The sequence below is a fragment of the Erpetoichthys calabaricus genome, chromosome 1 (assembly GCF_900747795.2).
Source record: "Erpetoichthys calabaricus chromosome 1, fErpCal1.3, whole genome shotgun sequence".
Taxonomy (NCBI): Eukaryota; Metazoa; Chordata; class Cladistia; order Polypteriformes; family Polypteridae; genus Erpetoichthys; species Erpetoichthys calabaricus.
Window position 1 is genome coordinate 276,645,686 of NC_041394.2, and position 60,948 is coordinate 276,706,633.

Sequence of the window (60,948 nt, forward strand, 5' to 3'; positions counted from 1 at the left end):
GACATGTAATCCCTGTGATCTGGTTTGGAGCATACAGCGGTTTGTACAATCCCAAGCAGCACATGCGTGAGGCATCTTTATCCATTACTGTACTTCAGTCCACAGCAGTGCCACTCGCAATATGGCGGCGACGTTGACGTACGATGCTGCTGGTCATGAGGCGTCTTCTATGTCTATGGAAGTAATACACAAGTGGTGGGGCTCTGGCGGCAGACCAATACAACACTTCAGTTCATGCCGACGTCAGAACCAATCAAAACTTTTTTTAGTCACGCGTGTTAACTGCGCGCATCATATAAATAGCCACCCCGAAAGTTTATTTTCCACTCATTAGAGGAGTGCGTTTAACTGTGTTAGTAACTTTGAACTTAGAAGAGAAAAGAAAAAAAAAAAAGAAAATATTCGGATTGCAAAAGTAAAACATTTGAATTAAAAAAAAAAAACATTCCCCGAAGGGAAACGGGCATTGGTTCAGTGAAACTTGTTTTTATTTGAAAGGGGCATTCCTGCAAACCGCTCGAAATTCTAACATTGCAGCGCGTGTATACTTCATATGCCGACATAAAGGCACTAAAACCAATCTATGAAATGTGGGCAAAAGAGATCTGCCAACATTACATACCTGTATGTGAATGTTAAGCTAATACAGCGGCACATGGTCACAATAAAGCTTTAAACGCAGCTTTAACTGAACTGTTTACGTCAGGAGGAAGACAAATTAGGTTTTGTGAGAGTCGGATTTATTTTTGCAATATGTGAAGCCACTCAGTGGTGTAAAGGCCAGTACGATTGCCTCCCGGATCCACTGCCTAGTGTTTAAATGTTCTCTCTGAGTCCGTACGAGTGTTGAACTGGCTACTCCAACTTTCCTTCCACATCACAATTGTGCGTGTTAAATTGATTAGTCAGTCAGTCATTATCCAACCCGCCATATCCTAACACAGGGTCATGGAGGTCTACTGGAGCCAATCCCAGCCAGCACAGGGCGCAAGGCAGGAACAAATCCCGGGCAGGGCGCCAGCCCACCGCTAAATTGATTACTAAATTTTAAATATACTGCGTGTGTACAGGAGCCTGCCTGGTGTATATTTAAGGGTAGTTCCAGACTTGGACCCAACGGACATCATCCTTGAATTATGCGCTGATCAGCCACAACTTTAAAACCACCTGCCGAATATTGTGCAGGTCCCCCATGTGCAGCCAAAACTGCTCTGTCCCACTGTGGCATGGGCTGCTCATGTCCTGTGATATCTAGCAACAGAATCGATCCTTTAAGTCCTGTAAGTTGTGAGGTTATGCCTCCATGGATCCAACTTGTTTTTCCAGCACATCCTGCAGATGCTTAATCGGCTTGAGACCTGGGGAATTTGGAGGCCAAGTCAACACCTTGAACTCTTTGTCATGTTGTTCAAACTATACCCGAACAATTTTTACAGTGCAGCTCGCCACAATATCTTGCTGAAAAAGGCCACTGCCATTAGGGAATACCATTGTCATGAAGGGGTGTACATGGTCTGCAGCAATGTTTAGGTAGGTGGTACGTGTCAATGTAAGATTCACAAGAATGCCAGGACCCATGGCTTCCCAGCACAACATTGCCCAGAGCCTCACACTGAATCTGCTTGCTTGTCTTCTTCCTTCTTCCCATAGTGCATCCTGCTGCCCTCTCTTCCACAGGTAAATGAGGTTAATGCACCTGGCCATCCAAGTCATCTAAAAGAAAATGTGGATTGTCAGATCAAGCTACCTTCCTCCATTGCTCCATGGTCCAGTTCTGAAGCTCATATGCTCATTGTAGGTGCTTATGGCGGTGGACACGGCTCAGTGTGAGCATTTGGACCAGTTCGCGCCAATGCAACTCCATACACAGCAAGCTAGAATGCACTGTATGTCTGACACCTTTCTTTCATGGGCAGCATGAAGGTTTTCATCAGTTTGTGCTATGGTAGCTCTTCTGTGGGATTGGATCAGACAGGCTAGCCTTTGCTCCTCATGTGTATCAATGAGCCTTGGATGCCCATGACCTTGTCACTAGTTGTCCTTCCTTGGTCCACTTTTGGAATAATGGCTTGGTCATTCAAGAACTTTCCATTTTTTAGCCTTCAAAAACTCCTGCATTGCCATAGCAGCATGTTAAGGATCATCATCTTGTTTCAAGGAGCAGTCCAAGGAGTTTTAAGTGATTTAGTGGAACTTGAGCAGATGTTTTTATACACCTCAGAATTCATTGTGCCACTGCTGTCAGCAGTTACATCATCAGTGAAGGTGCAGTAAGTGTGCCTGTACCTGTGGTAGCCATACATGCCTAAGCCATAACACCCCCAACCACCATGTGTAACGGATGAGGTGGTATGTTTGGATCTTGAACAGCTCCTTTTCATCTCTACACTTTGCTCTTGCCATCATTCTGGTACAGATTTGTCTTTGATCGTCTGTCTACCAGACCTTTTCGCAGAATTCTGGAGGCTCTTTTAAATACTATTTTGCAAACTGAAATCTGGTCATCCTGTTTTTATGTCTAACTAGTGGTTGGCATCCTGCAGTGTGGCTTCTGTATTTCTGTTCATGAAGTCTCCTGCAGATGGTCATCTCTGACACATCCACATCTATATCTGAAGACTGTTTCTGATCTGCTGGACAGGCATTTGGGGCTTTTTCTTTGCCACAGTGAGGATCCTTCTGTCATCAACAGTGGACATCTTCCTTGGCCTACCAGTAGTCTCTTTGTGATTACTGATCTCAGCAGTGCATTCCTTCTTCTTAATGATTTTCCAGACCATTGATTTAGGAAATCCTAAGGTTTTGCTGATGTCTCTGATGGTTTTATTCTCATTCTCAGCCTCCTAATGGCTTCTTGATTTTGATTGGCACTTTAATCACGTCTGAATAGTTTGATTTGTAATTTTTATCTGTGGAGCTGAGGGGTAAATCAAGGAAAAATGGGTCTTTGTCCCAAACATTATGGAGGGCACTGTGCATCCCACCCCTTGACAGGTGCCCCTGTAACGAGATAAACAACGTGATTCACTTCACCTGTCAGTGGTTGTAATATTGTGGCTAACTGCTGCATTAGGTGTGCTTAAGAGTGTTATGTGTGACTTGAGTATTATATTTTACCACAATTCCCTTTAAGAAAAGTACAGTTTTCTGAACCCGATAAGCACACGTAAACACTTTTAAAACCGGAGTTAGTTGGATATATAATATGCAGTATTTCAAAATCTGGTCATTTTATAGATTAAAACAAAATGCACACCGAAAAATAGATGTAGTCACGGGAAGAAGTACACCCTATAAAATGTGTTTTTTTTTTTTTACTTATGTGGACACAGCAAGTGCACAGCATTTGTCCTGCCATCCATCCGGAGCAGAATGGCAGTCCTTACAACATGGCGCTGCCATCACTTCACTTTACACTGGGCATGGTGATACCTGGCTGATGTGCAGTGTTACGTTTACACCACACACAATGCTTTGTGATCAAGCCAGCAAGTTTCACTTCAGTCTCGTCAGATCACAAGACATTCAACCACATCTTTGACAACATCTTACAAGTAACGTTTTACTGAAATCTTTATGGGCAAGGATTTTTTTTTCTCGTAGCCAAGGTTTCTTCTTTGCCACTTTTTCACAAAGGTCTTTTTAATGCAATGCCATGGAGATTGTTGAGCCGTGAACATCCTCTTCGGTTGCAGTCACTGACTTGTGTAGCTCAGTTGGTGTCACAGCAGCTCCCTGAAAGTGTGAGCAGTGTGGCTGTAGTTTCATATTTTTACACTTCAGAATTATGGATAATCACAAGGTACTGTATATTCACTGCCTGTCCTCAGATCTGTGCTTCTCTATAATTATATCCCTGACTTATTCTGAATGCTCTTTTGTCTTCATTTTGCTTTGCTTTGTGACAAATCTCTACTATACCATTGGACGGGGGATTTATCCTCAAAAAGTAACTGAAGACAGGCGATCCACCAGGTAGAGACACCATCAGCAACTTGGGTGGTGAGCTGGTAAGGTAATACAAGGAACCTGAGCAGAGGTAGCCTTACATTTACAAAGGGTACGAATACTTTTAAATCTCACAATCCTGATGGTTACTTTTGAGCAAATTGTAGAAAGGTATTCAATTTGTTTCTTTTCATTTGACAAACTGTGCACCGATTTCTAGATCAAGTCAAGTCAAGTTGGGGAGCATGCACTGGTACAGTGCATTGCCGTACCCACTACACATCGAAACAGCTCGGGATCCCGGTTGGCAACCCCCCAGAAGACACGCAGTCCAGTCCTACCCTCCGGAAATGACCCTCTATCTGCCGCAGCCAGGTGTTATGTGGGCGACCCCTTGGCCTGGTCCAGCCACTTGGGTCCCCAACAATGAGGATCTTATGAGCCGGATCACCCTCGGGGAAACGCGCCACTTGGCCGTAGTGCCGTAAGTGACGCTCCCTCACAATGCAGGTAATGTGCCTCATTCGGGACTCCATGAGCAACCGCTCATTCAACACAAAGTCAAACCAACGGTACCCAAGGATTCTCTGAAGAGACAAAGGAGTACAGTCTTCGTCTCAGGTCACTGGATAGCGTCCATGTCTCACAACAATATAGTAAGACAGGAAGCACCAGGACTCTAAAGACTTGGACCTTTGTCCTTTTGCATAGATATCGGGAGCACCACACACCCCTTTCCAGCGACCTCATGACCCCACCATGCTCTCCCAATCCGTCTACTGACTTCACAGGAAGAGTCACCAGAGACATGGATATCACTGCCAAGGTAAGTAAACCTCTCAACAATGTCAACACTCTCTCCACAAACAGACACACTGCTGATGGATGTGCCCAAGAGGTCATTAAAGGCCTGGATCTTGGTTTTTATCCAGGACACTCACAAGCCCAGACACTCAGACTCCTCACTCAGTCTCTCGAGTGCCCCGATCAGAGCCTCCATTGACTCCGCGAAGATCACAGCATCGTCAGTAAAGTCAAGATCCGTGAATCTTTCTTCAATAACAGATGCCCCACAACCGCTGGACCCCACAACCTTGCCCAACACCCAGTTCATACAAGCATTGAACAGAGTAGGAGCAAGTACATACCTCTGACAAACCCCAGAATCAATTGGAAAAAACACAGAGGGCCAGCCGTGATATCCGGCAACCTCGAGGGGATCCTGCAAACCCTCAGGATGTCCCACAGGGCAGCTTGATCAACTCAGTCGAACGCTTTATGAAAATTGACAAAGGCTGCAAAGAAACTCTGACAATATTCGTGTTTGTGCTCCATGAGAACCCTCAGTGCCAGGATGTGGTCGATGGTAGACTTCTTAGGCGTAAAACCAGACTGTTCCGGTCGCTGGTAGGTGAGCAAGTGATCACGGATCCTATTGAGGACGACCCTAGCAAGGACCTTATCCGGCACCGAGGGCAGTGTTATCCCCCTGTAGTTGCTGCAATCCAGGCGATCACCCTTCCTTTTCCAGATAGGGACAAGTCTCATTTTCCAGTCAGTTGGGATGATGCCAGTCTCTCAAATGGAAGCAAAGATTGCTTGCAATGCCAGAAGGAAAGCCTTACCACCAGCCTGGAGAAGTTCACCCCAGATACCACAGATCCCTGCAGCCTTTCCTCCCCTCAGCTGGTTCACCACCTGTGCAATCTCAGTGAGACTGGGTGGTTAACAGCTAACTGGAGGATCAGCCTCAAGGACCGTGGACCCAGAGATATCCAACGTCCTAGCCGGAGGATCAGCTTTGAACAACTGCTCAAAGTAGCCAGCCCAGCGGGCCACAACTGCAGTGTCATCCGTAAGGACCGTTCCATCAGCTGCCCTGACTGCGGCTCTCCGAGCAACAGATTCAGATGTGCGTAATGCTTTGATTCCTCTGTAAGCAGGACGTGGGTTGCTAGACCACAGACGGTGTGTCACTTGCTCTCAGATTCCTCTAACAAACGCCTCTTTATCTGCCCTCAGAGCCCTCGCAGCCGTCCTTCTCAGTTCCCGGTACAGACCAGAGCTGCCCTTGAGCCGTGCGCTGTGACTCCTTTCGATGATATCCTGCGTTTCATCTCGCAGGGCACCCCTCCTTCTGGGAACACCGGTAACACCAATACAACCCTCAGGAACCTTCAGGGTCTTGTCACGGAAGGTCTCCCACATCACATTAGGATCGGCAGTCGTACCCAAATCTGAATGTTTCTCACACAAACTGCATGCAAACTCAATAGAAATATTTCTAGATCAGCTGGAAAAATTCTTCCTTTAACATAGTGTAACAATAAAATGTGAAAATAGCTTTGGCCTGTATACCTTTTCAAAGCGATCTATCTGTTGGGGCACCAAGTGTGTTGTCCTGTTTCATAAGCAACAAAAAAATAAACAAACGAACACTCCTTAGGCATTGCTGCCTTTGCCTCTGGACTACAAAATACAGAATTTAAAGTTCAGCTTCTAGCCGTGGGTTAGGGTCAGTCTGCCCAGGTGCTCCATCCATCAGGTCGCTCTTGCCAAAACGATTCCCCCTTCAAGGAAGCCGGAGTTCTTATGGACAGGGAAGCAGAAAGGGCGCAGTTAGGTGTCCTCACTGGGCGGTTTCTCGGTGTTGTGAGGAGGGAAGAAGATGACAATGTTAGAGATAGCGCACCTTCTCATGGCAGCAGGTTAATACATACCTTGACAGAGCCCGTAAAGAAATCCTCTGACGTGCATATGTGACACTATATATTGTCACTCGCATGCCCTTTGGAGACATCCTAACCTATCACACTAGGGGAGTGATGCGGTTTTCACTTCCCCCTCACTCCGGAGAAGGGAAGACTGAGAGCTATTGAACTACTGACGTCACTTCCATTGCCCGCCTCCTGGACCCCATCCTGTCCTGCTGGGATATTTTAAAACCTCAGGTAGTGCCGTTTTGAACGAATTCTGTCCTGAACTCTTGTCTGAAAAGACGTCATTTCAGTGTGAAATATACAAGGTCACCAGGTATGAGGGGCCAAACAGGCCATAAATCATATATTTCTGTGTGTAATCTATTGGTTTACGTATCAACACTATTGGTTTATGAATATTTACTATCGGTTTGCGTGCATACTTAATTGGTTTGCGTGCGTATAATACTGGTTTCATTCATATGAACTATATTGGTTCATGTCCGTATATTATCGGTTTGTGCGTGAACTATATCCGTTTGTATATGCATAGCACTGGTTTGCATATGAACTATATTGATTCGCGTGTGTATATCAGTGGTTCCAGTACGTTTGTTATTGGTTTTCGGTTGTATGTTATCGGTTTGCGTATGAACTATATTGGCTTGCGTTCTGTGCCGGTCTAACGATGGATTTGTGTATGCACTATATTGGTTTCATGCACGTCTTATACTGGTTTCATGTGGGTAACATATCGGTTTTGCGCTTGAACTCTATTGGTTGTATGTGTGTTCCATGTCGGTTTCTCGTACGAAACATACTGGTTTGCGAACGAACACGATTGCAATTCTGTGTATGAACTATATCGGTTCTGCGTGCGAACTATATTGGTTGTTCACGTGATCTTCAGTGAAAATGGGCGGGGCAAGAAACAGGAACTCAGGGGCCGGTAGTGTCATGGAGCGTGTAGAGAAGCTGACAGGAGACAGATCTGGGTTTACTTTAAACAGTGCAGTATTTTTTTTCCACACAATAGGTTTGGGAAAGGACTTGGTGGTAATTATTACTATTTAATAGAATCTGCCATTGAGTGTGTAATGAACACAAAGCTGAAGTTAAGTACGTATTTGGTCGTCTTTTTATTCGCTTCCAGCTACATGCTCGCTTGCAACCCGCGACTGTACTTTTTCACACAGCTTTTGCAAGCTAGTTACTTATTCTAAAGGCAAAATATTCTACATTTACGACTGACGCCTTTATCCAGTATAACATTTAGTTACTACTTGTTACATTTCTTATGCCCAGCGATCCCGCACCGTGCCGCCTATTCAGATGAAGTGACATGCTCATGGTCACACAGTGTCACTATCAGGACTTTAACCGAGAAATGTAGGATTTAGAGGGCAAAGCCCTTACCACAATGCCCCAATGCTTGCACATCTGCAATGTGTATATTATTTGACATAATATAATCTTGTCCAGGACAGATTCCTTTGTTAAAGTTGAGTGTAACATTTTCAACCCGTTCAAGAGCTAAATCTGGGATATTTATTCTTTCAAATAATGTATCAGTTTGCAGATTAATGTACACGCTGTATAATATTTTACCATGCACTTAACATTGAAGAAGAAGCTGGTTTGTGAATAAGTAGCTGACTACAAGCATATGTGTAGCTAGGAGTGAATAAAAAGCCACCTGAATGTGTACCTAACTTAAGTCCCGTGATCATTTCAGATGTTAAACGTTAATCATCAGCAAGCCCTTTCACAAACATTAAGTGGCATACAAAAGTATTCAATCCCCTTGAAAGTCATAATTTTCTGCACGACAAAAGATTTATACACATTTATTCATTCAGTATTTTTCTTATGCTGTGACAAAACATTTCCAAAGACAAAATAAACCATTTTCTGTAGACGTTTAACTGAAGAAGAAAAACTCCAAAGTTAATGTTTGCATAGGTATTTAAACCTCTGTGCTTTGGAAGCTCCATCATTACACCAATGACAAATTAATTACAAAGGTGACAGTCGTTTAACAGTCATAATTAAACATGATGAGGTGCTACTTGTGAGTCCTTTCTGTCTCTCTGGATATAAACAGCCCCCTTTGTAAGGGCCGTAATCTTTGGTGGACAGTCACTGCAAAAATGAAAACAAAGAAGCATTCTACTGATGTGAGAAACAAAGTTATTGAAATGCACAAGACTGGGAATGACTATAAAAATATCAAAAGAGTTTGAATGTCCCATTGCGCACTGTTGCATTCATCACCAGAAAGTGGAAGGTTCATCAAAGTACACAGACTCTGACTAGAACAGGCTGTCCCTCAAAACTCAACATCAGAGTGAGACATCAACTGGTTAGAGAGGCGACTAGAAATCCAACTGTCACTCTCAGATGTCTGCAATAATCTTTAGCTGGAGTAAAGGTGCAGGGGTCCACAATTTCAAGAGTTCTCCATAAAACAGGCTTCTATGGGGGGGGGGTAGCATGAAAGAAGCCATTCCTTAAGAAGGTCCACATAAAACAATGTATGGCGTTTGCCACAAAGCATGAGAAAGACCCAGTTAAAATGTGGGAGAAGGTTTTATGGTCATATGAGACCAAAATAGAAGTTTTTGGACAGACGTAAGAGGTATGTGAAGTGTAACACTAACATTGCCCAGGCCTCAAGAAACAACATTCCTACAGTGGAATATGGTGGTGGCAGTCTCATGCTATGGGGATGTTTTTCATGTGCTGGGTCTGAGAATCTTGTCAGAGTTGAAGGGACAATGGATGGACACATATACTGCACAATTTTGCAAGAGAACTTGTTCCAGTCTGCTATGAAAGCTCAGGAGAAGCTTCATCTTTCAACATGATAATGACCTTAAGCATTAGGACAATGTGACACTTTAATAGCTCAAAAACAGAAAGGTGAATGTTTTGGAGAGGCCAAGTAAAACGCCCTAAGCTTAACCCTGTTGAGAATCTGTGGCACTGTTTGAAAACTGCTGTTCAGAGGTGCCATCTCACCGACATAGAGGGTCTCTAGAAATCCTGCCAAGAATAAAGGGGCAGAATCACTCCTGAGCAGTGTGCAGAACTGGGGCCTACTTACAAAAGAACGAAGGCTGTTACGGCAGCAAAAGGGTTCTTGACAAAGTATGAATGTGTTGGGCTTGAATACTTAATGCAAACATCAACTTTGGAGTTTTTCTTCTTCAGTTAAATATCTACAGAAAATGGTTTATTTAGAAATGTATTGTTACAGCACAAGAGTTCACATTAAAAAGAATGAATAAATAAACGTGGAAAAATCTTTTGTCATACAGAAAATTAGGATGACTTTTAAAGTGATTGAATACTTTTGCATGTCACTGTTTGTTTCTGAAAGGGCTTGGTGGTTATTATTTTTAACAGTATTTTCCCATAATTCTGAAATATTCACGGGGCTGACGTGAGGTGCACATTCTGCTGGCTTTTTATTCAATCCTAGCTACATCCAGTATATGCTTGCAGTCAGCTACTTATTCATACAGCTTTTGCACACCAGCTTCTTATTCTAACAGCATGGCAAAATATTCTACAGCATGTACATTAATCAGAATCATTACAAACTGATCAATTATTTGAAAAAATAAATATTCCACATTTTGGTTCTGCACAGGTCAAAAATGTTAAACACAACTTTAATTTAACAAAGGAATCTGTCTTGTCACAAAACTGTGAAAATTAAGGTGGCTGAACTTGCTTTAACACTTTACAGTGCCCATTAAATAGCACAGTAAATCCTATTTATCAGATATTGGAGTGGAAATACGCAGGTACTCGTACCTGGCAGGGCAAAAATCGGCTGCATCTTAAAAAACGCATATGCCTTGTCACAAAACTGTGAAAGGTAAGGTGGCCCAATATGATGTAACTCACATATACTGGTCCTAAATATGGAACATTTAGCTTTTCAAAGAATGGACACGATCATATCATGTCAAATAATATACACGTTGCAGATGTGCAAGCAGTGGGACGTTGTGGTTAGGGCTTTGTCCTCTAAACCCTACATTTGTCTGTTCAAGTCCTGATAGTGACACTGTGTGACCATGAGCATGTCACTTCACCTGTGTAGGCGGCACGGTGCGGGATCGCTGGGCATCAGAAATGTAACCAGTAGTAACTAAATGTTATACTGGATAAAGGCGTCAGTCGTAAATGTAGAATATTTTGCCTTTAGAATAAGTAACTAGTTTGCAAAAGCTGTGTAAAAAAGTACAGTCGCGGGTTGCAAGCGAGCATGTAGCTGGAAGTGAATAAAAAGACGACCAAATACGTACTTAACTTCAGCTTTGTGTTCATTACACACTCAATGGCAGATTCTATTAAATAGTAATAATTACCACCAAGTCCTTTCCCAAACCTATCATGTGGAAAAAAATACGGCGCTGTTTAAAGTAAACCCAGATCCGTCTCCTGTCAGCTTCTCTACACGCTCCATGACACTACCGGCCCCTGAGTTCCTGTTTCTTGCCCCGCCCATTTCCACTGAAGATCACGTGAACAACCAATATAGTTCGCACGCAGAACCGATATAGTTCATACACAACATTCCAATAGTGTGCGTTCGCAAACCAGTATGTTTCATACGCAAAACCGATATAGTGCACACATAAATCCAGCATGTTACTTTCACAAAGCCGGCATAGTACGCACACATAAAACCGGTAGAAGACTGACAAGGACTCAATGTAGTGCATACACAAAACCAATAGCGTTCATATGCGAAACCGATATATTACCCACGTGAAACCAGTATAGTGCATATGAAAAACCAGTGCTATACGTAAGCAAACCAGTAGTATACGAACACAAACCAATATAGTTGATACGCAAACTGATTGCATACGCACGCAAACCAATGCAATTCCCTCACAAACCGATAGCAAACGCACGTTAACCAGTAATAAAGTTCAATTCAATATAGTTCATATGCAAACCAGTGCTATGCATATACAAACGGATATAGTTCACGCACAAACCGATAATATCCGGACACGAACCAATATGGTTCATATGAATGAAACCAGTATTGTTCGCACGCAAACCAATTAAGTATGCACGCAAACCGATAGTAATCATCCATAAACCAATAATGTTCATGCGTAAACCAATACTTTACGTACAAAAATATATGATTTTTGGCCTGTTTGGCCCCTCATAACCAGGTGGTGTTCTCAGTTCTTTCTCATTGTTTGTGTTTTTGTTACACTATTATATTCAAGGTGGTTTCGAGATTTCAACTTTCCTAGATCAGTCCATTTCCAGAAAGGGTCATTCCACAGGCTAACTGATAATTTCATCTGGATGGAAGATGTTTGAAAAACAAGTCCATCATAATCACTGATGGGCCTCAAAGAAGACACATTCTAGGAAGTGCCAACATGTAATAACAAATATGTCAGTCTGAATTTTTCAGTTTTTTGTTATACTGCCAGGTTGTGACAAATGTACTTTGAGATATTTCAGGTAAGAGAGACAAAGGTCATGAAGTAAGGTAAGGTAGCTCTACGCAGTGACCACAGTGCGGAGTGGGGTGACGGGGAGCTTGTTGATTAGCACTTGTAAGTAAGAACTTCACTGTACTCTGCGCCGGTGAACAAGTGCCACCACCAACACCAAGAAATGAAGAAAAATAGAAAAGACTTGGAACAATTACTACAGTTAAATAAAGTAACAGGCAAGACCAATTTGAAACAGATTTTGATGAAAACAGGGGTTAGAAATAGCTGCAGAATTTAAATATAACTAAATAAAATACAGCGAACAGCAAGATGTATGTTAAGCCTTATGGTCTATCCAGTTCACAGACCTCCTCCTAATTAATAAATTGAATTAACATCAGTTCTTTTGGGGGCTTTACTGTGTTTAATCTTAGTTTGGACTTGCCTGGTAGAACTCTAGAGTTTTAAGTAGGTGTGTTTCTGGGTCAGATCTCTCAAATAGGTGATCCTGGGTTTTATCCTTAAGAAAGAGAGAACGCATGGCTTATGCCATTAACAGTTCCAGTAAAGACACACTTGGGAGTCCCCAGGCTGCCCCAGGAAGTCCATACCAAAGTCCTGTCATGTCATGGTTGATTCTTATGTGAAGATGTTTAAGCCCAGAAGATTTGTTCAAAACTGATGTTTACAGAATATTTTGTGATCCAAAATCCTCGGCTGACCAAATGACGGAGACATTGGGCTGTCAAACCCAGTGGTGCTGCTTTGGTTCTCCTTTGCCCAGCGTGTGGCTCTGAGTGTGTCACGTAACATACAGTAAATGGCAAAATTTTTGTTCTGTTCTAGTATAACATCATCTCCATTTTTGTTATTTAGCCAGGTTTATATTATTGCTATAATATCACCATTATTAAAGCAAAGTACTTTTAATGTGCTACATATTTTAATTTTGCACTTAAACTTTGGGTTAGAATTTCCATTACTATGCAGATTTGTTTTTACTTTATTTATCCTGATGTATAGTTTTAAACCTGGCCTGTCCACCCATTCTTTAATTTAAACAATCTTTGTCTAACCTACTTATAAACCTTCCCAAAACACTAGTGCTTCTCTAGTTCAAATGTAACCTGTCACGGCATCTGTTCCAAAAGGTGTCCCAATGCCCCATAAACTTATACCCTTCTATCCTACACCAAGATATGAACCTCGAGTTAAGCCTTCTAATCTCAGTCTTACCTGGACTGGCATCTAGGCATAGGCACAACTTCAGAGAAAACTACCTTTTCAGTTCTGCTCCTCAGCCTGGCACCTAACTCTATAAATTTGGATCGCAGGACTAACAGCCTGCCCTTATGTCCAACATGGACAATGACAACTGGATCTATCCCTGCTCTGGATAAGTGGTTATCCACCTTTTCAGGCAACACTACAAATCTGCACTAGAATACCCCATATAATTGAGCTTCCCACTATCAAAACCTCTCACTTTCTGGGGACTGGTTTTGAGCTGGCCCATTGCGGTTCCTCACAACTGCCCACAACTTCAGATTTTTCACAGACACCATCAAGCTACACAAGGACCTGAAAGTGGTTTGACAATTGTAGGGTTGATGACCCCAAACAGTGTGCACCCTTTACCATGCACATGGCAAGTGTGACCCAACTCAGGACCTGCATGATCTGGAGTCTCATCCCACGCTACCTTAGGGCTATTGTCTAAAGGACAACTGGGCCGGGTCTGCCAATTCTCTACAACAATGTAGGCCAGCCAACTCCTCCTTCAGTTAAATGACCCTGAGGTCAAGGTGCTGCTTTCAGCTTTCATCTGCTGTAGATGACCCCTTCTAGGAGGAGTGACTCCTCAAAGCCATCATCCAACAGGAGTTGCCTGGCCTCATTTTAAAAAAATTGGCTTTGGATTACTCAACTAGTCAACCCATTTTTATTAAATTTAAACAATTTAACTTAATTATTAAATTGATTAAGTTAATCGATTAAAGAACTACTGCTGCTATTTAACATCTTCTGAGCCCTTAACCCTGCTGTGTTTTTCTTTGAAGTTATTAACTGTACTTTCTTCCCTGTCTGTTTTCTGAACTTTGAGCTGCACTTTTCACTTTCTTACATCTAAGCTCTCCACTTATACCATTTGTATTCCGTCATATTAATGAACCGTTGTTCTGTCGCCAACTTAATTACGTTAGCTTTCGTAACTGCTAAGAACTGTTCTATGAAATTCAACTTTTTCCTTAAGAAAACATACTTGCTGATTACTTTCTTATTCACTTGTCTATTTCTACTGCCACTTTTATGAAATTGACATTCCATCGCTAGATGTCTGTTTATGCACCGTGGAGCCTCCTCTTAACAGCTCTTAAGTTGCCTTGCCTTCCTTTACTTAAAACAAATGCTTTCTGCCCAAGTAATGAACGCTCAAGTCCTCACTTGCTACTAGCGATAATCTGTTGCAGTTTGAGTGCTATAAGGTGCTCTGTCCTATTATTTTTATAAGCCTAAATGCCTTGCCATTAAGGTATTGTTACTTTAAAAGGTAACACTACAATGCTGGTTTATTTACTTACAGACTTGCCAGCTCCTGCAACTACTGTCTACCCCGCCACACCTAGTAACTTTTCTAAACAATCAGCTACCTTTGCTCCTGTGCAGACAAAATTAAAATAAAGATAAAAATAAAAAACTTCTAAAGGGGAGAAAAAAAATTCCCACACAGCTCCTTAGCGAAAACAATGTTTTTAGGTGCAAATAACTCTCACGCAACAGTAAATCAAGACACTCCTGTGAAATAATAATGCAAGATTTATTGGTACTTAGAGGAGACTTCTATCTTCTTGATGGAAATAAAAAATATGAAACATCCACACATATACAAGGGAAGTAAAAAGACATTCCAGTTGCACCCTGAGCTGTGACTAAAAACAATGCAATGAGCCAGTCCCCCACATCGCTGCTTCAGGGCTTAGTCAATGTGTGTCCCAAGACTAGAACTCCGTAAGCACCGTAGGTAAAGCGGTTGAGCGATTACTTCATTATATGTTTTAAATTACAAGTCAATTAAAATGATGCCCAACAAGGGATGCCAAATTAATGTAGGTTGAGTAAGGGATATCTTTTACTTTCCAGCAAGGACACTAGAAATATGAATGTGAGTCTCAAATCAGTGAAAGTCAATGTCACTTAACACTTTCTCTGTAATATTTCAACGTGTCTATGGACTATATTTAAGCAAATAACCCAAACACACTTGTTCCAATAAACAAAACAATTTATTTATAAGGATAACAAAACATGGATACATACAAGCTTATACTGTATACAGATATATATGAACGACAATAACAAACACCACAAAACATTTTCAAATTTGACTTGAACTTTTTCTGTCCAACAGAAAAAGGCACATAACTTACGAATTTCTATTTTACAATTCATGTGGGTAAGATGGAGAAGTTCTTTAGCTAGTTATTAAGCTTCTATTGCCTGCAACTGGTGTTCACTTACTCTCAGCTTACCTCTGTGCTGATGGCATATCTCCCCCCACACACTGGGTTTCTGTGTACGTGTGTGAGTTGCTGTTCTGCACTATCCTACTGGATTTAGAAAAAAAAACTAACAGAACTTACCTATCACAAGATTATTACTTTTAGTTACAGGTGCACCAGTACAATATATTCACTTGGCTTTGTCCCAACTATCAAGATCAATAGTTCTAGGAATCACAGTAAATGTACTTAAAGTTCTGGTATAAACAATGCTTTGTTCCTTTCCTGGATGGTTTTCTCCAGACATCTTCAGCACATTCTTTTTCTTTGTTTTAGAAGCCCATCAATTTCTTTACCTTGTGTCAGGAATACTGCAGTTTCTCATTGAACACACCATGTCGGTTCTCTTGTTACTAGCAAAATCACGTGTTCTGGGCTCTAGTGATCAGTCAGTTACTGTTCTCAGCAAGATGAATGCGTGCGTCGCTCTCTCTGCTTGTGCACTTGCTTTTTCCTCAGCAAGGTTTGGAGTAATAGCACCTTTGTTAAACTCCTTATGCCCTAAGGGGTTTGTGACTTTATTGTGCCTAAATTATATATCCAAAAATGAACTGCTATTATTATGCTTATGTAATAAAAGAGCATCAAATGATTAAAGAGTAGTGAGTAAAAAACTTTAAATGTTTAAAATAAAGTCTATAAATAAAAACCTTTGTTTCACAACAATAACAACTAAGTCACACAAAAAAATAGACATTTTAAGAATTTCTCTCTAAAAACTGGATTTTAAAGTACATAGCCATGACATTTTATGACACACAATCCTGGAATCAAGTTTGTTGTGTGCCCCAACCTGTCAGCCATCATTGTACCACGTTTAGATGCATTGCATTTCAGTTCTGCTTTTTGGAAACATTTAGTCTGTTGCACCTAAGCAATGTCTCAAAAAAAGAACTGTTAGTTATATTCTTATTTTTTGAGGAAAAATGTACATATAGACACACACAAACACACTTTATACATCACTCAGAAGCAACAAGTAAACAATAGTATGTACTCATCCAAACCTTTACTTTCAAAATTATTTTTCATGCCAGTCCTTGAAACAATCTGTTTACCACTATACAAAGAGAAACATTACGTTGTGTTCACAACAGATTGGGGTTTTAGTGCTGCAATTCACACATCTTCTCCTGCCTTATGTTGCAGTTGCCCCACAAAGGTTTAGTGTGTTTTTATTGAGTGTTTTTTTTTTGTTTCTTTGTTCTTGCACTTCATATCTGGAATAGACCTGCTACATACATGCTGTACATTTTTATACCAATTTCTTCTTGTGCTTGGGGCAATGCCTTTCCCAGGAAATTCACACTCATTCACAGTGTCCAATCAACCTAAACAGCACATCAGTATTACAACTGTCATTTAATATTAAAACTGTCATACTGAGAAACGGCTGAGTGCAACAGTGACATTCGATCAAGGCAGGCCTTCAGGAGGACAGGAGATCCCCACGTAAAACTGTGAGCAGAGATGAGGCATGATACAAATACATTTAACTGAATGTCATTGACTGCGGAAACTTTCATGGGGGGCATCTATTCAGTTGGGTTATGGGGAGTTCTGCACGTGAAGCTTGAAGCAGGTTGAACATTACAGTACTTCCAAGCTGAAACAGGCAAGCAGCCTCCAGGTATGGTAATTGAACTCATGATGCTTCAATTGTAAAACTGAATGTCGCAATGCCGCAAAGCTATACTAAGCCGTACTCACAAATCAAGCACAACATTGAGTCCTTCAGCAAAGGATTCTTAATGAAATCAAAACTGTTATTCATGGTGTTCATATTTCATATTACCAACATTTTTTTCTAGGACTTCATCAACCATATTTTTAGAAGACATTTCTGTAGTACAAGCTTCAAGTCTTACTGCACATCAACCAAACAATCCACATGAACTCTCACAGAAGCTTGTGAGTAAAGATGTTGCACATACTACATATTTCCTGCCTTTTTCACACAACTGTAACAGATTCAGATCGGCTGTGACATGCTGCTCACCTCAGCTTACATGTGTGCATATCTCATATCTTACTAATGAAAGAGAGCAGACAACACTGAAACTTGTATTTGACAGTATTACTTTTAAATGATTTGTGGATTTATTGCAACATGTACAAGCAAATCTGAAGTATGCTGTTGTCCTGCTGGCAGGATATCAGGCGCAAAAGTGGCCACCTCCAATACAGACAAGTCTTTTACCCTTCCAGTCCAGTTGCTCTTTGGAGTAAAAGGGATTTCTCCAGCCTCTGTTATGGCCACAGCTTCTTGGCTATTAAGTCTAGTTACAGACAGCCAAGGTTATGGCCTGGTTGAGATAACAGAGAAGAGACAATTTGGGATTTGCAAGGGCTTTTAAAGGAAGAGAGGTCTTGTCTCTAGTTTCTTGGGTGCACATGAGCTCATCCTTTTGGTTGGCAAGTGGTGCAAAGTCCTGTTCATCAGTGTTATTCATTATTGAGTTAGAATCCTTTGTTTGATCTGAACGTTTAACCGATACCATGAGAAGATGGCACTGAGATGTCACTGGGTGACTGATCATTTTATCAGAAAGGGCACGGAGGCTACATTCCAAATAGAAACCTAGGGAAGAGAAGGTCATATTAAGATTGTCTGGCAGCAGCTTGCTAAGACACGGACTTGTATTCCAGCCCAGCAAAACGAACAATGCCTCCCAGCACAGCTCAAAATTTTTGTTTACAATCAGTTCGACATAGTTGGTAGACACTTTCCTAGCTGTCAGGGACTATTGAAAGTCCACTGCACCATTATAATCTACTTAGAACTAGTTCAGTTCCTCCTTTCCCATCAACTTCAATGCATTTTGCGAAGTTTAGAGAAGTTCACAAACATTTGAGAAGTGAACTCCACAGCGTTTGCTCATCACTATTATATTTTTTAATCCAGATCATTTATAAACATTAAACAGTGCAGCGGCAACAGCACTGACACCTGAGGGACACCTCTTTTAACAATACCTAATTCTGATATGATTCCTCGCACCATAACCCTTTTGTGTTTTATCCAGTTGTGTAGGCATCTAGACAATGTGACTTGAACTCCTGCTTTTATTAGCCTGATGAGTAGCCTCTCATTTGGAAAGCAAAAGCAAAATAAAAATGATTATAAATCCCTCTAATCATATACTTCGGTTGCTTCCTCAAAAAATGATCACACAAATGAAATGCCACTGAGCTACATCCGCTAATCCATTTCAGTATTTCCAGTACTTACAACCAGTTTATGCAATTTAACTGTCAAGAGGAAAAACTACTGCTTCTAAATGGACAGCATTTACATAGCTCATTATTTTACACAAGCCCGACCCTAAACTCTTCCCCCCCCCCCCCCATTCGCTTTGCTCACCAAAAACCCTGGCCTGCGCTACACGGCAGCCACTTCGAGTCTCTGCCACTCGCGTTGTGAAGAGGGCCATTGAACGCACCCCAAGGAGACGTGCCACTCTTCCAAAACCTCATATTAAATGGTGATACAATGGGAAACAAATAGTTTTTTTTTTACCTCCTCTTTGCTCGATAAACTGTTGGCTTGCTACCGCTACTGCTGTACCACGTGATCTGCATCTCATGCGGCACTTCAAACATTTAAAAGCCTGTACAGCAGGTATCCTTGTGTCTCACTGCCTTGTCTCTCCTCTCCCCCAGACATCCTCTGATCCTGTTGGGGGTGCCGCTCCAGAGGCGCACCCCTATGAAGAGGAAGATTTTCTATTCTTTTAATTGAGAGACAGAACTGTCCCCTCCTGGCAACACGAATTAGACGATCTACAAGTCTCCGACTTAAAGTTTAAATCCAAACAATATATTTGATCTCTTTTCACTGTTCCCTTATTTCACCGAGTAATAATTTCCATTTGTTTGCGCTAATGCAATCTTTACTATAACTACTTTCGAATTTTAGTACTTTCATTATTTCTTTCCTGTTCACGATGTGTATCGCGCCAACATTTTTGAATTCTTTAAAACGTTCTACTTTGTCATCTACTCTTTGTCTTTTTCTGGCCCCGGACATGGTTAATTCTCTTCGCACAAAGTCTTGTCTTGCGGGATGTGAAAGTGTCTTTCTGAGAAAGTCATGTCTCGTCTCTCTGAACAGGTCTAGTCTCTTCCCAAGATTTTTTTTAAATAATAGAGAGACTTGTATTTTGCCAAAGTACAAATAGATACATGTAACACTGTCCAAGACCTCAAAATATATCACATACTGTGAAATATGCTGTAGTAGCATTTTCCTGTGGGGCTAAGGGTGTGGGCATCTGGTTTCAAATGAAAGAAGAATGAAAAGTGGAAAATACAAGAAAACTCTGAGAATCTGTGTTTGTCTGGGTGAATGATAATGGAGGCTGAAGTAACCTTGATGTGGCTCAAGGACACAAAGATGACTCTCCCATAATGTCCCTCTGAAAACCCTGATCTCAAGCCAGCTGAGAGTCTGTTATACTGTTTGAAAAGTGCACTGCGCCAGCGTCACTGGAAAAATTTCAATAACGGGATAAAATCACTGGGAACACTGTGCAAAGCTGGGATAAATTACTGCAGAAAAAGAATGCAAATGTTGACAAACATTACTTTACAAAATATCGAAGTGTGGAGACCAAATATTTAGGCAACTAGATTTCATTTTTTCTTCTTAGAAGTTTTAACATGAAATAAAATAAAATCGAACAAAAAGCCAATTATGAGACTGAAACTACAATGCATAAAAATATAACACAAAGAATAAATTTCAGCCACTCTGAGCCATTGCGGGTTGATGGATCCACTTGCTTACCTACTAGTACCTTTATGTCTAGACTCCTTGTTCTCCTTCCTGTCCTTTCTCTAGTCTCTTTCTTTCTCAAAGTGGTACTGACCTTTTTCTTTGGCATGACATACAAGACCTCAGCTGCAGCTACAAATCTCATCTGACCCTCAACATTTCACTTCAGCCATGTGTAAGATGGGAGAGGTCTCAGTCTTATGCTGTGCCTTTGTCATTGAGAAAAATAATCATAACTCATCCTCTGCTGACCTTGACATTCAAATTTCCTCCATTGTTTGCACTAGCTTCCTCCTCTCCCTGCTACAGGTCCTTAGCAGAAATCCTAAATCCTAAGATGTGGATCACAACAAAAGACTAGAGTGACCTTTCTACTCCAAGAGGTATAATACAGTGCTGAATCTTAGCAGCATAAGGTGGCAGTTAATAGAGTTGGGATTGGGTGCTTGTGGTGGGGTATTGGGGTGTTGTCTCCAGAGAGAGAAATATGTTAAAGCAATGCGTTGTTCTCACAGGTGAAAACAACTGACTTTTCACCAACTCTCAGCGTTTTATGCTAGCAAAGCAGGAGTGCTCAAAGACTGTAACAGTCATTCACCACAAGTGCAAAAAAATACAAAGTGCACTGATCATTCTTCTCCTTTCACGTATGCCAGTTAAAAGCTCTCTGCGTGCTTGAAGTATGAAGACTTCAGAACAAAGCATTGTTTCTACTTCCACTTTTTGAACTGAATAAAAATCCAGGATTAGCAGTGCTTGTAATCTTGCAGCAAGGATAAAGCTAGCAAGGACACTAGCAGCTTCATAAACAGCATGTGAAACACACACACACACACACACACACACACACACACCTTAAAAGAGGGTCTGGGTGAGAGCAAGAGCAGTCAGAATTAGAAGCTAAAGGAAACCTTAATCATTCAATCAGCTACAAGAACTCAAAACTAACAAAATATTTAAATGCCAGTCCACAAATGAAGAATGTTTCCTTGGGTAATTAATTAGAAAACAATTGAGAAAATATAATTTATGCATTTGTTCCCCTTTTTACAGAAAAATAGAGAGAGAGTACTCCTAGCTCACTTAGATGTATATTTTGTATATTTATTGTTCTGTGTCTGTACATACCTGCATATATTCATTTTCTATTATGTTACAAAAACATTTTTGTTGCCACATCTGAACCACAAACAGAAAAAGTGAGAGATGACTTGTGGGCACTTTTGCAAATTTATTATCTTTGTTCATAAACTGAAATTTGTTTCTGTTCTTAGTTCTGAGGTACTGACATGACAATATCAGTTTTCCACTAATGCTCATGTGCTTTCAGACAGACCGTAAAACTGAGTTGGCGAGTAAGATATACCACTCAAATGCTCAGAATTACAATTCAGACAAAACAAAGATACACTTTTTGTCTGAGTTGTGACATAACAGCGACCTTTTACCTTAGTCAATTGTTTAAAATAAAAAATGTAGCTTGGTCAGCTCGTAATGTCATTTTTTGGTTGAAATGCACTTGTAGCATTTTTTTTTCCTCTTTTTACAAACCAAGCACCAAATCACAGCGATCTTGCATTTTTCCAACAGTTCGACTAGAAACACATTCCAACGCATTGTAGCTGGAAGGTAAAATGTCACAATTCAGAGCTCAGTATAGTCCAAAAACACATAAACAGAATAATTCTCCCCAGAGTACACACTTTCAAAGTCTTTGATCTTAAGCAGCTTTCAAAAACCAAGTCATGAACTACATCCTGGGATATTCTTGTTACCAAACCTAGGGTCAGAAGTGGCATTTAGAATCTTCAGGGCCATCTTCCGAACCCTGTCCTTAGCAGCCCTAGATGTCCCTGCAATCTTGATGCCCAGCACACTGTCGACCTCAAGTCTCCTATCCGCTAAAACATGTAGCAGAGAACCTGGTATAACACTGAATGGCCTCCCTGCTGCCACCTGTCAAACTGAGGGACTTCTTATACCATACTTTGGTAATTAATGCCCTTTCTCTGTCCATCTCTGTGCTCATGAAGTATTAAACCATTTAATCGTACTCTTACTAAATAAAGTCAGCAAATCCTGTCAAATAATTAATTGATGGCCACATGCACATCTTCCGCAACTTTGTAGGCACTCCTAGAACTAACCTTTCCAGAAGATGTAGTATTTTGCTATTTGGTACACTTTATTAATCTACAAGAGGAAATTGTCTTTTGTGTGACCTTTGCTGGTCAGAGCACATAGTACACCCCCAATGGTGGAATCCCAGTTCATCTCACATGACCAGAAGGGTTATCAATGTCAGAAAATAATTGTGTAGAACATCTGTATTATACACAACTGCCTGAAGTATTGGTCTTGCATATTTAATTAAAAAAATGGTCTCAAGACTTCAGAGATCCCTTTTCCTTATTGTGTCTGGCACTTACTCTTTCAAAATGCACCAAAGTCTTGACAGATAATCTATTCTGCAAGCTACCTCCTCCGAGTTAGATAAACAAATATTATTCCCCAAAAAAACTACTGTTTAAAGCATATTAGAATCATTCCTAAACTATATTAGTAATTTATGCAATATCCCATTGTATTACATGGCAAACACTGTGCACATAAAGACATTATAACTACCAATGTTTTTAAATTGTACTTGAAAAAGTAGTTAACAAAAATCAAATTCTTGGAGGTACAGTACATTGTATAATTGTCTATACTTTGTTTAAAGCCACAATGAGAGTGGACTTGAAGATCTACATATGATTTTACAATATAAAGGCTATGTATACATTAACTGGCAACACAATAATAAATTTAAAAAATTCTTTGAAAAGACACTAAAAATATAAATGGTTTAGTAAAAATAAAGTACATAACTGAATTAGTATTTTTTATTTAATAGCTTCAGTCACCTGCAATAGACTGGCAACCTGTACAGGGGATTGTTTCAGCCTTGTGCTTTATGTTTGCTGGGATAGGCCCCAGCCTCCTAAGAGGGCTTAGACAATAGCATGATATGGGTATTTAATAGCTGTAGATGAACATGAAAACAGACTGTGTTTTTTCAATGTTAAATTAAACCCCTTTAAAACTACCTCCACATCCCAGTCCAATTTCACAACCTGCACTCCTGGGACATTTTTCATAGGCCACCTCTCCACTATATTTATTCTTGATTTTAATTTTTTACTAGGGGGCTTCGCTCCCTGCTTGCTTCGATCGCCAACCCCCTGGCCTGCGCTATGCACCAGCCACTTCGTGTCTCTGCCTCTTGCGTATGTGGATTTCACTTTCACCAAACAACAAATCTTTTATTTCTCGCGGATACGCCTCTTCATTGGGAAGAAACACTACTTTTCCCTGATGACAACATGAATGAGACGATCTACAAGTCTCTGACTTAAAGTTTAAATCCGAACAATATATTCAATCTCTTTTCGCTATTCCATTATTAATAATAATAGTTACTAATAATTTCCGTTTGTTTGCGCTAATGTGATCTTTACTATCATTTTGTTTGAGATTTTTGAATTTTCGTACTTCCATTATCTCTAACCTCCTCTAAATGTGTATCGCGCCAAAGTTTTTGAACCTCTTTACGACGTTCTACTTTGTCATCTACTCTTTGTCTTTTATTTCCAGCCCCGAGGGTGGTTAAATCTCTTGGCACAAAGTCTCGTCTTGCGGGACGTGAAAGTGTCTATCTGAAAAAGTCACATCTTGTCCCAGGCTAAAAAGTCTTGTCTCATCCCTGGATTTTTTTATATAATAGAGAGATCTGAAAAATGAGGACAAATGAAGTATTCATTTTTCTAGTAGAAGAGTCAGAAAAACTTATCCAAAATCATTACAAAAACAGAAGTTAAAATTAATTCAAAATTCTTAAGACACCAAAATAAGGAATGAAATTACTCAGTAATCATATAGATATTCTAATTTATCTCAAACAATTCACCATGATAACTACAACTGAAATTATGTTTAACTATAGAGATATAGATAGACGTACATAAACAGACACATCATTGTTTTTATTAGACACTTGGAAATTAAATAGTTAATATTTACTTTCACATTAATCAAAAATGTCCAATATATATAAAACAATTCATGAGTGGTTCACTCACAGTACTAGTCCGTGTGGTTTTGGGTATGGATTCCCAAAAATCACAAGACTCTTATCTGGTTATAGCAGTGAGTTTCTCCTTACTCATGATATATATAATATATACATCTGTGTGTGTGTGTGTGTGTTTTAAAAACAGAAACATTTTCAATGACAGAATATTAACAAAAAAATTTAAAAAATACAAAGTAAGACATCTCTTTGTTTTGATATTTGCAGTTTCCTGTTAATGGCTAAAAGTAACAGAAGCATGCCCTGGTAGAAAAGGTAGCAAGCTAGCAACCTATCCTAGATGCAGCCAATCCAGTTAAACTCATGGAAAGACACAAATATAGGGAAGATATAGCATCAGCACTCAAGAAGGCTGGTCCATTTAGCTGAGACATAATAGTACCTGCTGTGTAAATCTAGGCATTCATGACTTCTATATAGAATATTCAGTTTTAGCAGGAGAGAAATAAGAAATGACCATATCAACTGGGATAAAGAAATCTGAAAACCCATTACAACAACACATTATATAATAGACATCACAATAAGCAATTATCAAAAAGATAATCTACAACAAATTTCAGTTATGATTACAAAAAAATGGCATTGTAATTTACTTTGTTACAAATTAGGGTCCATAGATAACAATAAAAACCAATGGAGAACATAAGACAAATTGTATATTTTTATTGAAGAGAAGACAAAAAACATTTATGAATTTAAAAAATCCAAAATTGAAATTATGTTATATAAAAAAAGAGGTAATCTGTTTCATGTCAAAAATGGAGCTGTACAGTTTATTTTAATAAAACTGCATTTCAAACCACTTTAACTTTAAGGAATACGTTTTTGAACTACAAAAATGATTATCTGGTTTATTATACCAATATGTAAAAACCCACCGAGTCTACAAGACTTTTTTTTTTTTTAATTTCCAGTGTCTCATTTCACTTAATAACAATTTTGAGATGTGATAACATCTTTTTATAAACAAGCTTTTTTTCCACCTTAAATGTTCTTCTAATAAGTGCCAATTATCTTAACACTCCTGTTATTCTTTTCAACCTCTCACATAATGCAACTAATGTTGAATGACTTTAAAATGATATGCTGTGTTCTAATGATTTTGAATGGACCCGATATGAAGATACAGCTTTATCAGAATTTGAAACAGGAATATAACAATTAAAGTAACAATCCTACCAGATCTATCTGCACATGTGACAGTGCTGCTACTACTACAACATGTAACTCAACTTGTGAAATCGTGCACAAAAAGATACAACATTGACGAAGATTATCTGAGTGGGCTAGAAAGTGCATGCAGCTTTTTATTGTTGATAAGCTTCCAGATCTGCTCCTGAGTGCTCAGTCATAAATAGTTTGTAAACCAAAGACGACAACAGAGCTATGGCAGTTTTCAGTTTATGCTTTCAAATTAGAGATACCTGTATACTTACCCATTATAAATACTGTACAGAGCATAGATAAGATGAAAATGAGCGAGTGAAATTAGAGTAAATTTAAATTTTAACTGTTTTAGTTTTAGTGTAGGCTAGCAAGTTATCATGGAGCCTGGCCTCTTAGTTAAACTGCCAACGATATATTCACTTGGAGTTATCAATTGCCATATAAACTAATTAAAAGCCTGGTGGTATACTGTATGCATGTTTACAAACACACAAGATTTCCTAGCCTAGTTTATAAACAACATAGTAAAAAAAAAAAGAAAATGACAGTGCTATCCTGAAGTACTAATTAACAATGTTGAAATGAAATTAATCTGAAACACTAACGTCACCAGAAAAAAAGATAAGAAAGGAAGTGTACTTACTCTGAAAGTCAGCTTTGCTTTTCAAGTCGACATAATAATTCGGTCCTTTTTGAAACCTCCTTCTTTCCAGTGTAAGACTAAGGAAAGCACCATCAGCATTCTTAACAAATAAGGAACCAATCCTGCATATGATGCCAGTCAGGGCACTCAAAGTCTCATGGGCAGAGTCTCGTACGCACCATGGCAAATTATGCTTGCAAATTAACTTCACAGCATTATGAAGCGATAGATAGATAGATAGATGACAGGAGACTGGACTCCCTGGAGGAAATCTATAAACACCACTCACAATGAAACCCTGCAACTGTGGGGCATCAATGCCACTATCCAGTGTGCAGTAATGCTCTTCCATATGTATTGTCCCTGATCATCTCATGAAAAAAACACAATCAAAAATACCAAGAGAAACTTTTAATGTACATAATAACCTCTTTAAATGGTTTCTAGTCATTCAACAACTAATATTAAACAATATCTTTTGCATTTGAAATAAACAAATAAATCAATGCATATAGGCACCTGATTCTGTACTGAACAATAAAGGTATTTTGAAAACAAAAAAAGAAACAAGAAAATTCACTCAGCAATTTCGTTTTCCCTGTACCTCTTTACATAAATCCAAATGTGCCCAAAGTCATCAACAGATCACTGGAGAGTCCAGCAGTTTAAAAATGTTGCTCATCCTGCTTGTTTGTCTCCATACCCCCTTCAGCACCCTGTTCATAAAGGAGTCAAATGTAACCTGTCAAACAGCCATGATTCTTTGGCAGCTCACTTCATTTGTGATGTAACTGCACTGTATTTACATATATGGCACTGACTGCATACCCCAGCACAGACCTTTTTTGCTGAAAACCCTCCCTTGTCTCCCAAGTTGAACACCACATTCTTCATCTAATAAAAGCCAATTAATACCAATCACACAATTGTATAAAAATCATTAATATTCAATATGTTTATTTGCCAATACAAAATAAAAAAAACTAAGTAAATAAAATTACGATTAATTAAGAAGCATATTCTTAAACAGCCAAAAACTTTACAGCATAATGGTTTTGGCATTATTAACCCACAAAGGTAAACACAAAAGGTTTACTAAATGTGTGATTATATCTACCTTATCTCCAGTGACAGGAAAGCAAAAAGTTGTATATCATTCTGTAGAGAAAAATTAATAATTAATCCATGAAGGTATAAGAGTGAGCCATCTGTTATACTGTATAAGACCAATACTCTGAATCAGCTACAAACAAACACTACCAAAAAAAAAAAACTCATTCCTTTACTACTGTTACAGTTGTCACCTTTTGAACCTATGGCGTAGCAATGGATTGTGCAGATTGTACAAAGCACAAGGGCCTACGAGCTTGGGGGGCCCACTCGGGGCTAGATTTTTAAATAAATTTTAACAACTTGAATCACTTGCATAGTTCATTGTGTTAATAATTCACAGCTTCAGTGGCATGTCGGCACCATCACCAGGAAAATCCAATCCAATCCATGATATTACATATTTTGCAGGCCTACAGTTTACATGAACTTAGACTTCGGGAGTTTGGAGGCTCGGAGCCTAATCAGAGGCACAACACAAATTGGCGATCTTTGACGTGCCATAGCGGATATGAACGGAAGAAGTTTTGAAGGATGTCATAGGAATAATGTAAATATTCATTATTATTGTAAATAATTGTTACTTTTGTATTTTGATTTGATGTGAACAGTTTTCGAAGTTCGAACTTGTGAACGGTAAATCATAGTAATTCTGTTGTTAAGTTATAAAGCCCGTATGTTGGCAAACGGCAAATATTTGAAACACTTTGATGTATTTATACTCTGGCCATACGACGCCATGTCGGCCAGTAGCAGCGGATCCAGCAAACATATAAGAGTGGTGCTGCTAAACATAAGGCACGCCTTCAATAGGAATTGAAGAACGCTAAGCTTACTAAGATTTCTACCTTTCTCAAAATTGAGCAAGGGCCAGCGGTAGTAACTGAGAATGCTGATGCTGGTGAATTGCTGCAACGGCCACAAGCAGGTTATGCAGACAGTGCGGTGAGTGAAATGGTTGCAGCTACCAAGTCTGGAAGTAGAGATAGCACCTGATCTGAAGCCGTTGTATCTGCAGAAACTGTTAAAAATGGAGAAACTACTAAAGACAAACAAGCAATGTATATGACAAAGCAATTTCCTACCACAAGGCAAATTTCTTGGAACCGTTGACACCTCACTTTATGGTGTCCATTTTCTCAGAACTTCTGTAAAACAGGTCGACTGTGTAGTAGTATCCTGTCAGCCATCAGTCATTTTAATTTGTTACAAATTGAAATTGCTTCATTTTATAGCACTGAACAGTTTATACTTTCTAGCTTACATTACACTTTAATCATCTTCCTTCACAAAGTTGTCTTGGAAAAGTAAGCAGGTCCAAATCTTACATATATTTATGTACTACTACTACTGCTACCCACACATTCCATTCCCACAATTTGTTTTATTTTTGCTAACTTACAGCTGCTGCAATAAACTGATTAAAAAAGTTATTACAAATTCCATTTAGAGAGCCGGTTGGTTTGTCACCAGCATGTGATCTAATAGTGTCATGGTCACAGACACCATTGCCCAGCCGGCCCCTAGGATCTAGTTGTGAATAAATTACTAACAGTTATGTTAGACAGAGGGAGCCCACCTCAGGGCACTACACAGGGGCCTTCAGCAAGCTAGCTAGGCCACTGTTTTGAACCCTAAAATATGGTAGATGAAAAGCCTCCACTGCACTGTATACTGAACGTAAAGGACATATTGCAAAACACCCTGAACCCATTACCCACCACTCACATATTTTAGTAAAAAAGATGAGCTAATCCTTTCTCTCAGTAAAAGCACCATTTAGCTTGTCTATAATAAATCATGTTCCAGTACCACCATGGCCAGATTAAAGTATATATAATATTACCTTATACAACATGGATAATATTCTTATCCTTGTTCCTCTGGCTTCATTCTTAGATCAACTATGTTTGCACAGGCAAACTCTTCAACTCTTATACATCTTCAAGCTGCTGGACAATAATTTTTAATTTTCTTTACACATGTACCAGATGGAATCATTTCTTCAACCTGATTTGAATATTTATAACTATTACATCAGCTACATACCATTTCCAGTTCTTACCACACAGAGAAGAGGCCTCCTCATTTACACAAGAGATACAGAAAGTGTGACAGTATCCACTGTGTCTACTTGTGGGGTATCTACAAAAATAAAATAAAAACTATCTTAGAAACAAATTGTTTGTTGCCCTTTTTTTCAACTTATGTACAATGTAAAAATGCCCCCTTCTCTCTTTCAGTCCTTCTTGCCAGTAAAAAGTATTTTTTTGTGACCATAATTATAAAAAGATTAATTGAGCTGCCTATGTTGGCATTACATAATATCATCAAACCCACTGAATCCAATTCAGGATCCCTGGGGAGTCCATGTCCCAGGACAACTAGGCATAAGGCAGTCAACCAACCTGGAAGGGGCACAAGTCCATTCCAGAGCCATCTATAGCAGTGGTTCCCATCCTATGGTCTGCAGTGCATTATCAGGTGTTCCGCAGCTGCATTATTAATTTGGTATTACATGCTTTGATTTTATTCTGAGCCTACCAACATTTTTAGTGATCTTAAATGTGATAAACAGCCTTATGGTTTGTAGCAGTTTTTCTTGAACTATGGGTGGGATCACAGGTACTTACTTCTGTGATGGATCATCACACAATTGTGTGTTACATCTTGATAATTTCTGGGACCCTGCAGGCCATGTAAGCCCATGCGGAAGTCCAGTCTTGGTGGTAGGGTTGTTAGCTAAATGCACGTCACAGTGGCCATGGAAAACTAGTCACTTCCTCATCTCATGTTCACTGTTACAGCAAAAATCTGAATAGTGGTGCAAATAAGTTTTGCTTTAAGTTAAGGGTGCGTCTCCTAACACTATTTTAAAGTGGTTTGACAAATCTTAATCTAGTGATTTGTTGGAGTATTTGTTGCATCACTGAGAGCTGTAAGAACACAATATAAAAAGAGTGGCACAAGCTGTAGAGCAGAGTCCTTGAAAATGCAGTGCAACACTGGTAAGATTAAACATGTCAAATCAGACTTTCTGCCAAATTATTTATCAAGATTTATGTTGCCTCCTGTACAAGGGACCAGTAACAAACCGAAATTTGTTAGTAATAATTTAGCTGCACAACTCAACTGATTTACAAAGTTTGTTGAATTGTTAACTTAAAACCAAGTTGTTGGATCTATTTGTGAACTCATTTAGAAAAATGCATCAGAAAAATTTATTCTTTAACTGTGGAGCTCCTTTGATAAACATTGTTTTTAAAAAAAATTATTTGAGACAAAGTAAAAAAACAGAATTAATATTTTTACCACTGTATTCCTTATTTGGCACTGTGAGTAAAGTGACCAAATTAAGTGGCCGTTCATACTGACTTTTGAAAAATCAATACATCCTTAAGACATTTCCTTTAGGATGAAGTTTTATTAAAGCAGATAAAATTCAACAGTAAGAATTTACTCTGGCAGTGTATCCATTTCAGGAATCCATTCCCTCTTTTGAATGATAATTACTGTTTTTATTAACAATATGTTTACCTTTTTTACTTGAAAACTCACCTCTCCCGGTCATTTGGTGGTCAAGACTCCTCTCTTCAATTCAAAAAGTCTCTCCCATGAGTCTTTGACTTTCCTGTTTATGTATGTGCTTATAATTCAGGAAGTAACTACAGTACTTAAAAATATTTTTGCAAAAAACAAATACATTTTGCATGTTTTGAGCTGGAAACTGGATAAAAGACAAGTGGATTATGTGACAAGAGTAGCATGAGATTTTTTTTTTTCATTTTTCCCTGGACTTTTTCACATTGTTTGCCACTGTAGAGCAACTGGGCACCACCACTGAGATCTATCATGTTATGTTTCTCCATTCTGCATGAAAAAATGAGATTAAAAATTTTTCTCAGCCTTCATCTAAGTCAATGCTTATGAATGTCTCTTAATTTTAATTTGCATATATACATAAATTGTTGCAGTGTTATGGACTAGGGCCGAGGCAATAGTTGATGGTATAAATTAAAGCTGTCATTTTTTTTTTTTAAACTTGCATGTCTCACACGAAAACTTTCAAGCAGTCTTACTTGCAGCATATATTATTTATTTCATGTTATATTCCTGTGCTATGCATCATTGTGGGTTCTCCTCCTCCAGAGTTGATGGAGGGGCAGAGAAACTAAAGACTAATACAGCGATAGGGGACTGACCAACTTATCCCTTACACAGTTGCTCCATCTGAGAGGTCACTGTGAATTGCCAGTTCATGCCCAGCTCAGCGAATAAAGGTGACTTTCTCCTTTTTGATGAGTCATTATATTTTGTTTGTAGGCATATTTAACAGGGCTCAGTATATAGACCATGAAACTGGGGAAGCCACCCAGGCCCGGGCTACTTTTAACCTAGTATTAGTAATGAGTAGTGTTGATCAGTGAATTACATCAAAGTAGTATTCGCAGCGAATTTGCTGTTGAATTAATTTAATTCGTTAATTCGTTGAATTATTTAGTGACAATTCATCCGGTTTAGGAGAACTTTCTTCCCCAGTGCCCTATAATGCTTTGTGAAGCTAACATGACATACCCTGTAGAATCAACAAACAACATTGGATGGGACTGCACCCAGTGTATATAATGCTGACCATTTGCATTACAAACTCTGTGGGACTTAGTGGTAGAGAAGGTAAGTAAATAATGCAGGTTCTGAAAATTGTATTTTTATGGAACATATACAGCATAAATAACAAGTTATCTCTGCTGGCCGTCAAATGTGCAGGTTGAACTTTGAGTTCCATGTCAGTTTAAGAGAAGGAGGCGCGTGCCCTATGCATACATAATTAGCCACGTGCAGATAAAAAAACAAACCTTGAATGAGCCCTGAGGAAAACTTTAAAGATGATTGCACCATTATCCAGTCAAAACTAGTTTGGTTAGTCCTTCCCCATTGACTTCAATGCATTTCGCCAAGTTTGTCCATTTTCAGGAGCACTGCCATGATTTTTTCAAACTCGAGGTGAACCATCACTAGTGATGAGCCACCAATATGAACAGAACTGAATTTGTTTCCCTTGGTAAAAATAATAGTGAAACTATGCAGCTAAGTGACCAGTTAAATCCGTGCCATTGGTACAGGAAGAATGGTGTTTAATATCCATAAAAACTTAAGAGCGAGTGGACTACACTTCTCATGAAGCAGCAAGAGTACCCTGTGGCTGAGAATAGGCATCAGTGCATCGTGCACAAAGTTTGAAAGGGAAGAGCGTAGGTATACTTGTTGTAGTTCTGGTGCTGCGGTACTTGCAGTCTCCAAGTGCCCGTTGTTTCACACTCTTTACATTGTTCCTTTAGGCAGCTCACTAACCTTAAAATGACAGCTCATTCTAAAGTTGTTCATTTGATTATGAAATGGCAGCTCATCCTGGGGGACACTGATCCCAAGGCTAATGCACTTGTCAATGAGACTAGGCTTTTTTTTGCAGCATATTGTTTGCACTCATTAGAAAAGGTAAAATATGTGCTAACAAGCCACAATCAAACAGAACGAAGAATGATTTCTTTTCAATAACACATCCCAAGCTTTCCGCAGTACACAAGTAGAGTAGCTAATTAGTTGTAATCCACAACCACTTCTCCATCACTCGACCTCCCACATAGGTGATGGTATTGTATATCAGTACAATAATGTATTTTAATAACAATATGTAATGTTGTAAGTAATGTTTTTTTAATAACAATATGAATATATGAAATTTTAATACATCACGTAACTGTTACTTACTTTTTTGGTTTTGTGTTGTCTTTGTTAATTTGTGTCACCTCTCTTATCCATTGTTGATTGAACATCACTATTTAAGATAAAACTGCACCAACTGAACATGACAACGGTGTAGCATAAAGTGGACATTTTGCTAGGGCTCAGTGGAACACCAGGCCTGTCAAGACAGCAGATTTAACAGAGATAAAGACATCCAGTATCACCTCCCCACATCTTGCATTCCAAAGTAAGTGACTGAACTGTTTTACCAGGGCCAGCTTGCACTTCATGTGATAACAAAGGTATAAATCAAGAGTTGCACTGTCATTGTTGCAGCAGACTCTCTGCAGACCTCTTCTTACCAAAGGAACCAAATAGACATCCAAGTCCAGAACAAAGAGATAACATTCAACGAATGACAACCAAAAAAATACTCTGCTTTTATAACTGGAAATGAATTTAATTCAACCAACTTTGAGGGAACTCTCTGAGAACTCTCTCTCTCAAACCAAAAAGCCAATCCCTCTTTGGGGAGTTGAAAACTGGCAATCTCTTGTCTTCAAAGCCGAGACCTTTCTACCAAGCTAAGCTCTGCCAGTAACCGTGCCAGCATTTTGAGAAAACAGAGAAGCAGATAAACAAATATTACTCCAAGTAGAGAACTTCCGCAACTAAACTCTTATACAAGAAAGCATAATGCTTTTCCCTATGAAGTTGCAGACAACACAGTAAGGATCTTAACTGAGAAAAGCACAGAACATTTGAACAAAGGACCACATCGCAAAGAGAAACACTCCATTCCAACACAAGAAGAATCCACCATTTGAACCTGGACCACCAGAAACAGCAACAACTCCACACAACATTTAACATCACCTTTAAAGACTTGGTATCGTAAAACTGTTTCTGTGTAAAGATAAATTAGAACTCAAAATAGCAGATCAAAGGCCAGGCTTTTATATGTTCCATGTTGGTCTGTTTATTCTGCCTTGTGTCCTGCCTTATATGTCAATATATATGCAGTTAGCATATTTCTATAAGCCTTGTATTTATCAATAAATCGTATTATTCAGCCTTTTAAAACAAATGTGCTTCAGTTACCTTGATATAAGTCCAACAGCCACAGACCATCTCCTAAAGCAGAGAAAGGTAAGGTAAATAAAGTAGGAGCCTTACCAAATTATTTAATCGATTACTGTATTGCTGAAAGACAAAACTGATAATTAACGAAGTTATATCTCTTATTTTATACAAAGGTCTCAACCAGTATCAAATATCAAAACACCATAAAAGAACATGCAAGTAAGAATTTCATTGTACTGCTGCCACCATAAATCTTCCACCCCAGCCCATTCCCTATAATAAAAACTGAAAGATGCATATTTCATTTCTTACTTTATAATCGGAACCTTCGAGTTCTCTGGCAAGCTAAGGGAAAGAAAAAAAATATTCAGAGTTAGACTTCCATATTAACAATGCATGAAAATAAAATACGTTTTGATACGCACAGTGTTTCCTTAGAATGAAGACTTATCTTCTGAATTCTATGAGGATTTAAATTATGGAAATATCCACTTCTGCTGATTATGACTCTTGCAGCTTTTGACATGCCAGGTCAGTCTACTTTCTGGAAGCAGCTTTCTTTTTTTATATCAACAATCCTCCTTGGCGTGGCATCTTGATGTGTTACGTGTCACAAGGGTGCAGGCAGTTTCAGCTTGTTGAGGAGGCTTTGGGATTACCCAAAGTTGGTTAACATTATCTTGTGCTGAAGCATAACAGCTTGCTGGCAATTATCATTTGCCATCCATAATTGGATGAGCCATATATTCAGAATGTCGGATTCCAAAAGAAAAGCTTGGAGCTTTGAGTTTTGTACAGGTCACCTTCAAAAATAAGAAAAGAAAAAAATTACTGTGGTAATGAAAAATGTGCTATTGCAGATGAAATAAATGAAACGCTAATGGTACTTTTATCTATAAACCTAAACAATGACTAGGAAATCTCAATTTATACCATTCTAAATCTAAACTGGGCATTATTTAACAGTAGTTGTTCCACATCAAACATTGGAATATGGAAATTTAAACTAGTTTTTAAATAGTTAAGCTTCAAAAAACTAGGGTGAATCCCAAATAAGTCACTTTCTATGTGGAGCATGCAGGTTTCTAAAGGGTTTTCTCTTAATGCCCAGATAGTCTTCCTAAATTCCAAAGATGTCCAAATTACAATGACAGGTTTTTCTAAATTGGACCAAAATGAGTGTGAGTAAGTATATGAGTTAGTGCCTTATATTATAGACTAGGGATCTGTCAATGTTTTGTTTCTGCCATGTCCCACTGCTAAAGGGGTAGGATTAAGAACGCCACCACCCAAAAAGGGACATATGGATGGATTAATTCAAATGTTACATAATGTTACATAATGTAATTTAAATTACTGCTAAATGTATTTAACATTGTAGTGGTTTACATATTTCTTAACATATTATCTATGAATAGGCACATTAAATACATAGTATAACTCAGATTTTTTTCTTACCACTAACCTTGAAAATCCCAGCCCTCATGTTCTTGGCAAAATTAACACATAAATGACCTAACTGCAGTATGAATTTCTAACATCGTTGTTGTCTGTGGTGGCTGTTTTGTCACTCTACCATAACAGGCTTATAACACTGTGACAAACTATGCACAATTTAACAGGTTGAACGCTGAATGTTATTTAAACAATTGAAGCGGCAAATAAAGTGTTGGATCATACTGTAAAAACTAAACTGTTTTGAATATTTTAGGAACATTGTGCTCAGTCTGTAATATGCAAGTGAGACCACATCTGGAATGTTGAGTGTAGTTCTGGTCTTTAAAAAAAGACCTAAACGTTCTAGAAGATGTTCCCTACTTTAGCTATGGAAATTTAATTAAATCTCTTTAGTTGAAACAGAAAAGACTATAGTCATGTGAAAAAGTAAACATTATTTTTTTTCTTTTAAAACATTTCTGGACATACAATGACATCATCTACATTTAAACAATACATTTAGAAAAGTGCAATTTAAAATTTGACTTTGATTCAAAGAAAAACATATGTACCACTTCTGTCAGTGGAAAAAGAATGGACACCTTTGGCTGGTATTGCCCCCTTTGGCAGAAACAGCTTCAAGTAATTGTTTCCTGTAATTGTCTACCAGTCTCTGATACTGACGGGGAGAAAGTTTTTCCAACTCTCCCTCCATACAGAATTCTTTTAACTGTATGATGTTTGAGGAGCCAGTTTCATGAACACAACCACATACAACCAATTGTCACCAATTAACCTAACCAGCATATCTTTGTGGATGTGGGAAAAAAATGGGAGAACCCAGAGGAAATACCATGAAGATAGGGAGAACATGAAAATTCCACATGTACAACAACTGGGTCTGGCATTTGCATCTAGCATGCAGCAGCAGTAACCACTGTGCTACCATGCCACACAAATTTTATTTATTTTTTTTAATAACTTACCATTTCTGGAAAATGTGTTCCTGGTCCTGGTTTTTGTGTTGAATCACCTGGCATAGTGTTGCGTCCTATCATACTGTACTGAGGAGATTTGTGTTTATACGAACTGGGATCAGTCACTTTATATGTGCCTGGACCGGGAGACTTGGCGGAGACAAAAAACAAAAAAAAAAGAACAATCACAGTAAATTTTGTTAATCAAATAAAATATAATTTAAATTTCTTTTTGCTTAGTATGTATAATTTTTGTGATGTGTGCGAACAGCAGGAATCTCACATTGTATAACGGACTATGGGACGAGGAGCTAGAAAAGAGCATAACTGATACACTTTTTATACATCAGTACTAGTAGTGATTCTAATGTTTCAAAGGCAAAAATAAAATACATTTTCTTTTATTTTTTTTATTTTTATTAATTTCACTTAATCATTGCTCTGGTCTAAAATGTTCTTATAATGCCAAGTACTTCCCTAGACAAAAGACTACCCTGAGAATGGTTTGTAAAGATCTGTCATGCTAATAATTAAATATGAGCTCTAGGTAGGGACCAGAAGAATGCACCTTAACATAATGCTATTATGATGTAGGAGCAGCATGTCATGGATTGCGGATGGCTTAAGATAACAGGCCTGGAGTTAATATTGTAAAACAACAACAAGTATGCTTTCCTCTTAGAATGACTAGCTACGTTAATGCCATCAGAATATTCCAGACCTTGAGATGAAGGACAGGTTATATGGTAGACCACAACTTCTACTCCTGTATAAGGAGAAATTATTTATCAGTAGTCAGCAAGTCAAGGCTGCCAAGTTATAATTCAGTCTTTCCAGGATTCTGGCTGAGCACGCTGTGGGTCATTATTCACTACAAAAATATGACTTTCAGCTCAACTCAGCTTGCTGTAGTATATTACCATAACTCAGTTGCAAAATGCAAATTGGAAGATGCTTTGGATGTTTTAGATTAAACACCTGTTAAACAGAGGTCATAAGGGCTGTGGTGGCATTACACTTCTATTAGGAATCTCATTTTATTACAATTTTATTGTTAATATACTAGCTGTGTTACCCATGCTTTGCCCAAGAGATTTCGTAAGACAAGTGCCATTGGTTAATCAGATGTATCAGAAGTACTACGTTACTAAGTACTTTTTTGTATGCAATTTTTTCCCCCGACCAAGGCCAAATATTATTGGCAGGCAGTGTATTGGAGTGGTTAAAGCTTTGGACCTAGGACCTCAAACCTTGAGGTTGTCCGTTCAGATCCTGCTACTGACACTGTGTGACCATGAGGAAGTCACTTCACTTGCCTGTGCTCCAACTGGAAAAACAAAAGTAATATAACTAGTTGCATCGCCGATGTTGCAAGTTGCCTTGGAAAAAGGCATCAGTCAAATAATAAGTAATAATAATATTTTTAGGCCACTTGTCTATTAGAAAAACATTCCTGCATTAGATCAATTCCTACTTTTCCTTGAGGCTTGGCTTTTGTTGATGGTCATTGCAAAACACAATTTTACAAAATGGTGTATTCTTTTCAATTAAAATGGGTAATCAATAGGAATAATGTGAAATTTGAGTATGTAATCATTAGATGTTTCTGATTTTCATTTATTTGTGATGTTCACTGATATTTCTTTTTGTGTTTTTCATCAGTTGTATGTTTTCCCCCATTTAAGACAGCAGATGTGAATATAAAGAATTTGGGAGAGTAGAGTGAGGGCATCCCAGCTCAAAGTAAGCAGATGCACATGTAAATGTAAACAATTTCAGTGGTCAAGGTGGTGATCCTACATCAAAGTCTGTATATAGGAGTGTATATTACAATGGAGTAACTCATGGGGAACCTGTTAAAGTTTAAACTGGCACCGTCTGCCATATCGTGTCTTGAATTAGAGAACACCACTTCTGATTCTAATTCTCTCTCACTCCCTTTTTGCTTCTTGGAAAGCAGCACCTACACCCATAGCAATAGCACCTGACACCCTCTTTGAAACTTTTAGTGTGCTTGCTAACCACTGAGTATGGCATCTTCATTTAGCATCACTGAACTTTCTCTTTCCATTTCACATCACACTGTACATGCCAAACGTGATGATGATTCTTTTTTTTTCCCTATTCAAGACACTACCCCTTCCTCAGTCATCCATCCACCATATAAGTTAGTGGTGCTTGTAATCTTTTTAGTTGGTCAATAAAAGTTGTCATTTTGACTTCTTATTAAAGTTAAGTAATGAAAAAGTGACAAGTGATACAAAGCGTAGACTTATAACCATGCTACATTTTTTATTATACCAAATGTAAAGTTTACATTTTTAGTAACAATGCCTCCTTTTTTACAGTCTCTATTATTAATCAGTTTTCAACAGAAAAGTTTACTTTGTTCTTGTATAGAAAGGTGTTTTATTGTTTTACAATTTTCTGCTTACAGTTACATTAGTACAATCTAGGAAGCCTGTGTTATGATCTCAGTGTGTGCAGTGCTGTACTCAAATGGAAAGACTTTTTTATACTAAAATAAGCTCTCTTACAAAACAGGGCAACTTGCCATGCACTTAAAAAATTCAAATCAGCCTGTGTAGCTTGTGGGGACCATTTGTATAAATAGCATGATAATCATCTCTCTTTATCAAGCTAAGTTGTTGTCAGTTTGTGATTATAACTTAAGATAATGCTATTGTGGCGGCTGGAAGTGCTGTGCCTCTAAAGACATGATTCACACGCACTGCAGTGTGGGAGGAGGCGGGGTGATGAGGGAATAGGCAACAGTTGTATAGAGTTAAAGCACGTTCAATAAACAGTCAGTAGTTTTTCCCTGCATTAAGAAAACGTTGTCTGGGGTGTTTTCTTTCCTCACAGGGAACTACAGTGGTGACCCCGACGCTCTTGGACAATTCCAGAGTTACGTTAGTCATGTCTGCCAACGCGGTGGCGCTAAAGTTACGGGAGTTTTGGGAACAGCAAACCGCATCGTGGTTCGTCCAAGCAGAAGCCCCTACTCCCCCTAACACACCTGCACCTACTGGGTATTCAGATGTTAATCGCACTCGGACAGGGCGCATAGTGCGCGCCCCCACCAAAGTTAACGTTGTCCATGCATGTGAATGTGCGCGCCTCTGAAGATGCAATTCACACGCACTGCATTGTGGGAGGAGGCGCGGTGATGAGGGAATAGGCAACAGTTGTAAAGAGTTAAAGCACATTCAATAAACGGTCAGTAGTTTTTGCCTGTATTAAGAAAACGTCTCTCCTGTTTTCTTTCCTCGCAGGGCGCTACACTATGTTTCTAATGATTTCTCACTGAAGATCTTCCGGTGGGTGCAAATGTACAGACTGGTTCATGTCTAGAGGGATTCTGAAAGTGGTTCATGTCTAGAGGGATTCTGAAAGATTTTCCAACACACCATACCATGAGTTAAAACCCTACTTACTTTATGCAAGTCTTCCATAAAACTTCCAATAGTACTTTTCCCACTCAAAGAATAAAAAGGAGCTGATGTTCTGGTCACTACTTTAGGTCCCAGCATAGGTGGAAGTGTGTATGCTGCTGGTCCTAAGAAAAAAAATAAAACTGGTAAACTAATTTTGGATACTCTCATTGTAACAGCTCCAGATAACTTCAAGTTTGAGATGTACAGTACATCCGGAAAATATTCACAGCGCATCACTTTTTCCACATTTTGTTATGTTACAGCCTTATTCCAAAAAGGATTAAATTCATTTTTTTCCTCAGAATTCTACACACAACACACTATAACCACAACTTGAAAAAAGTTTACTTGAGATTTTTGCAAATTTATTAAAAATAAAACAATTGAGAAAGCACATGTAGATAAGTATTCACAGCCTTTGCCATGAAGCTCAAAATTGAGCTCAGGTGCATCCTGTTTCCCCTGATAATCCTTGAGATGTTTCTGCAGCTTAAATGGAGTCCACCTGTGGTAAATTTAGTTGATTGGACATGATTTGGAAAGGCACACACCTGTCTATATAAGGTCCCACAGTTGACAGTTCATGTCAGAGCACAAACCAAGCATGAAGTCAAAGGAATTGTCTGTTGACCTCCGAGACAGGACTGTCTCGAGGCACAAATCTGGGGAAGGTTAGAGAAAAATTTCTGCTGCTTTGAAGGTCCCAATGAGCACAGTGGCCTCCATCATCCGTAAGTGGAAGAAGTTCGAAACCACCAGGACTCTTCCTAGAGCTGGCCGGCCATCTAAACTGAGTGATCGGGGGAGAAGGGCCTTAGTCAGGGATGTGACTAAGAACCCGATGGTCACACTGTCAGAGCTCCAGATGTCCTCTGTGGAGAGAGGAGAACCTTCCAGAAGGACAACCATCTCTGCAGCAATCCATCAATCAGGCCTGTATGGTAGAGTGGCCAGATGCAAGCCACTCCTTAGTAAAAGGCACATGGCAGCCCACCTGGAGTTTGCCAAAAGGCACCTGAAGGACTCTCAGACCATGAGAAAGAAAATTCTCTGGTCTGATGAGACAAAGATTGAACTCTTTGGTGTGAATGCCAGGCGTCACGTTTGGAGGAAACCAGGCACCGCTCATCACCAGGCCAATACCATCCCTACAGTGAAGCATGGTGGTGGCAGCTTCATGCTGTGGGGATGTTTTTCAGCGGCAGGGACTGGGAGACTAGTCAGGATAAAGGGAAAAATGACTGCAGCAATGTACAGAGACATCCTGGATGAAAACCTGCTCCAGAGCGTTCTTGACCTCAGACTAGGGCGACGGTTCATCTTTCAGCAGGACAACGACCCTAAGCACACAGCCAAGATATCAAAGGAGTGGCTTCAGGACAACTCTGTGAATGTCCTAGAGTGGCCCAGCCAGAGCCCTGACTTGAATCCGATTGAACATCTCTGGAGAGATCTTAAAATGGCTGTGCACCGACGCTTCCCATCCAACCTGATGGAGCTTGAGAGGTGCTGCAAAGAGAAATAGGCGAAACTGGCCAAGGATAGGTGTGCCAAGCTTGTGGCATCATATTCAAAAAGACCTGAGGTTGTAATTGCTGCCAAAGGTGCATCGACAAAGTATTGAGCAAAGGCTGTGAATACTTATGTACATGTGATTTCTCTGTTTTTTTATTTTTAATAAATTTGCAAAAACCACAAGTAAATTTTTTTCATGTTGTCATTATGGGGTGTTGTGTGTAGAATTCTGAGGAAAAAAATGAATTTAATCCATTTTGGAATAAGGCTGTTACATAACAAAATGTGGAAAAAGTGATGTGCTGTGAATACTTTCCGGATGCACTGTATATGCTGTAAATTAAATGCATAAAAATCCAACCACATACATTTGAATGGTTAATATTATCACTAAAAAAAGCACCATGAACATCACCGTAAATGAGAAAGAATGCAAGTTTGCCACAATGGACAAAAATATTAATGTGTATGGACAAGACAAAAAAAAGATTTTCAAGCTACCTTGGTTTTTGCTGCTATGTATATGATTAAAATCTATTTAGTTTCTTGTGAAAACTGACAGAGTCAAAGTCAACATTTAGAGGGTGGAGAATGCTACATTTAGGCAGTTAACACTACTGCAACACTACTAACTACTACTAACACTAACATTACTACAAGTGGAAGACAAATACTCTTTAGAAAATTATAAAAAAAGCTTCTTTGATTTTTAAGAAACATGATTTAATGGTAAATGTTCAATAGATATGACAAGGTTCTATGATAAATTCTATTACCGTATTACAGATTGGAGTGCCCTCATGGAGTCTATTTTTCACGAGGGTAGCCAAGCCTAAAGATTAGTATTCACTAATAAACAATGCTACCTGCATAGACACCGACTGTAAAAACTAATTAAAAAACTGCTGCCTAGCACTAATTTCAGGAAAATGTTGATAAAGGTACCCATGTATAAAAAGAAGTGCTGAACTTAACATAGGCTTTTAAAATCATTAACTTAACATTTTAGTAACATGAACATAAAGCTTTTTGCAGTTATGGTGACCCAAACAACATTATGTGAAGTTTTCACTGTCATGTAAAGGAATGTTGTGTTTAACGCAAAACATGAAAGAAATCTGTATAAAATGGAAACATTTAGCAAACTGCAAATATGGAAGCATAACAAATGAAGTTAATGTATGCACTCAACAATCCATTCATTCATTTTCAAGCCATTTTATTCCAGTTTGCAGCTGAGGAGGCAGCAGCCTATCCTGGTATGAATAAACTCTGGGGCTGTAAACCATCATTTCAAACCAACATTCAATAATACAGAGATAAAATAAATTAGTAATGTTATATAAATGCACTTGCTATTATTAGTATGTTTTCCCATCTTCATATTCCATTATTAATCATTAGTGATTAACTTAATGGAAAAAAAAACCACACACAACTGCACACGGCATCTCTTCAGTGACAGACCCATCTAATGGAATTTGTCAGCTTTCTGTACATTTAGCTTAACATAACACAAAAGAATCTCCATTTGAATTGTTGCATTTTTTTCTTTCTCTGTATGACAGTAGAGCACAGGACTAGGATGACAAAATACCTTATCTGGTACAAATAAAAAAATGTCAGGTGGACTGGGCGAATATAAAGGAATATTTTGTACAAAATTAAATAAATAAAACCATAATATGAAATGTGAGTATAAACAATTAAATGCATCACAAAACATATTGCTTGTTGCTTACTACTGTATGTATTTAATTATTTCAGTGACACCACATGCAACATGAAATAAGTCCTTACATGAAAAATGTCACTTTCACTCATCAAAGCTCAGATGAATTGTTCACAGAATGCTGTTCAGTCACCATATTTACAGATTTCTTATATTTGCAGCTTGGAAATCAAAAGACTGGCTTTTTGCTCTTTGTATTAAGTTAAAGCCAGGGCTCAGGTCAGGTCAGGCCAGGCCAGCCCAGGTCAGGTTGGGGAGCATGTACTGGTACAGTGCATTGCCGCCCCCACCACACAACGAAACAGCTTGAGATCATAGTTGTCAACACCCCAGGCAGACACTCGGTCTAGTCCCATCCTCCGGAAATGACCACCTATTTGCTGCAACCAGGTGTTACGGAGGCGCCCCCTTGGCCTGGTCCAGCCGTTTCAGTCCTCAACAATGAGGATCCTGCAAGCTGGATCACCCTTGGGGAATCACGCCACATGGCTGTAGTGTCGGAACTGATGCTGCCTCAAAATGCAGGTAATGTGTCTCATTCGGACTTGGTGAGCAACCACTTATTCGACACAAAGTCAAACCAGCAGTACCCAAGTATTCTCCGAAGAGAAACAGTACCAAAGAAGTCCAGTCTTCATCTCAGGTCATAGGATAGCATCCATATCTCACAACCATATAGCAAGACAAGAAGCACCAGGACTCTAAAGACTTGGACCTTTATCCTTTTGCATAGATATTGGGAGTGCCACTCACCCCTTTCCCGGGACCTCATGACCCCCCGTGCTCCCGTCTACTGACTTCACAGTAGAGTCACCAGATACATGAATGTCGCTACCAAAGTAAGTGAACCTCTCAATAAGGTCGACACTCTCTCCACAGACAGACACACTGCTGATAGCTATACCCATGAGGTCATTAAAGGCCTGGAACTTGGTTTTTATCCAGTACACTTGCAAGCCCAGACACTCATTTCAGTAACCTTTGCTTCCATTTGAGAGACAGGCATCATCCCAATTGACTGGAAAACATGACTTGTCATATACAGTGGAACCTCGGTTCACGAATGTCTCGGTGCACGTACAAATCGGATTACGACCAAAAAGTTCGCCAAACTTTTGCATCTGTTCACGACCACACACTCTGTATACGAACAAGCCAGTTTCCCTTTCGGTTTGTGCATGTTCAGTCTCTCCCTGTGCATTTCCTGTGCAGCGAGCAAGAGAGAGAGAGCGAGAGAGCGCGATACACACACGAGAGAGAGACACACACACACAGGCAGCGCGAGAGAGAGAGAGACACACACACACACACACACAGGCAGCGTGAGAGAGAGAGACACACACACACAAGCAGCGCGAGAGACAGAGACACACACACACAGGCAGCGTCAGTGTTATTCAATTTTTTTACATTTAGTTTACTATTACGCTGTGCATTCTATGGTTTAATTAACTATATTTGTGCTTAAAAACTAAAAAAAAAAATATATTTACATACAGTTCGTATGGTCTGGAACAGATTAATTGTATTTACATACAATCCTATGGGGGAAATTACTTCGGTTCACGACCAAATCGGGTTAAGACCAGAGTTTTGGAACGAATTATGTTCGTAAACCGAGGTTCCACTGTATCTGGAAAGGAAAGGTTGATTGCCTAGATTGTGGCAACTACAGGGGGATAACACTGCTCTCGGTGCCGGATAAGATCCTTGCTAGGTTCACCCTCTATAGGATCTGTGAAAACTTCACAGAGCAGTCTGGTTTTATAGCTAAGAAGTCTACCATCGACCACATCCTGGGGCTTCCCCTGACTTTCATTTACATTTATTTTTTCATGTCTTCTTTGCTCATGTAGAATAAGCTACAATGTTACAAATGGACTTGAACAGCATTCAGGCTTGGGCAGATTTGTGGGAGAGGAAATTTAAATAAATGTGAAGTATTACATGTAGGAAGTAAAAATGTTACATTTGACTAAACAATGAATGAAAGTAACCCTTATGAGAAGGATCTTGAAGTCATAGTAGACTCGTCCCTATCTACATCCAGACAGTGTACAGAACCGATCAAGAATGCTAATACAATGTTGCGTTATATAGCACCATGTGTGGAGTAAAAGTCAAGGGAGGTTTATCCTTAAGTTTTACAGGTATAACACATGAGTGAAGCCTCACCTGGAGAACTGTGTGCTATTTTGGTCTCCATATAACAAAAAAGACATAGCAGCACCAGAGAAGAGTGACTAGGTTGTATTATGTTATTTTAGGACAAGCTAGGTGAATTGGATGGATTATCTTACTGGGCTGAATGGCCTGTTCTCATCACAGTTCTAATGTTCTAATTTACAATATGGTGTGCAGTATTAAACAAATCTGTTTCATGTTTATGGTGAAGTATTATGAAAACAGGCTGTTTAATGATACTAAATGTCAAAAGCAGGTTACTTTAAATATGAGAAAGTTTCTGGTCTACTTAAAATTTTAGCATAATTTTGTTATTGACATGTAACAAGAACACATCTTTCAAATCATCAAAAAACAATTCTAAAATGTTAATACTGTATTATAAATATTTCATAATAAAGAGTGATCATCGCTATCTGTTTTGAATCACTGTTTAGAAAGTTTAAATGGAGTGCACAACACAAAGAAAATCACTAAGACCCTTTGCTTAGGTTTACCTCCTTTACAAATGCTCAAATGAGGTGGCATCCAGTTCATGTGTAAATCAGTTCTGCTTTTAGAGCTGGACATAGGAACCCAAAAGACAGTGAAACATTATGTATAAAAAGAAGTGGGGGAACAAAGCAAAGATGACATCAAACCATACTTTTATTCATACTTCTTTCATATAAGTATCTACAAGTACATTGCAGACACATTCTGAATTGCCAATAAAATTTATCATGCTCCAGACTGACATAAATTCACTTGACAATGGGTGAAGAATGGCAACGTTTCTGAAAAGCAAACTGGTTTGTGTTGTTTAATCATTTACCTACTAATTCAGATACATTACAGTGAACTTCAATTTGTTAAAAAAAATATGCATTGTTTATATGCATAGATGCTCTAAATTTAAAGCATGGTTCATAAAGTATTGCGTGACAGATGGATTATCCATTTTTAGTAACTCTGACTATAATGTATAAGTAAACCTTGCACCCATGATACTACTGCAAGAGATGTAGTACATGAGATGTAACAGGTACTAAGAAAGAATTATCCTTTAGATATGCATTATTGTTAAAGGATAAGTTTAGTATTTTTCAAGTCAAAGTTATTTCTTCACAAACAATATTATACATACTTTTGAACACAAAATTGTGTTCAAAAGTTAATCGCTTCCTATGAATTTAATAAATATCTTCCCGCACTGATACTTTACATCAGAGGTCCCACCTCTGATCCTGGAGGGCCCCAGTGGCTGCAGGTTTTCACTCTAACCCTTTTCTTAATTAGTGACCTGTTTTTGCTGCTAATTAACTTCTTTTGAATTCATTTTAATTGAATTGTTTTTTAAGATTTGTTCCCCTGAATTTCTTCAACATTTCTCTGAATTGCTTCATTTATTTCCTTAAATGGCCCTCAAACAGAAATGAAATGTGAAGAAAGTGAGCCAACAGAAGAACAACTAAGTCAGGGCCTCAAACTCCAACCAATTTCACTCTAACCAGTTGCTTAATTAGGCTCAGATTCTTTTTGTTAATTAAACCCGTTCTTTAATTCCATGGCTTGTTGCTGCTCTCATTGTGCAATAGTAGACACTTACGAAACTGTTGATTTTCTCTTTTCTAAGAGCACAGTTAAAATGTTTTGGGGACCTGAGCAGATCAGCATTCCGGAGACCTTAACCTTTCTTTATTTTCAGATATTGCATGATGGAAACAATCTAGTGGTCATGTTTTGTCTCATTTTTTATCTCATTATTGTTTGGAAGATAATTAAGGAAAAAGAAACAATTAAGGGATCTGAGTCTTCAATAGCACGTCAATTAAAATTCAATTCAAAAGAAGTTAACTAGCAGCAAAACAGGTTACTAATTAAGAAAAGGTTTAGAATGAAAACCTGCAGCCACTGGGGCCCTCTAGGACCAGAGTTGGGGATCCATGAAATACATTGTTATCTAAGGGGTATGGAGGAAAAACTTAAAAACGTACCAAAAACGTACATTTGTCAAGTCAAGGCAGTTGCTGAGTATTAATCCACATCTTGAGACTGCACACATATTGTAAAACAGTTTATACATGTAAAAAAAACACTAATATGAGATTCAGACATTTTAAAAGAAGACCAGCCGAGTGGTGATTTCCTCTCGACACACCAAATCACAGTAATATTTTTGTGCCACATGGTTGATTTTGTTTGATTTGCTTCCATATTTACATTAGAATTCACACAAGTGAATAGAAAATGTATCCTTACCATAAGAAAAACAGTACCAGAAATATGAGTATTTCCAGATCCCTTTTGTTGTTATAAACCTGTGTCAGAAACAGAAGGCGTGGATCAATACTCGACAGCTGTCTTGGCTTGAAAAATGGATGCATTTGGTAAGTTATTCAACTTTTCCTCCATGCCCTATAACCTCCATTATAGAGCAGGCCAGATATTTATTTTTATTTATATAAAGTGGTTAACTTTTGAACTCAATTTAGCATGGCTAATGCATATGTATCACATTGTTCAGAAATAATGCTTGACTTGAAAAATACCATACTTATCCTTTAAAAAGCATAATCAATATTACAAACAAATGCTTGTACGAAAGTAATACTCCTTTAACTCAAAAGCATAAACTATTTTCGATATTATTATAAGGCTATAAAAATATCAAGGTCTGATTTTCATATACCTTATGGAGAACAAGGGAGACACTTGGCCATGCTAGCTCAATATTATAAGATTTTTTTAAAACCATTTTATGAAAGGCATCCTACTTGCCAAGCAGCCACAATTTCTGTATTATCTGCTATGAAGCTGAACTACTTACTAAAGAGGAAAAACCAAATACTCAAAATCAGTTATACAATAACAAGTGTTACAGCAATCTGTATTCTGAGCTGTTTAATGAAAATATTCAAAGCTTCTGATTATGAAAAAATACAATATTTATACTCTCCCTTTACATATAATTTGGCAAATTTGTTTTTTGTAACTGTGTAATAAGAGACGATTACTGTTCAGTTTGCATGTACACTTTACCAACTTTCAGGTGCTCCATATCTGGAGGACAGGAAATGCCTTCCCAAAACACATTTCATAATTCTCAGGTCTTAATATTTTGCAATAAATATGTATTATTTAAACAAAAAGTATTTACTTCACCTACTGATTATTTTTTCATATTAGGTATAGCATTATTAGCATTACAAGAACACATTTTATTGTTGTATAAAGATTGAGCCTAGACAAATATTTAATGAAAAAACTCAAAAATGTGTTTGACATTGCATATTAATTTTTAAGACTTAATAATAATAATACATTTTATTTATACAGAGCTTTTCCTATGCTCAAAGCACTTTATAAAAATAAAAAAGTGAACAATGGGTATAAAGAAAAAGATCAAATAAAGAACTATTGATACAAAATTATATCAATATAAAACACCAAATTACAGACAAATACAAGGTAAACAAAGTACTGAATTAGAACAAAAATCCAGAACAACAAACACACAAAATATATACATGAAAACCATGAATAAATGGCATAATCTGTAATGAATGAAAAAGACACATAAAAGGAATTTAAATGTAAGCTGGGATTGTCAACGCATATATTAAAATTACCCAGAAAGATTATCTGGAAAACAGCACTTCACTGACACAGTCCCTGGCTGCCTGTCAGCCCACTTCAATGACTGGCTTCAGGCCTGACTTTTGGTTTTGAAAGTTCAAAAATATAAGCAAAGTTCACAAAATGTATTCCCAAATCCACCAAAGGATGGATGATCATAACCCTCCACTGGGGATGAAAAGGCAAACAAAGAATATTTTTAAATAAATGATTTGTTGCAAACAAAAGGGTTACATTTCTGAAAAAAAAAAAAAACTTAACATTGCCAAACAAGGCAAAAAGGAGTTGCCTAAAAAAGCAATCTATAGCAACCAAGTTCCAAAACGCTAAACAAAAATCAATTATCATTAATCAGAGCAAAAATGTCAAAAAACCAGAAAAAAAAATCCAAAAGATAAAAACAAACAATAAGAACACAACTCTCCATGCAAACAGACCACAGAGGGTCTGCAATTCCCATAACCCTTTGTAAGGCTGAGAGCAGTCCCTCATTGGAAAGGTGGTGGTCCTGCCTCTTGAGGAAGCATCCACAAAACTTAAGGGTAACAGTAGAAAATGAATCCACACAGAGAAACCAAACACTTAATAAATGTGACAAAAATACATAATTATAAAATAAGCAAAAATAAATAACTAATAGCATGAATAATACAAATTAAGCAGTTAAAAATGAATGAAAAAGATACAATATAGATACAGCCAATATTTAGTTGGGTTGTTTAGATTCTGTACAGATATCAACCACAAAATATACTACATGTATATGTCAATTGAGAAAACTGATGTTACAATCCAATATCAACCCTGTATATTTTATTCAGCATTATTTGGATGGTATGTGCTTATATTGTATTATTATGTACAAGTCAGGTCAGGTTGTGGAGCATGCACTGGTACAGCATGTTGCCACAACCACCACACGACGAAACAGCTCAGGACACGTGCCCAAGTCCCACCCTCCGGAAATGACCATTTATCTGACGCAGGCAGGTGTTACGTGGGCATCCCCTTGGCCTGGTCGAGCCACTCGGGTCCTAAACAATAAAGATCCTGTGACCAGGATCACCCTCAGGGAATCATGCCACATGGCCACAGTGCTGTAACTGACACTCCCTCACAATGCAGGTAATGTGCCTTATTTGGTACTCCATGAGTAATCGCTCATTCAACACAAAGTCAAACCAGAGGTACCCAAGGATTCTCTGAAAGAGACACAGTACCGAAGGAGTCCTGTCTTTGTCTCAGGTCAATGGATAGTGTCCATGTCTCACAACCATATAGCAAGACAGGAAGCACCAGAACTCTAAAGACTTGGACCTTTGTCCTTTTGCATAGATATTGGGAGTGCCACACACCCCTTTCCAGAGATCTCATGATCCCCCATGCTCTCCCAATCCATCTACTGACTTCATAGGATGAGTCACTAGAGACATAAATGTCACTATCTGACCTCTTGACAAGTTTGACACTCTCTCCGCAGACAGACACACTGCTGATGGCTATGCTTAAGAGGTCATTAAAGGCCTGGATCTTGTTTTTTATCCAGGACACTCGCAAGCCCAGACACTCAGACTCCCTGCTCAGTCTCTCGAGAGCCCCGATCGGAGCCGTCATTGACTCCTCAAAGATCACAGCATCGTCACCAAAGTCAAGATCAGTGAATCTTTCTTCACCAACAGATGTCCCACAGCCACTGGGACCCCACAACCTTGCCCAACCATTGTGAACCAGCTGAGGGTAGGGTAGACTACAGGAATCTGTGTTATCCGCGGTGAACTTCTCCCAGCTGGTGGTAAGGCTGTCCCCCTGGCACTGAAAGCAATCTTTGTTTCCATTTGGGAGACTGGCATCATCCCAACTAACTGGAAAACTGGACTTGTCATCCCTAACCAGAAAGGGAAGGGTGATCGCCTGGATTGCGGCAACTATAGGGGGATAACACTGCTCTCAGTGCCGGGTGGTCCTTGCTAGGGTCGTCCTCAATAGGATCTGTGATCACTTGCTCACCTACCAGCAACCAGAGCAGTCTGGTTTAACAGCTTAGAAACCTATCATTGAACGCATCCTGGCATTGAGGGTTCTCATGGAGCACAAACATGAATATCGGCAGAGTTTCTTTGCAAGCGTTCGACTCAGTTAATCGAGCTGCCCTGTGGGACATCCTGAGACTCTGTGGGATCTCCTCAAGCTTGCTGGATATCTTGGCCAGCCTGTACATTGTTACTGTGAGTGCTGTGCAGAGTGGAGGCAGTTCCTCTGTGTTTTTTTCCACAGTTGATTCTGGGGTTCGTCAGAGGTGTGTTCTTGCCCCTACTCTGTTCAATGCTTGCATTATTTGCTTACATTATTAAATTATACTGTACTATATTTAAAAATAACTTTTAAAATTACACTTAATTGCCTTTGGACGTATTCTAATACTTATAAAATGTTCAGTCAGTACAGTATTTGTCACAATTTTTTGTTAGAATTAGAATGAGCACCAGCTGTCATTTGTAATTTGTCAGTAAATTAAGCAATGCATACATGCAAGGATTTTATCAGAAAATCTAATGACAGCTGAAATGTGATGCAAAATATAAGAACAGCTTTCACTTGGAATGAAAAACAGTTGTACATGTAACACAGAGAACTAATTGATGTTCACAAAATTTTAAAAAGGAATAAAAAATATACAAAAAAACAAAATAAACCAATACTTTTATTAATATGGATTATTCCTAAAAATGTGCATTTGGCACTTTACGGCACACATTTCTCACTGCATGAACATTTTACTACATTTGTTTATGAATTAAAAATATTTCTGAATTTATTTTCTTAACCCCCATTCTCTATTATCATGGCCACCATTACATCATTGGATGCCTGGAAAATTTAGCTCCATTGCCACACAGGACACACTTGTTCACACCCGTACTCTCACCCACATTAGCACATCCTTGTAATATGGGAGACAACTGATATATCAAAAAAATCTACCAGGACATGGAGACAATATGCAAACTCAACACAGACCATTTCAAGGTTTGGAAATGAACCTGGGTTCCTTGAGCTATGAAACAGCACCACTAATCCCGCAGTGCTCAACATTTTGTAGATTTTCTTTAAAATCTAAATAATCTTACCAGATAATTCACTGAGAACAAAATATATCACATACCTGGTGTCTGCTCATTTTGAAAGCCCTTAGATCGTGCAGAAAGAGAATATGATGGTGCAGAGCAAAAAATACTCCTTCCTGCACTTTCTGGATAATATTGACCTGCAGGGTAAACAAAATTAGTAGTACACTTTGGAGCTAAAAAATGTCTCCCATTATTTGAATGTGTTTATCACTGGTCAGTTTTACAAACATCTAGAGCCTGTCCCAAACAACATTAAATGGGATTCCAAGAAAAATACGTTTCAAAGAAACTATTTAAAAAACTGAACTCAATTTTAGCATCATGCAATTAAAAACAGAGGGGAAAAAGTGGGCAGACTTTCAAATTAGAATATATATTGAATATTACAGTTGATGTACAATAATCATCAGCTCTCCTGACAAGAGTATAAAAGGTCTCCATCTCTGACACAAGTAGGATGGCTTGGCATTGTTGAGGACTGGTATATTTGTAGTCTTTGAGTTGTTTTCCCAATCACTCCTTCTTTCAGTAGATCAAGTATATATAAAACACTGATTTAGGCACAGGAAACTTTCAAAATTTCAAATGGAACACAACATATTAAATTTTAGAAGGCGAAACTATGTCTTAAACAATTAGTATTTTTACTATATAAACTAAAAGAAGAAGAAAGCTTTCAAAATATGAAATTACCTGGGCCAGGAGTTCGAAAAAGGTTCAGATCTTTGGGACGGCCATACACTGAATATGAAGGGGTGCCATCCTTTCCCATCCGTGTAATGCTTGCAGGTATTAAATAACCAGGACCTGGAGAGCATTCCTTAGTTAATGCACCATGGCGGATTCCAAAACTGTAAGCAGGAAATTTGTATTTTCTGGGGTCATGAGAGAGAGTTCCTGTAAATAACATTTGGGTGAAAAACAGCTTCATCAAGGCAACAAAGTATAGTATGATTTTTAACAGCTACTGTTGTAGTGCTTTCTGTAATTGCACTGCAATATTTCCTTTCTGAAATGTAGTTAGGGAAAATACAAGCTCATGTTGTAACTGTGAACGTCAATGCAACAATACTAATGAAAGCTAAAAAACGATAAACAAAGTACTCTATATGGTAATAGCTTTAGGACATCTTAATTGAATTTCAAGTTATTCTTAGTTTAACATGGAATTACTTGAGCATAATTTAAGTGTACTTATTATTGTTACTAAATTATTAATTTAGTGAAAATTCACTTAAAAAAATTGTGATCACACTTAATTTTTTCATGAGCATGTTTATGGTAGTAATCACATACCTGTAGAGCCTGGGAGTGTGTATTTTGGCCCAGGACTACCGTAAAGTGCTGCAATAGGCCCCCTCGGTTTATGAGGTCGCCAGCTTCCTACCCAATTGTCGTCAGACATCTCAAATTGTGGCTTAACTAAGCAAAGAAAAAATTCAAAAAATTCAAGAAATACATAAATAATGACATATTTTTTGTATATTTGATATATTTCAAAATATTTTTAATACCTACTTCTCAAAAAATATAAAAAATCTTACTAGCTGCTGCAAGTGTTTAAAGGCTGTGCATTTTACCTAAAACCAATACAAATCAAATTGTAATTTTATATATATATTTTATATTATATTTATATTTATTGCCATTATAAACAAAACTATAGAAATGCACAAGATGATACAGCTGCAATTATATCATGCATCTCCATTTGATAATCAAAGTAACACTACATATACTAGATATTTATAGATCACCTAGTAAAATAACTATTCTTCATCCAGAAGAGCATGTTGCTCTTATCAAGCAAATAAAATAACGACATATTTTAGTGCACTTAACTACAGGGTTTGACATACTATAGAATATTGCTTTAATAAATGTATAATCTTGTCACATATTTTCAGCTCGTGCAAGAACCACATAAAATACTGCTTACATAACAGGTTACTGCCTTATCTGTTATAAAAAATACATCATATCCATCTGCAAATGTGAATGATACCACGATTTCTCTCATGCATCAATTTCAAATAAAGAAAATCCCTGAAGCTTTATGATCTTCTTAGGGATCTACTGATTACATCATCTCAGTAGACATAAACATCTGAAAATGATGTTGCCAACTAATTTTGTTTCAGTATAATAGAAAATGGGGATCTGGCAAATAAGAGGTGGCACAGCTGCCTCGCAGTTAGGAGACCCGGGTTCGCTTTCCGGGTCCTCCCTGCGTGGAGTTCTCCCTGTGTCTGTGTGGGTTTCCTCCGGGAACTCCGGTTTCCTCCCACAGTCCAAAGACATGCAGGTTAGGTGCATTGGTGATTCTAAAACTGTCCCTAGTGTGTGGGTGTGTGTGTGCCCTGTGGTGGGCTGGCACCCTGCCCGGGGTTTGTTTCCTGCCTTGCACCCTGTGTTGGCTGGGATTGGCTCCAGTAGTTAGGATATAGTGGGTTGGATGATGGATGGATTTGGAAAATATGCTAAGTGTAGCTATGTTAATTTTGCTACAGCAAAATTCATAATTAGGCAAAATAACTTGAATGCAAATAAATCAACCCACTTATTTTTCATAGATGATGAGTAAAAAGAAGAAGCTAACCCATTTTGACTCTACTGTTTGACAAAGTAAGTAAATGACAATAGTAAATAAGATAAAATAAGCACAAAAAAATGCATGCCAGGAAATGTTTGATATGCGGTCTCATTATCCTCAACACCTATTTGCCAGATAATATATCTTGGAATTTTAAATCTGAAAGATTATGATATAACATAACATTGATTTAATATGGAGTAAAAAAACTCTTATATAAATGTATTACCAAGGTAGAATCAATGCAGCTTCAGAAGTTACCAGAAGTGACTGAAGGAGAGGATTTTTCAGCATGGGAAAAGTGACTACAATAGGCCTGATGTGAGTATTGGAAATGGAAAAACAGTTGGAGGAGGATTATATTTTAAAACCTGTCTGTCCACATTGAGATTTCAATCATGTCTGACACATTATTCTCTGTATTTTGTATAGCAGTCAAATGTTGTCTTACATTATGCTTTATTGATATATTTTCAATGAACTAGCCTAAACACTGCTATATATTGATCCTGCCAGATTGGGACGGTGTATTGGGGAAGCAGCAATGTAAAAGCACATGAAGCTCGATTTTGTAGAGGATGAGTGTTGGACTGGAACCTGATTAACAGGTTTAAAACATCTGCATTCGTAATGGATTCTTGCCCCCTTATTGTGAAGTCCTGTGATGCAATATGCACTTGAGATGTCTTTAAATCTGTATAGTATTCCCTTTGAAAGGACAGTTGAAGAGACAGAAAAAAAAAACTATGGACTAAAACACCTTAATTAATTCAAAAATATTCTTTGTGATAATGGCATTCCTAAAATGCTTTTTATGATGCTTAAAGCACAGGCATACCATGTTGCTTTACACACACACAAATACATAAATATTCAGAAATAATTGTAGTGGAATGATTTTAATGTGCATAAGATGTATTCGCAAAACCATTCCTAGAGATGCTAGCAAATTTAATCATGATATTAACTTCCAGTTAATATGAAAGAAAAAAAATTGCAATGCAAATTTTGCACCTCACTCTCTCACATGAAGACTTAAAGAAATTCATGGCTACTAAGGGATTTTCTAGTGTTTCTAAGACTGCTCCAATCATGTTATAGGGGGAGTATTTACTTATTCTATTAATGTTACTTAATATGGAGCAAAATCTTGGTTGAAATCTTGCTAAATTAATTCTAACTAAACATATTTTAACAAAATGCATAAATATTTACTTAATATTATATAACATTTAAAGATTTGTCATTCATAAATTTTAACAAAGATCACTTTCCAAAATACCCCATTTCTTCTGCATGGTACAGCACAATTTAGGCAACATGCAGACAATTTAAGATATTTGACAGCCAGCCAACATTTACCACAGAGTTCGTGTAAATTAGTTTTAAACTGGTGAGCAATTGTTTAATAAAAATATTCAGATTGTATATGACAACATTGGCTTGTTATATTGTCTTACATCCATTCATCCATCTATTTTTGAGCTCACTTAATCCATTCCAGAATTTATTTTTTACTTACTTTCTTAAATAAGGAAAAGAGTACAAAGAACAGGTGAACTAGTAACAGATTCATCCTACCAAAATATAAAACATATCTTGGTCTCACTATAACTATTCTCCATATTGAGTAGTTTAGACCTTCAAGGAATCCTGCTGCATGCAGTCATTGTGATTTGATTTCACTCTGTTAAATTTCAGATTTTGTCTGAATTATGACACTCAGACTCTGGCGACCACAGTTTTAGTTATATTAGTCAGCCGGCTAATGATCCAAGCTGGATCGTTATTCCAGTACCCTTCCCAGTTCCTAGGGTTAATGTTCACATAAATTACACCATAACTAAAGGGGCCAGAATACATGACAAACTAAACAAATTATTTGCTTTAATTAAGATACATAGAAAAGCCTTAAAATTCCAAATTATTTTGGGATTATCCTAAAAATAATCCTAAATACCATCTTTGGTCTCAAGAAATTTCAAATTGTACAAACTGGCCTGATAGCTTATTGAACCTTAGAAAACCCAGAAACAAAAGGGTCCTGTTCCACATTCTTTACTGCTTCATGGTCATAGTTAAAAATCACACAAAGAGTCACTGCTCTGCTGGGCCCTTGAGCAAGACCCTTAACCTGTAATTGCTCCAGGGGCACTGTACAATGGCTGACCCTGCGCTCTGACCCCAAGGGGTATGCGAAAACTACCAAATTCCTAATACAAGAAATTGTATAAGGCGAAATAAAGAACAAAAAAAAAAAAAAGTTTTATGGGTCTCAACTGCAACCTATTCACTTGTGTAATCTGTGCCCTCTTTATTCTCTTACTCCCTCTTTTCCTGCTGATGATTCTCTAGAATATAAAGTTGAAGAAATTCTCATTTTTTGTCACTCTGACAGTTTTAATGTTATTTTCAAAGAGAATCATTCTTGAATATCCAGTAAGAATGCACGTGTTCCGTACACTTGCTAGAGTTCCATGTGAAACTTCCACATAACCCTAATGTATGTATTAGGGGACAGTATCTTACACTGGTATGTTTTGTCTTGTTATGCACAATCTTAAGAAAATGTCTATGCTGTGATTTTTTTTCCATATTTGTTCTTCCATTATTCACTTAACATATAGTATTTATTACTTAACTGCCATATTCTTGACATCAGTAAGTGTGAAAATTGCAAAGTTCAGAGCATAAACCGCCTTAAAAAAAGCTTTTATCCAAAAGCAATCATGGCCCTGAACTCAGAATAAAACTGCTCCATATCATTCTCCTAATGTGCAATATAGACCTTAAGTCAACCAGTGCAAATTGTACATTTAACCAGTGCAATCTGTATATATAACAAGTGCAATTTGTATATTTTCTAAAGTACTTTTATTACTATTCAGTTTATTATTATTTTCTCTCTTCTTGTCTTTTTAACTCATGCCACACACTGAGTCGACTGCACCTTCAATTTCATTGTTCCTTTGTAAAAGTGACAATGACAATAAAGATCTATCTATCTATCTATCTATAATGCCAGTGGAGATGGCAGAAAAAAAGGAGAACAACTAGCACACTTTAAAACCTGGTGGAGAATTGAAGTGATCTTTGTGAAAGCAGTTATTGAACCAAGGTTTGTATTTCAATGGAATTAAGGAAGTACATGGACATGATAGATATTGCTGACATTTGCAAAAAGAAATGCTGCTTTCAAGATGCAAACATGTTTTAAGATTCAAATACAAGGAAGTTAAAAAAGGAATTTTCTGCCTAGAAATAAACATAAAAGTATAGAAACATATCAGCTAGCAGGTTTTTGTTAAATTTCCTAGCTTCCACTTCTTTGAGCACCTGCTGGATTGTTTACCTTCTGGATTGTTTACCTTCTAGCAGCATAGATGATTACTTCTCGCTTCCTGCCAAGTTCACTTTTACTCCCTTGCACCGTCCATAGCGTCTTTGTAGCATCCAGCAGTCATCCAGAGGTAGTCCGCTTCCTTCCTGATTTTAGGATGTCTGTTTTCATGGCCAGAAGATGTTTTTATCTCTCCTATAGTCTTGCCGAGTCTTGTCCCTGTCCTGTGCCACCCTTTCCTGTCAGGCAAAATTGGTACACTGAGCAACACAGCTACAGTCATGGCCAAAATTATCGGCACCCCTGGAATTTTCCCAGAAAATGCACCATTTCTCCCAGAAAATTGTTGCAATTACAAATGTTTTGGTATACACATGTTTATTTCCTTTATGTGCATTGGAACAACACAAAAAAACAGAGAAAAAAAGACAAATCTGACATCATTTCACACAAAACTCAAAAACCAGGCTGGACAAAATTATTGACACCCTCAACTTAATATTTGGTTGCACACCCTTTGGAAAAAATAACTGAAATCAAGCGCTTCCTATAACCATCAACAAGCTTGTTGCACCTCTCAACTGGAATTTCCGACCACTCTTCTTTTGCAAACTGCTCAAAGTCTCTCAGATTTGAAGGGCGCCTTCTCCCAACAGCAATTTTGAGATCTCTCCATAAGTATTCAATCGGATTTAGAACCGGACTCATTGCTGGCCACTTCAGAACTCTCCAGTGCTTTGTCTTCAACCATTTCTGGGTGCTTTTAGAGGTATGTTTGGGGTCATTGTCCTGCTGGAACACCCATGACCTCTGACACAGACCCAGCTTTCTGACACTGGGCCCTACATTGCACCCCAATATCTTTTAGTAGTCTTCAGATTTCATGATGCCTTGCACATAGTCAAGGCATCCAGTGCCAGAGGCAGCAAAACATCCCCAAAACATCTTAGAACCTCCACCATGTTTGACTGTAGGTACTGTGTTCTTTTCTTCGTAGGCCTCATTCTGTTTTCTGTAAACAGTAGAATGATGAGCTTTACCAAAAAGCTCTACCTTGGTCTCATCTGTCCACAAGACATTCGCCCAGAAGGATTTTGGCTTCCTCGAGTACATTTTGGCAAACCCCAGTCTGGCTTTTTTATGTTTCTGTGTTAGCAGTGGAGTCCTTCTGGATCTCCTGCCATAGCGTTTCATTTCGTTCAGATGTTGACGGATAGCTCGAGCTGACACTGTTGCACCCTGAGTCTGCAGAACAGCTTGAATATGTTTTGAAGTTGATTGGGGTTGTTTATCCACCATTTGGACTATCCTTCGTTGCAGTCTTTTATCAATTTTTCTCTTCCGTCCACGTCTAGGGAGATTAGCTACAGTGCCATGTGTTGTGAACTTCTTGATTATGTTGTGCACAGTGGACAAAGGAACATGAAGATCTCTGGAGATGGACTTGTAGCCTTGAGATTGTTGATATTTTTCCACAATTTTTGTTCTCAAGTCCTCAGACAATTCTCTGCTCTTCTTTCTGTTCTCCATGCTTAGTGTGGCACACTCAGACACACAACAGAAAGGTTGAGTCAACTTTTCTCCATTTTAACTGGCTTCAGGTAGGATTGCTATATTGCCAGCACCTGTTTCTTGCAACAGGTGAGTTCAAACGAGCATCATATGCTTGAAATAAAACGATTTACCCACAATTTAGAAAAGGTGCCAATAATTTTGTCTGGCCCATTTTTGGAGTTCTATGTGACATGATATCAGATTTGGCTTTTTTTCTCTGTTTTTTTGTGTTGTTCCAATGCACATAAAGGAAATAAACGTGTATACAAAAACATCTGTAATTGCAATAATTTTCTGGGAGAAATGGTGCATTTTCTGGGAAAATTCCAGGGGTGCCGATAATTTCAGCTATGACTGTAGGTCTAGTACAGACGATTATTTGGTAAACAATTGATCAATTATTTTATTGATTAACCTAATGACTAATTTTGTCCAAATAACTGAAATAGGCATATGAATGAATGTGTGTTGTACTTAAATATTGAATAATTGTATATATAGAATTTGAAAACATCAGGATATGTACAAATATAAGCTAAAATAACTACAAACAAGAAGACAAACAAAACAACACTGTTAACAATAAAACATTTAAGTTAAAAATACCTAAAACAAAAAATGATTTTTTTTAGTAATGGATTTGTTAACACAACTTGATGTCAGCAGTCCAACATGAAACAAGACCAAATAATTAAAGACTTTTGGGTTGTTTTAGACCTCAGTGTTATAATGGATCTAATTCTAAGAACTCATTTCACATGTATTTTTAAAAATTATTTTAAACTGAGACAGATTATTTTCATAAGACAATGAATACAGATGCTAGGCATATTTGGCATAAAGCAGCTTAATAATGTTTATGAAGTATAAATGATACCAACTGAAATCATACTGCAGGAATCAGGCAACTCATATCTCTTGAAGGGAAATGTAAAACCAATATTCTATACTTTTGCAGATGCACAGCATTAAATTATAAGTTCAACTTTCCAGTAACAGTTGCTTTTAGCACAGTTTTGCACTTTTTCTGAAGGGGCAACGAATGCACAACAAGATTTTTTTTAAATTCAAATTTCTTATTAT

General features: G+C 38.2%; 1 protein-coding gene across 1 annotated transcript; it reads right to left on the bottom strand.

Moving 5' to 3' along the window:
- Positions 1 to 35,063: 35,063 nt before the first annotated feature.
- LOC114646673 (outer dense fiber protein 3-B-like) lies at positions 35,064 to 53,796 on the bottom strand. Its single transcript, XM_028794977.2, has 6 exons — positions 53,675 to 53,796; positions 53,072 to 53,275; positions 52,414 to 52,515; positions 40,202 to 40,323; positions 36,774 to 36,914; positions 35,064 to 35,153 (listed from the first exon to the last, which is right to left on the bottom strand). The coding sequence occupies exons 1-6, from the start codon at positions 53,781 to 53,783 to the stop codon at positions 35,064 to 35,066; spliced, it is 768 nt and encodes a 255-aa protein (XP_028650810.1). The 5' UTR covers positions 53,784 to 53,796.
- Positions 53,797 to 60,948: the final 7,152 nt, after the last annotated feature.

Coding starts and splice junctions, on each gene's coding strand:
- LOC114646673 (XM_028794977.2), bottom strand. CDS start 53,783: ATGTCTGACGACAATTGGGTAGGAAGCTGGCGACCTCATAAACCGAGG. Junction 40,324..52,413: donor TCAAAATGAGCAGACACCAG/GTATGTGATATA, acceptor TTTTTTTCTTAG/GACCAGCAGCATACACACTT. Junction 36,915..40,201: donor TTATGGAAGACTTGCATAAA/GTAAGTAGGGTT, acceptor GTCTCCGCCAAG/TCTCCCGGTCCAGGCACATA.